The following is a 71,494-nucleotide window of genomic DNA, read 5'->3' on the forward strand; positions in this document are numbered from 1 at the left end:
GTTTGTATTAAAATTTAAACAGTCAAAAGTTAGTGGAGCTTGTTATCTATTCATTTTCAGATAATGTAATATAAACTGTGGTGATATATGTTCATTTTGCATGGTTTAGTATCATAAGTTCTACTCTTTTTTTTTTCCGTTTTCCCTGAACAAACAGAGAGAGACTACAACATCAATACCCTCCACAGTGTGAATGATGCCTAGTACTATTCACATATGCCACATGCTTGATTGGGTTTAGGACTGCAGCGTGAGTGATACCAGAAAAACTAGTGCCCGTTCTATCTTCGATCAGCAGCAGTGTTGGGTGCAGTCTCACAGCAACAATACAATATTTGATTCTTTATTGTTTGGAGCACCAGCGCAACTACGTTCTCCGCTCCCATTTTTTTTGGCATTGGTACCTCCTCCCACAGCGTGTGGAGTGACTCTCTCCTCTTTTAGGACTACTCAAGCGTAACATTGTGGAGGGCCTAAGCAGCATATTACTAGTCGTCAGCTGCCAAGAAATGAGAACACACAGTGACTTGTCACTTCTGCTTTTCTTTTATTTCCAAGCAATCCAGCAGGCAAAGACTAGCACTAGTGATCATCAGCTGCCGGCCCATTTCTGCCTGCACGGACTGAAAAAGGATTTGCTTTTTCGGTGACCTGTGTGTCTCTGTGTAACACCTGAAGATGCGAGGAGACTAGTCGTTGCTGACATATTCTCCCAATGCACAACCTTTCTGCTTTTGAAAAGAATCTTGTTAGACTACCAAAAGCACAATGGCCACTGATCATTCCCTAATCGCATCACAGTTAGCCGCATCAGTGTTTTCTAGCAGTAGCACACAAATTTTACAAAACCAGTCTAGTTTCACTGAAAAATCATAAAAAAGGGAATTTTTTTCAGTGTTCCAAACAGAACCTTGTCATGCATGATAGGATGATCCTGATACAGAAACTGCTGGCACCTTTATGTCAGTGTAGAGGAGTTAAGTGAGGCAATGATGCTAGGAGATCAGACAGAAATGGTGGTTAGCCAAAGGAGGGATGTGAGCCACAACCACAAGGAGGGCCGGCCGGCCGGCCGTAGCCGTCATGCCAAAAGGGGACCTGCGTCCTGCTGCTGGCTTCCCTGCCTCTCGTCTGAGAATGCTCTCAGGCCACAGCCAGAAGCTGAATTCAGGCTTCAGAGCAAGAAGAGGCCCCAGATGGAGAATAAAATATGTGGTCAGGATCCCAAAGGATCTGTTTTGAGGCCACAGCTTGTTCTGAATTTCTGATGATGAAAGATGGCAGCGAGCATGAGATCCCTTGCCAGCCTTTTTCTCCCCCTCCTGGAATATTCCCTTTTTCTTTTCTTTTTTTAAAAGATATCCATAATGGCTATGACTTATACTTGTGGCTTTTCTATCAGAAGGGTTGTTTCACTTTTGCCTAATTTGTTATAGAGAGTTATTTCCCCTTCAAGAATGGTTTGTTTCCCTTTTTTTATGTGCTGGTGAAAGCTTTTGAAACAAGGAATGGATGTGGTAGCTATGGTTAATAATCTTGAAAGAAACAGATAGGAAATTCCTCCAAAACTGTCTCTGTTAACTTTGGAGAATATATGACGTACCCGACAAAGAGAGAAAGAGAGGGCACAAAATTCCCAAGGAGAAAAAAGGAGGGTATGGATGTATCACTTTATTCGTGACTTTTCTACCCTTGCCTAAATCTGTAATAGGGTTACTCACCCAAATTTTTTGGAGGGAGGGGATAAGGTGGTAGGATATAAGTCTCGTAAAATGGTGCAAATAACGCATGGCAAAACCGCCTTAAATTAATCTAGGGAGAAGAGGTGTGGTTAAATGTTGAGTAAAGTCTTTTCTCTAAGAGCATCTCCAACGGTTTGACATTCTAGTTTGGCATTTGTGTTATTTGGCAAAAAGGTAAAAACTACTCCTCCAACGGTTTTGCAAACAGGTTTGCCATTTTAGTAAACTTGGCATTTGAGAGGCTCCCATTGGCATATTTGGGAGTTGGCTTTTGGATTGGCAAACCCTTGCGGCCGGTTTTCCTGCGTCAATTCCGTGCGCGGCCTGGTCTGTTTGGCGCTGTTTCCTTCGTCGGAGGGAGTCCTCGCGCCAAATAGAGTCCGCGCCGCCATTGGTTTGCCGCGACTCAAAGACGCAGATCGAGTCTGCTACGTCGTCCCTCCCTAAACGCGATTGAAATACGTCGATCGAGTCTGCTACTTCCACCAGGAACAGTATGCATCACAAGGAAGATGAAGGCGACGACGGACACGAACCTGCGACTGCGAGCGGCGGCGCCTCCGTTCGCTCGAAGGGAAACATGCGCGAAGAAACACGCGCGTGTGACAGAAAGACGCGCGCAAAGATTTGGCTGGGTCCACTAGGTAATTGCCAAGTCCAAAATGCCAAACCATTGGGGATGGCCATATTTTTTCCTTTGCATTTGCAATTGGGAGTTGACAAACAACAACAAATGCCAAACCAAAATTGGCAAACTATTGGAGGTGCTCTAAGGAGTTAAATCGAAGTGAATTGTCTATTGTTAAAATAGGATCCTTAGACACTGAAACACAGGTTTTAGCTGGCTATTATTTTATATGAAAGATAAACAAAATGGAGAGCTAGAAAAAAGGAGTTCTCCACAAATATTAAAGTATGATGCTTATAATTCTAACTGAGACTAAGAATGAATGTGCTAGGTATGATACACTTGAAAACAATTGCGACTATATGAAATTCATTCAAAAATTATTTGTTTTTTATTTAAAGAATCTTTATATATGATGTATCGAAAAAGAGGGCAAAATTCATACGCGCAAAGGAGGGTATGGATAGGTTCCTTGCAAAGTTTATAGTTTTACACAAAAACGGTAGCGGAGCCAAGGAGGGCTAGCAGGGGCCATATGATCCCAACATATCACACTAGAAAACGCCGCATCAAATGAGGAAAACATCTTTCATTTAGCGCGGTCTTTGTCTCCCCACTTCAAAGTTTCTCTGTGCGTTTCTCCGCTTCTACAACATCCAACTTGTCAACTTGAATCCCAACAGAATCGCCCAAATCACTATTTTTGCTCATATGTGCAAAGCCTTCCTAGGAATGGATCCCCGACCTATTTAGATATTCCTTCCATCTGAAAGGCTCATCCAATCTCTGGTGCCCCCAAAGTCTGTGTAGGGGCCGTCCTGAAGCTTCGCCAAACACTTAGCTAACCCGATAACACTCCTAAGGCATCCTAATTTACTTTATCTAGTTTGGCTCATAATATACTACGTAAGGCATGACAGAAAGTACTGTTGACTGATTTATTGTAAAAAAAACACTGCTAAATGACTGACAGATTCAGCTGGTAAGCTCAAGCGAACAAGACTAGCATTTGTCAACACTTCTCCTCGTGTTGCACTGCAAGAGTTGTCAGAGCAACAATACAGCCAACTACTACGACAACAACAATCTGTGCAACTAGATAGCCAAGAGGGGCACATGCCTCCGTAACATATCACACCAAGACATTTTACTAGTATAACTTTATAATTTTTATATTTATATTAAGAGGGATAATATAACAAAATTCTTGTCATATATATATATATATATTAATATCTTTTAGATAATAATTATATAAAACATAACTATATAATAAAATAATCTATATTAGCACATTTGAAAGGCACTAGATAATAAAATCATTCAATACCCAAAATACTAGACCAGTATATCTTGAAATTTACAAAATTATCGTAGAGCCTATTATCAACGAGCATATCGTATACCCCTGAAAGAATACTGCCTTAATCCTACAATACATATATAAGAAAATACGAGCAACTGTGTCAAGTCGATTAATTAACTCACACGGTCACTGCGAGGAACTTAACCAGTTGAGTTGCGCTTGATTTTTGCATATTAAATCTTTTTTAGTCTTGCCCTCCCTATATATAATTTATGACTCCACCACTGCGCATATAAATAATAAGCTGAGAAAATGCTTCGGAGTCACGTCTCTTATATTAAAAAATGTATACATGCATGCCATTTGACTCTGCACTTTGTTTCTGATTATTATGGCATCAAAAACATAATAAAAGGTGGGGGAAAAAAGACCGAGGCTCTGCTTGTGCCCATGATCTGATGAACACTACGGAAGGACGTCACATCCTGCATACTATTTATTTTGCAGCATAAATTGGTATTGTGCTCCTGTGGTGTCCACGCTACTATTTGATCGGATCTTTGCTAAGCTTTTATATAAAAAAAATCCTAAATTTGGCATAGATACTTTCCCCTCCAATAATGATTAGTTTCCTAATAATCTCTACAACAACACCTTTGGTCGTCGTGATAGGGTTACAATTCTCCCAAAAATTATGCACATAATGCCACTTGTCAGAACCATTTTAAATTAATCCATGGAGAAGAAGGGAGCGAGGTTAAATGTTGGATAATTTTTTTTGTCTAGGAGCTGAGTTAAATTGTTGGTAGTTAAAAATAGTTTTTGAACAATGGAACTTAAGTTTTACTGGCTATTGTTTTACATATGAAATATCAACAAATAATGGAGAGTGAGAAAGATGGGTTCCCCACACACAAACAATTTTTTTTTTTTTACTTTTGATTGAAGCAAGGTTGGATGTGCTAACTATAGTATGCACTTACATCTATGGAAAACATATCTTTTTAACTTTGAGAATATATGCGGCCGAAAAAAAGAGTGTAAAAACTTCGGCGAAAAAAAAAAGGAGGGTACGGACCTATATAGGTTTACACTGCGAGTTTTTCACATATATCACATACTATATATAATAAACAAACTCAAGAAAATGACCGAAACATATAATAATGCTTCAAAATCATCACGCCCCTTAATTTGGGCATGGATCTAACTCTAACATAAGCCTTGTTTAGTTCACCCCGAAAACCAAAAACTTTTCAAGATTCCTCGTCACATCAAATCTTGGAGCATATGCATGAAGCATTAGATATAGATAAAAATAAAAACTAATTGCACAGTTTGTCTGTAAATCACGAGATGAATCTTTTGAATCTAGTTAGTCTATGATTGGATAATATTTGTCAAATAAAAACGAAAATACTACAGTGCCGAAATCCAAAAAAATTTCGGAACTAAACAAGGCCAAGCTGAAAACTACGTACTCCTGTGCCAATTGTTGACCCTGCGCCACGCTGTCTCCTTTTATATATATATCTCTTAATAAAATAAATAGAAAAGGAAAAAAAAAAGTCTGATCGCCCTACTTGTGCCCATGATCTGATGATGAACAATAGAGAGAGGGGTCACATCCTGCAAACTATTTATTTCGCAGTATAGATAGACTGAAATTATGCTCCAATAGATCCTGTGAGGACCACGGCTGCTGCCTGCAATTTGATCGGATCTTTGCTGCCCTTCTCTGTTACAGCACAGCACAGTGGATGATGCGCTTTGAAATTATGAGTGAATAGCCGCTCGCTCATCACGCGTGTATTCCGGCCGGAATAATAATCCGGATGGGGATGGGCCTGCCGCCACAGAAGTGGAACTTGTCAAACATGCAGGCACGCAACTGACTAATTGGTTCTCTTCTTCAAGTGTGTGAGTTGGAGTGAGATGGACATGACACTAATCTCCTTTGCAGATTTGCATTGGTGCCACACATATATACAGTCAGATTGACAGGCTTGATGATGAGACTGAGACCCCGAATCAGGTGGCGCAACCTATACGATCCTTGCGAGAAGAGCTGCAAGGATCTAATCTAGAGTTTTAAGTTATTGTAAGCAAAAAAAAAATTGCGATCCGATGCAGCCGAGCGCTAATAAGCGACATGTTTAACAAAGCAACTAAGCTTTGCAAATAGCAGCGGATAACACAAAGTGGCAAAAACTTTTACAACATGACACACCATCCGCATAATTAAGTGCACAACCACCTATTTTCACAACCATGATGTTTGAGGACTCGATGAGCGCGCCTTGATGAAGACTTGACCAAAGCACCCATGAAGTCCCATATATAGCTAGGTAGAGTACGGGTGGTGGGGAAGGTAGTTTCACGCTAGAACCAAGGCCAAGATCGAGTGACCTCTGTAGAGCATGGACGATTACTTCAAAGCTCGATTCTCCATCACCTAAGCAAGCATTGAGGGGGCAAACTGAAGCAAGTGGTGCCCACACTAGGAGAGAAGCTTTGGTTGAAACTAGCTAGGCTACGACCATAGCGACCATGGGAGGTCCGATGGAAGCATAGCCATCACAACACTCAAAGTTGAAGGGGAAATAATTAAGGAGACCGAATGATGACATGCAACTTAATAACCGCCTCAACAAGGGGGAACGAACATCTATATAAGTCTATAATAAATAGATCTTCACGGAGTTTGAGTTCATCATTATATAGAATTCTCAACTCACTCACTATGTCTTGAGATGGAGAATTTTCAGCATTGTAATTGCCAGTCAACTCTTGGCAAAGAAAGCCCATCCATCGGAGAAGTGGGACAAGTGAACAAGGAGTTGATGCAGTACGTAGCCCCATACGGATATCATCATCGGCCATCATCGCCACCGCAAATCACACACACACACACACACGGAAAACATGTGCTCGGCGAGTAGCTAGACGTACGTACGCGCTCGTGTGCGAGTCCGACATGCACTGGCACTGGCACTGGCACTGGCACTGGCAGTGCCGGCAGTCACACAACAGCAACAGGGCCGGTGTATACAAGCTACGTACTACAAGTACAAGCTAGCGCCGGCCGATCGATAAGCATTCCCCGTCGCTCTCCGGTCGTCTACTACTTGTACCCGGCCGGGAGATCGAATCCAGCTCGTCCGTCCACCGCCACATGCAGTTGGTTCTCGATCGTTAAAAAGCCCCTGCACTGCTGCGCCCCTGCTGCAATTTTGCTTGCCCAGGCTCCTCCTGCAACCGCAACAAACCAACCAACCCCTCTTGTTCCTGGCAGTGGCTCCAGCAGGGAGAGGATCGGAGAGGCTCTGCAGCGAGATTCCAGCAGCTCCAGACAGACTTGCAGTTCCAGGAACCTTGTGCTTCTTCTTCTCCTTGCAGTGCAGCTAGCGGTCGACGGAGAGCCGCTAGCGTCGGATTCCGTGCTCGGTGGGGATCGGACTGGGTGGGATGCGCTGCTCTCACTCACTGACTGAGAGGCAGCCCGCCATGAACCAGTACATCTCTGATTGGAGCGGCGCCATGGGCGACACCTTCGCGCTGCCGTTGGGGTTGGGGTTGGTTCCGATTCCGACCGACCATTCCATTCCATTTCATTTCCCAACAGAGTCCATGGCTGACGCGGTGCGGCGTCGTGCTGCTGCTGCTGCTGCTGCTGTTGTTGTTGTTTGCAGCGGCGGCGGCGGCGGCGGCGAGGACGACGACGGGCTCATCGAGCTCATGTGGTGCAACGGCCACGTGGTCATGCAGAGCCAGGCGGCGCCGCGGAGTAATAAGCCGCCGAGGCCTGACAAGGCCGCGCCAGCGGCGGCGGCGGTGCAGGAGGACGACGACGCGGCGGCGCAGGCGTGGTTCCAGGAACAGTACCCGGTGGAGGAGGAGGACCCGCTCGAGAGGGACGACCTCTTCTCGGAGCTCTTCGGAGAGGCGCAGGCGGCCGTCGACGGCGCCAGGGGCGCGTGCAGCTGCAAGGAGGAGGCCGAGGAGGACGCGCGGCAGAGCATCAGCGGGATGATGCCGCCGCCGCCGCCGATGAGGCCGCGGGACGACAAGGCGTGCACGGGAGACGCCTCCCTGGACGCTGCCACGGCCACGGAGGGCGCCGAGTCGTCCATGCTCACCATCGGGTCCAGCTTCTGCGGGAGCAACCACGTGCAGACGACGACGGGGGGTGCCGGTACGGACGTCGTCGTCGTCGTCGCCAGGGCACGCGGCGCCGCGACGGACACCTCGTCGGCGACGCGGTCCAGGTCCTGCACCACCAGGAACGAGCATCCCTGTCCTGGCGCTGCCGCTGCAGCAGCTGCTGCCCACCGGAGCGGCAAGCGGAAGCAGAGCGTCGACGCCACGGACGCCGAGGTACGTACATACCCCCGCCACCCACACTGCCGGGCCGTCTTTTTCTCACCGCTGCATCGATCGATGACGACCGCGAATGCGCGCATGCAGGACGTGGAGTTCGAGTCCGCCGACGTCACGTGCGAGCCGGCGCATAAGACGGCGACGGCCAAGCGCCGCCGCGCCGCCGAGGTCCATAACCTCTCCGAGCGGGTAGGTCCAAGAAACCCTTCCATTGCTTCTCCCTGATTTCGTGGCCGGCAGCCATTGCTAGTACTAACTTTCATCTGAATCCGGTGCAGAGAAGAAGGGACAGAATCAACGAGAAGATGAAGGCCCTGCAAGAGCTCATACCTCACTGCAACAAAGTAATTAAATCACATATAGCTAGATTTGGAGCTCTGTTCTTATGCAATCTGATCTCATCTTACATGAATGATTCTTTCATCGGATTCTTCAGACGGACAAGGCGTCGATGCTGGACGAGGCGATCGAGTACCTCAAATCGCTGCAGCTCCAGCTGCAGGTGAGCTCGCTCGCTTCCTTCCTTGCTTCCTCGTTCGCGCCAAAACCATCACTCAAGATCGAACGAGACATCGATCGACGTGTGACGTTTGCATTGTCGCGTTGCAGATGATGTGGATGGGCGGCGGAATGGCGGCAGCAGCGGCGCCGGTGGTGTTCCCGGCGGGGGTGCACCAGTACATGCAGCGGATGGTGGCCGCCGGGCCCGCCCCTCCACCCCACATGGCTTCCATGCCCGCGATGCCATTCATGGCGCCGCCGCCGGCCGTGCAGGCCCCGCCGTTGCCCGACCTCTACGCGCGCTACCTCGCCGTCGACCACCACCTGCCGCCGCTGCCGCCCATGGTAGCATCACCATACACGGTTGAGCTTTTCTTTCCAACCTTGATGAATTTACCTATACGTACGCCGCCGCTGCTGTTCGCTGACAGATTTCAGCAGCATTGCCTGCAGTCGGCGATGGGCTTCTACCAGCGGCAGAACCCGGCGCTGCCGCCGCTACCGGCCGTGCCGGCGCCGGCGCCGTCGCCTTCCGACGGCATCCTGCACAAAAAATACGGTACGCGCTGCAGAATGTGAATGTGATGGCGAAAATGTGTCGCCGTCGGGTCTTTATGCTCGACAATTGTTTCTTGCTCACACTCAACCACATGCATTGCATCCATCCATGTCAAACTCAAAAGCTCTCGCCGGCCATATATCTCTTGGAGATCCTTTTTGGATAGCTCTGTCACAGCACAGAGCTACAAATTTCTTCATCTAATTACATGAACTTACTACTATAAATAATTCCCTTTGACCGCAGAAAAAAAAGAGTAATTCATTTTTTTTATTTCATCACTTACTTGAGTTTCTATGGTTTTTACTGGATTTTTCAGAGAATTGTGGAAAGCCTGAGATCCAGGGTATCACCGGCTGATATGATGGTGTTAGGTTGATCTCAGGCCCAGCCCAACGGCTGAGGCCTTCTCCCTCTGGATCGCGCCCTGATCGGGGGCGCCCAACCGATCTATGGTTGGTGGGCCCCCGACGCGCTGCGCCACATATAAATAGGAGTAGGGGGCTACAGGCACAGATGACGAAGTTCGTCGTGCGCCGCCAAACCCTACTCACAACCCTAGGTCGCCGATCGACAGTGCGCAGTGGCGTCGGGAAGCACCACCGCGCCGTCACCCTTCTACTCCTACTCCGCCGTCATTGGTCAGTGCCGGTGGAGGCCTGAAGGACGACGGGATCTACTCCGTCACCGCGTCAACGCCCTCAACATGGACAGCACAGGAGCTACTCTCACCGGCAACGTCGATGGTCGAACCCTAACCTCTCTCACTATTCAGTTGTATTAGATCTAGTGTATGTACATATATGTGTCACTGTCTATATTGTTTTATTGTATCCCGAATTCCTATCCGTTCTATTGCTAGTAGATCCTGCTAGAGTTTTAACAATGGTATCAGCCGATCTAGTAATAGATCGGGTTTTTTTTTTCGGGATTTACCCTGCAAGAACAGCAAGTAGAAGGAGGGGATTTTCATAATCCTAAACCTAACTCAGTCGAAACCAAGAACACCCTAACCCTAGCGCCCAGATCCAAACGCGAAACACCGAGAATAGGGTTATCCCAACCCTAAAAGCACAGATCACAAGCAAGATCAAAGGGACACCCTACCTGTCACGAGGGATGGAGGCGGCCCGGCGGTCCTTTTTTCCCCCTCACGGCACGCAGCAAGCACCACCCTCGAACCACTCGACGGTGGCGCGCCCTGCAACGGGCGGACGCGCGCGCCGGCGAGGGGACCGACGGGTGGCACTGTTCTCGGGTGCGCAAAGTGGCGCTCGCCCAGGTCGTCGTCGTGTGGAGCGAGAAGAGCAGAAGGAAAAGGCTCACCGGCGGCGGTTCTGCTGCCGTGCGGTGCACCTCGTCGTCGGCGGCCCTGCTGCTGTGCGGCGCTCTGAGAGAGAAAAGGCAGAGAGAAGAGAGAGAGGGCGACGGCGCAAATGGGGCTAGGGTTACACAGGGGGCGAGCCGGCCAGGGGTTTTGAGTCCCCGAGATCAAAGGCAAGCCGTTGGATGCGATCCAACGGCCAGGACCTTTTCGGGCCGAAATGAGCCCAGGCGGGAGCAGCAAATCCCGGCCCAGGCCCAGGTTGCGGCCTGGGCGCGGGGGGATGCCCAGCGCGCACCGGCCATGGGCCGTTTTGGCTTCATGGGCCGAGAATCACAGAGCCTAGCAAGAGAGAAAAAAAAAAAAAAAAAAGCCGTGCGCTGCTGGGCCAGCGCCAGCGTCCAAGCTGGGCCGCAAGCGGCCGCGGGCCGAATGGCTGGCCGCGGGCTGTTAACCACAGAAATTCCTTTTTCATATTCCATTTGATTTTCAGAAGCATTTAAATAATGTTTTGCTCAGTTTTAAATTCTATTTAATTTGCACCAACGTGTATATTATCTAGAAAAGCACAGTCAGCAAGTTATGCTTCTGAAAATAGCAAGAAAATTAAAGTTTTCCGCTGCGCAAGTTATATTTTAATTCTCCTATTAAATTGAACCAACGGGATATTTAATTTGAGAAACGAGTTTTTAAAGCCCAGTATTTTTGTGATATTGTTATTTTTTGACCAACGTTAATAATAGCAATATTGCAAATTTCGAGTTCTAATTTTATGCATATATTCTATTCTGCCCAACGGTGATTAGAATTTATGTAGAGAGTTAACTTTTTGTATATCTTGATTTTGACCAACGTTAAATTAAGATATGCAATTAATTTTCCTAGATTTAATGTTAATGTTCTCACTATTTTCTCATATTTAATTTCAGACCAAGCACTCAATGCGATGCACTTCATCAGTGCAATCCCAAAGCTGACGGGACAGAACTATGTTCTGTGGCGCGAGGAACTTGATGCTGCTCTAGCACTTGCTGAGATAGATTTGGCTCTTCAGGAGCCAAAGCCCACTGAGCCAGAGGAGCCCGAAAGGGCTCAGAATGAGACCGATGAAGCTTTTGCTAATCGGAAGCGAGACTTTGCTCCCATCAGAGCAAAGTATGATCTTGAGAAGTACAAGTGGGAAAAGTCAAACCGCAAGTGCAAGATTGTCATCAAGAAAACCATCACGGAGGGCCTAAGAGGAGCAATCCCAGAATGTGACACAGCAAAAGAATATCTTGAGAAAGTGAAGAATCAGTTCACTGGTTCCACCAAAGCTCATGCTTCCACCCTGATCCAGAAACTCACTAACATGAGGTTCACAGGGGGGAGTGTGAGAGAGCACATTCTGAGCATGAGCACCATGGCAGCCAAGTTAGAGAAGCTAAAGATGCCCCTCGCTGATGGTTTCCTCATTCACCTAGCTCTAAACTCACTTCCTAAAGAGTATGAGACATTTGTTGTTAACTACAACACACAGCCAGAGGAGTGGGATTTAGAGAAGGTGATTGCTATGTGTGTACAAGAGGAAGAAAGGCTCAAGAATGCAAATGGTGGTTCTGTGAACTTTGTGAAAGGAAAGAACAAGAAGCCATTCTACAACAAGAAAGCTCCAGATGCCTCCACCTCCCAGAACAAGGGAGGAAGCACTTCACAGCCTAAAGCACACCCAAAGCAAGACAACCAGCACAGGCAGGAGGACCCGGATCGCTGTAGATGGTGTAATGAGACAGGGCATTGGAAGCATGACTGCCCTAAGTTCATGAAACATTGCCTAGTGAAAGGTGAGGACATTATAACTTTTGTTGATGAATCCTTATATCTAAGTTATGCTAGATCCACATGGTGGATTGACTCAGGTGCAACTGTTCATGTTGCAAACTCTTTGCAGGGATTCAGTGGAGGGAGAACCCTTCAAAGAGGAGAAAGACAGATTAAGGTGGCCACTGGTGTTGAAGCTGAAGTTCAAGCTATAGGAAATTTATCTCTAGATTTAGCTAGTGGTTTCACCCTTGAGTTGCATGATGTTCTTTATGTTCCCTCTTTAGCTAGAAATTTAATTTCAGTTTCATGTTTGTCAGACTATGGTTTTGATTGCCATTTCAGCAAGAATGATTGTAAGCTACAGTTAAATAATAAATGTGTGGGTCTTGCCTTCCGACAAGACAAACTTTATTTATTATCTTTGTCTGAGAATGTGAATGCTGAATGTAATAATGCTGAGAATGCAATACCCGCAGATGCTAGCAAGAAAAGGAAGAGAATTGATTCCTCATCGAAATTATGGCACTGTCGTTTAGGCCATATTTCGAGGGGGAGAATAGAACGCTTAGTCAAAGAATCAATCCTCCCACCATTAGAACTCTCAGAGTTAGAGCAATGCGTTGATTGCATTAAAGGCAAGTTAGTAAAGAACATAAAGAAAGGCGCTAAGCGAAGCATGGGAGTACTAGAATTGATCCACACAGACATCTGTGGACCTTTTCCAGTGACATCTGTGGATGGTTTTGATTCCTTCATCACATTCACAGATGACTACTCTCGTTTTGGATACATCTATCCAATCAAAGAACGCTCAGAAGCTTTAGACAAATTTAAGATATTCAAGGCTGAGGTTGAAAACCAACTAGACAGAAAAATCAAAGTAGTAAGATCTGACCGTGGGGGGGAGTACTACGGTCGACATACCCCTTATGGACAAGTTCCTGGACCTTTTGCAAGGTTCTTACAGGAAAATGGCATAGTAGCCCAGTATTCAATGCCAGGGGACCCACAGCAGAATGGAGTAGCAGAAAGGCGTAACCGCACTCTAATGGATATGGTGCGCAGCATGATGAGCTATTCCACTCTGCCACTGAGTTTGTGGATGGAGGCCTTAAAAACCGCCATTCATATTCTCAACAGAGTTCCAAGCAAGTCAGTACTTAAAACCCCGTATGAGTTGTGGACCGGCAGGAAACCCTCAGTCAACCATCTGCGTGTCTGGGGGAGCCCCGCTGAAGCAAAAGTGTTTAACCCAAACATAGGAAAGCTAGACCCCAAAACAGTAAGTTGTCATTTCATTGGCTATCCAGAAAAGTCGAAAGGTTATCGTTTCTACTGCCCTGGTAGACATACCAAGTTTGTGGAAACGAGACACGCTAGTTTTCTAGAAGATCAGATGATCAGGGGGAGCAAGGCAGCGCGAGAAATTAACCTTGAAGAGAAGCGGGTGTTCGTGCCCATTCCCATGGTGCAAGAACCCTACTTTACGCTGCCTGTTGTTGTTGGATCTACACCAGTAGTGACAACACCTGCTGCTTTTTCGCCTATGGCCAATTTGGAACCTGTCCCTCAGGAGCCGAATGAACCCATAGTCAAAGAACAACAGCCCCAACAAGAGCAACCTCAAGAAGAAATGCCAGTAGCAGAAACTTCTGGCAGACCTCAAAGAGCAAGAAAGTCTCCTATTCCAGATGACTATATAGTCTATGAATGCGAAGAAGTTCAGATGGAGGATGAACCCACTTCATTTGAAGAAGCCATGAGGAGCACCGAAGCATCTAAGTGGCAAGAAGCCATGGAAGATGAATTAAAGTCTATGAGTACCAATAAAGTTTGGGACCTAGAGAACATTCCTGAAGGAGCCAAAACAGTAGGCTGCAAATGGGTCTACAAGGTGAAACGTGACTCCAAAGGGAACATAGAAAGGTACAAAGCAAGACTGGTAGCCAAGGGTTTTACTCAGCGAGAAGGGATAGATTATAATGAAACATTCTCTCCCGTCTCGAGCAAGGACTCTTTTAGAATCATAATGGCCCTAGTGGCACATTTTGATCTAGAATTGCATCAAATGGATGTGAAGACAGCTTTTCTCAATGGGGATCTAGAAGAAAGAGTATACATGGCACAACCGAAAGGTTTTGTTGTGACAGGCAAAGAAAGAATGGGCTGTCGCCTGAAGAAATCCATTTATGGATTAAAGCAAGCATCCAGGCAGTGGTATTTAAAGTTTGATAAGACAATCAGAAAGTTTGGGTTTAAAGAGAACGTTGAGGACAATTGCGTATATGCAAAGTTTAAGAATGGGAAATACATTTTCCTAGTACTGTATGTAGATGACATTCTACTAGCAAGTAGTGATGTCACTCTACTGCAGGAAACCAAGAGATTTTTGTCCTCAAATTTTGATATGAAAGATTTAGGTGAAGCTTCTTTTGTCTTGGGCATAAAGATTCACCGAGATAGAAGTCGAGGGGTATTGGGATTGTCCCAAGAGGCATATATAGAGAAAATATTGAAGAAATTCAATATGCATAAGTGTAGACCTTCACCTGCTCCTATTGTAAAAGGTGACAAGTATGGGGAACATCAATGTCCCAAGAGCAAGTTCGAGCGCGATCGCATGCAAGCCGTTCCATACGCTTCAGCTGTCGGAAGCTTACAGTATGCTCAAGTGTGCACACGCCCAGACCTGGCCTTTGTGACCGGGTTACTTGGTAGATATCAAAGTAATCCAGGTATGGAACACTGGAATCTAGTAAAGAAAGTCTTAAGGTACTTGCAAGGCACGAAAGGGCTCATGTTAACCTATAGAAGATCTGATGACCTACAAATAGTAGGGTATTCAGATTCTGATTACGCGGGAGATGATAGAAAGTCTACCTCAGGGTATGTATTCACTCTCGCGCAAGGAGCCATATCATGGAAGAGCTCAAAACAAACAATAGTCACTGCATCGTCCACAATGTATGCTGAGTTTATTGCTTGTTATGAGGCATCAGGACAGGTGAATTGGCTTAAGAAATTTATACCCAGTTTAAAGGTGGTCGACAGCATCGATAAACCACTAAAGTTGTATTGTGACAACGAGCCAGCAGTGTTGTATGCTCACAACAATAAATCAAGCAATGCAGCCAAGCACATTGACATAAAATATTATGTTGTCAAGGATAAAATCCGGGATCACGTCATAAGTCTTGAACATATAAGCACAGAAAAGATGCTAGCGGATCCGCTTACAAAAGGCTTACCGCCCAATGTGTTCAGAGAACATGTAGCCGGCATGGGTTTAAGGGAAAGCCTGTGATTCCTGGATAGTAAGGGGCCCAAGGCGAGAATTCATCTTCAAACAGAAAAGTGTTTGTGGCTGTCTAATCTAGCAGTGATAACTGTTAAGATGAAGCATGCTCAATACACTGATTTGTGATGGGGTGAGTTAACGAAGCGAGAAAGCACAGTTGAGATCAAGGGGGAGAATGTTAGGTTGATCTCAGGCCCAGCCCAACGGCTGAGGCCTTCTCCCTCTGGATCGCGCCCTGATCGGGGGCGCCCAACCGATCTATGGTTGGTGGGCCCCCGACGCGCTGCGCCACATATAAATAGGAGTAGGGGGCTACAGGCACAGATGACGAAGTTCGTCGTGCGCCGCCAAACCCTACTCACAACCCTAGGTCGCCGATCGACAGTGCGCAGTGGCGTCGGGAAGCACCACCGCGCCGTCACCCTTCTACTCCTACTCCGCCGTCATTGGTCAGTGCCGGTGGAGGCCTGAAGGACGACGGGATCTACTCCGTCACCGCGTCAACGCCCTCAACATGGACAGCACAGGAGCTACTCTCACCGGCAACGTCGATGGTCGAACCCTAACCTCTCTCACTATTCAGTTGTATTAGATCTAGTGTATGTACATATATGTGTCACTGTCTATATTGTTTTATTGTATCCCGAATTCCTATCCGTTCTATTGCTAGTAGATCCTGCTAGAGTTTTAACAGATGGGTCATCTACATGTATGTATATGTAGTTTAGCAGTAGTACTGATGGATCGGAGTTTGGTTATGACTTGACCGACTTGATTTAGATCGAGATCGATGCCTAATTAATTAGTCAGAGGGAAAATCGAGATTTGTTCAGTCCATTAAGTCAGTTTTTTTTTCTTCCTTCCTTTCTGTTTGTTGGATAGGCAGAGTGTAATTTGATCGGTGATTGAGATTTGTCAAGTGACACAATTCTTTCTCACTATATATGCATTTTGTTTGCCATTTGAAGACAACCCTGAAAAAATGTCGATTTGCACCGGTTCAGACCGAGGTCAACAAAATTGTGTTGTGTTCCACTACTTTCTGGCCATGTCATAATTAGATTACGTTCTGCCTTTTTGGATAGCAAATATCCAAATTTGCTACCCAAAATATCATCTAATTCTGACTTGATGTAAAGGCGACTAGAATCTTCCTCTCCGCGTTTCTAAGATTATTTGAGGGACCATTGGGGAAATGGTAAAATTAAGGTTCCTATCCGTTTGGAAACTGAAACTAGTTCACCCAAGAGAAAAATTGAAGCTCCTAGAAAAGGCTGGCCAGGATGCTCATGCTGACATAAAAGGGCTTATGATTAGTACTCTTATACATGGCTTATCTAAGAAAAGTGGCCTACAAGCTACAGCCTACATACAAAAGCCTAATACTCCTAAATGGGTTTGCTATCATATACTGTACCTAAGTTGAAAAAACTGTTTACCTTTTTCTTCTATGAGAAAGAAAAGCAAGCTGCTGGTGAGTGGTGATGGATGTCACTCATGTCTTTTCCAGTTTCCAAGAAGAGAGGAACATTGCCAATCATTTCTGTGAGCTGATCATCATCATCCATCAATGCTGCTATTATTACCTTTTTCATATTTGGGGAGCAAAAATAATAACTCCATCTCAGAAAAGATACAATTCTCAGAATAGTGTTCAATCAAGCCTTCTAAATTTATATAAAAATAAACATCATTAGATTGGTCATGGAATATATTTTTGTAGTATACCTATGTGAAGTCATAGACATTGATACTATTTTCTACAAATTTAATCAAAGTTAAAATAATTTGATTTGAATAAGACCTAGAATTACATCTTTTTTAGACACAGAGTTTTTCTGGTATATTACTCATACATACGGGACAATCAAGTAACATCTTCTAGTGCTAGCCTTGTGTAATTCGCTGAGCTCATGGACCACTCAGATGGATGGGGGGCACTCCTGTGATCCTGTCTGCTGGTGACTGACAAATTATGAACGGGTGATCACAGTTGAGCTAATGCATGCATCATGCATGTGCCTACTGTTGCTGGGCTGAATCATGGCCATGTTCCTTAGCTAGTAGCTTGCAAATCAAAGACAGTAACCTGCACCGTCAAACTCAGCACTCCTTTATTCCCTGATGAGACAAAAGAACTACTAGGTAGTAATTCATCTTTAATGATGCAAGAATTGGAAACACTTACCAGATCCTATCCGGCTATGCCTGTGGTGGTTTCATATGATTAGTTCTGAAGAATTCGGAGGGGCATATGATATTCCAAGTACTGTAGAACTGGGAGCTTCTTTCGCAAGACAGTGGCCTCTTCCTTCCTAGTTCCTACAAAGTGTGCTTGTGATATCTTCACTTTATCTTTTTTTTTCTAAAAAAGAAAATCAAAGTATGGTAGAGATCATTATCACCTACAGTTGCCGTGCCCCTCCAAATCTAAACTCTGAACTTTCCACGCAGCTTTCCAGATTTGGTCTTAATACGGCCCTGTTCATGCACCAAGATGATCAGGATTCAGGAGACTGTTGACGCATCACTGTTCATGTGTATTTGCCTTTGCCCTGATCATCTGGCATCATCCTCTCTCTTTTTTTTGTGCTCTGGACATCATTCACTATTCCTCCTTTTTCATCCTGAGCCATACCTTTTCAGTCATAGTGTTTTTATCTCACAACAATTGAGCATCACCATCAATCTTAGAAATGATCCAGCGATCAAGATCAGCTTGCTGCAAAATAGTTGCAGGACCTGATGACTTGGTCAGAACAGAACACTGTCCCAGCCCAATTGGACACAGGGTGATGCCGTTTTTGCAGTCTACTAAACTTCTTCACCCAACAATTCTTTTTCTTTTCTGTGTGAAAACTCGATAGAAGAAGCGTGGTCCTGCTAGCAATCCAATCGAGAAGCCTTTTAGTTCCCAAAAAAATTTACAAAATTTTTCAGATTCTCCGTTGCATCGAATCTTTAGACGTATGTATGGAGTATCAAATATAGACGAAAATAAAAACTAATTACACAATTTGGTCGGAATTGTCGAGACGAATCTTTTGAGCCTAGTTAGTCCATGGTTAGACAATATTTGTCAAATACAAATGAAAATGCTACCGTATCGATTTTTCAAAAAATTTTGGAACTAAACAAGGCGTAGGCTGATGAGGAAATGCGACCAACATTGTCACTGCTCACCTTCCCACAACCGTTGTTACCACTTACCACCACCGCGTGTGGTATTGCGAGGGACCCGGCCGGCCGGCCGGGACCGGAGGTTCTACCAATCCACCGCCGGTCAGCGTCTTGCAGAGATTGAGTGGTCCTGCCTGGTCAATCAGACAGAGAGACTCCATCAGGCATCAGGAAAAGCAGCAGAGGGACGCGCGGCTGCAGTGCGTGCATCTCCGATCCGTGCCCCCAAAGCAAAGCAAAGCAAAGCGCCGGCAGCCGGCAGCCTAGATCGGCATGCATCCGCCGATCGAAGAGCTCTTGGAGGGCGACTCGGCAGCTGACTTTGTTAGTAGGAGTAACTGCAATTGTGTTGAGCTGAGCTCATGGACCATTCACTATGGATGGGGGGCACTCCTGTGATCCTGTCTGCTGGTGACTGACGGATTATGACCGGTGACCACAGTTGAACTAATGCATGCATGTGTCTACTGTTGCTGGCTGGGCTCTGTTCCTTAGCAAGTTTGCAGAGTCTACTCCTCCTATCTTGCAGATCAAAAGACAGTAAAACCTGCACCGTCAAACTCACGACTCCTCAGTTCCGTGAGACAAATGAACTAGAGTAGGTAGTAGTTTACTCTTCTTAATTAAGGCCTTGTTTAGATACACTCAAAAACACAAAACTTTACAAGATTCCCTGTCACATCGAATACAGATAAAAAGAATAACTAATTGCACAGTTTATCTGTAAATCACGAGACGAATCTTTTAAGTCTAGTTACTCCATAATTAGACAATGTTTGTCAAATAAAAACGAAAATGCTACAGTGTTAAAATCCAAAAACTTTTTGCATCTAAACAAGGTCTAAGGCTACAAGAGTTGGAAACATTTTTCAGATCCTATATATGCCTGTGCTATCATGTGATTTGTTCTGAAGTATCCGTTATCATCATTATGAAATCAAAGGCTCTTCCTTCCTTTCTACAAAGTGTGCTTGTGATATCTTCACTTTATTTTCTCTAAAAAAAGAGATAAATAATAAATAATCTATGCTTGAGATCATTGTCACCTACAGTACAGTACGTTCCCGTGCCCTTCCAAATCTAAGCTCTCAACTTTGCACATTGCTTTCCAGATTTGGTCTTAATCCCTGTTCATGCACCTTGATCAGGAGACTGTTCACGCATCACTGTGCACGGGTCTCTGCCTTTGCCCTGATCATCTGGCTTCAGGCATCACCCTTTTTTTTTCTCCTTTTCATCACCCTTTTGTCCTCTGAAGATCATTGGACTAGGTACCCGTTACGTGAAAACTATTGACGTCCTGAGTCCTAAGCAGTGACCAGGCAGGTTGTGTGCGATAAGCAAGCAGGATCTGATGACTTGGTCAGAACACAATACTGTCCCAATTGGACACACACGGTGGATGTGGTTCCATCTTGTGGTGTGTGGCCTTGTTTAGTTCCAAAAAATTTTGCAAAACAGGCACTGTAGCACTTTCGTTTGTATTTGACAAATATTGTCCAATCATGGACTAACTAGGCTCAAAAGATTCGTCTCGTCAATTCCGACCAAACTATGCAATTAGTTTTTATTTTTGTCTATATTTAATACTCCATGCATGCGTCTAAAGATTCGATGTGATGGGGAATCTGAAAAATTTTGCAAAATTTTTTGGGAACTAAACAAGGCTGTAATGTAATACTGTACTAACCTTCTTCAATTCGCCGAACAGTTCTTTTTACGAGAGACTGATGAATTTGACGAACGGCAAAGTGGGAAAACAACTCGATAGAAGAAGAAGCAGTGTCCTGCTAACATTCGGAGAAGCGTAAGATTCCCACGACCGTTTGCGGCCGGGACAGGAGGTCTACCATTACCAATCCACCACCGGTCAGCATCGATCTTGCAATCAGACAGACAGACAGACAGACAGACACACTCCATCAAGCATCAGGAAAAGCAGCAGGGATATGCAGTTGCAGTGCAATAATGCATGCATCTCCCCCAAAGGCCAAAGCGCCAGCAGCTGACTTTGTTTGTGCGTGTGGTAGCCGCAATTGCGCGTTGTCTTGCTCTCTTCTCGCGTGGCAAGGAGTAGGAGGGTTCGTGACATATGTACGGGTCTGGCAGCTGGTAAGTAGAGCAACAGCGATCTATCTATGGTTTGCTCTTGAGGGAGTCGACTCTGGACCAGCAGCACCGTGTCCAATTTCAGCGGGATGTTAGCGTAGCTAGGATCTAGAGCTTTATTTTAGATGTAAAACCAAACTATAGAGTGATCTATATGTAGTTTTCATAATTTTAAAGAGCTCATCTACGGTAGTTTAATCTTAAACTATATTTTAGGGTGGTCATGGATCACCTGTCCACCTAGCTAGCTCGGACCAAGCAAGGGATGAAATGAAAGGTGCTTGGCTCTCCAGGTTCACTGTACTACTACTCCTTCCCAGATCAAACAGGCGCGTCCGTCTATTCTCTCTCTCTTTTTTTTTTTTGTCTATTCCTCAAGAATGAAATATCAAACTTTTTTTGGAAAATATAAAAGAAAATAGTACTCCATCCATCTCAAATTATAAGACATTCCAAGAATCTTGAAGAGTCAAAGCATCTTAAATTTGACTAAAATTATTTGATAAGATAATAACATTTAGTATACCAACTAAGTATCATTAGATTCTTCATTAATTATATTTGCATAGTATATCTATTTGATGTCATAAATATTTATAGTTCTCTATATAATTTTGGTCAAACTTGACATACTTTGACTTTTCAAGATTTTTAGAATGTCTTATAATTGGAATGAAGGGAGTATTAGTGAAGAGTGAGAGAAGAAAAAAAGGTGGAGAGAAAGAGGTTTTCATTTAACACATATCTGGGCTGACTGCACCACATAGGCCTTATAAGTTCCATGGGCCATGTGTGGAAACCTGTGGCCCGCTGACGTTAGGTCTCGATCGGGCCTCGTGCGTGGTCGTGGCCTCGTGGTACTTGCAGGACGAAATTCGCACGCGGCCTCTCCTGATTTTTTTTTCTTTTTGCAAAGTCTTTGGATTTGTTCTTTTATTAATTATTAAAAAAACTATAATTTTCCTCTTCTGATTTTTGAAACAGTATGAACTTGCTCTTAGGGTGGTTTCGAAAGTGGTTTTCGCCGACGTATAGTCACGATGGAGATAAAATCGGACTGTGTTAAGCTGCCAAAGGTCGATTGGGCTTTATAATGAATTAATTAGAGAAATAAATTTTCAAAAAAAAAATTCATATGCTTTACTAAAAAAAACGTGCAACTAAAAATCCTAAAATATGATGAGTTGAACACGCGTGTCACTTATAAACACCTTAATATTCCTGATCCTATTTAACATGAACACGTGTGTCACTTATAAATAACACATGCACAATCACGAGATGAATACATGCATACAGGCCCATCAACTATGAGTTCTTGGGAATAACAAAGTCACCACAACCATCTTGGTACATTTTCACATCATTCTCTTATGTGGTTGTGTTAATTTTGTGCGAATGATTCAAATTTCACCAAACGAAATTCATTTGCATGCATGTTTGCAAACAAGAAACATAAAGTAAAGGATGTTAGGATGTTTCTTTGCAATATGGTGGTTCCTAGCTGGTAGGGCCTTTCTGATTGAGCGTACGTAGACTAATTATAACACATATAACGAGATCATGTACTAGCAAGTAAACATCAAAAGGAGACTAAACTATAAACGAGATTCAGATAATTCCAAGCCATGTACCATAAACCGGAGCGCATGGTTCAAGAATAAAAAAAAACTGGTTTCATATATTTTGTAGCTGGAAAAAAATCATATATTTTTAGATTATATTTGTATTTCAGTTTCATGTTTTTTTTTAAAAAAAAATTAGTTTGGACACATCGAATGTTTGGACACATACAAATATTAAGTATAAATAAAAAATAACTAATTACACGGTTTGCATGGAAAACCATTAGACAAATCTTTTACGCATAATTAGTTCATAATTGCTACAGTAACACACATGTGCTAATGATAGATTAATTTTAGGTTTAATTAATTCATCTCGCCGCTTCCAAGCGAGTTATATAATTAGCTTTTTAATTAGTATCCGAAACCCTATTCGGCACATCCCATGAAATATCCAATATGACACCCATAAATTTTTCAACCGCGAACTAAACAAACTTATCTAGGACCTTTAGTAGTTGATTGATGATGATGCAATCGCCCATCTTATCCTAGACGTGCAGCAGCTAGCACCGATAGGAGGCATTCAGATTTCTCTCGGGCGAGAGATAAGACAGATCAGCTTGATGCATACACATACAGTAATAAAAGTGTAAACCCACGGACACTGATGAGTGATAGGAACAGTCGGATCTAATCATTGAGGAACCCCGATACTAGCAGCAATAATGGCCAAGACGACGACGGCTAGTAGTACAACGAAGTGGGCTCTTGTGCATGCAGCCGGCCCACAGGCCCACAGCCCACACAGCCAGTACAGTACAGTACAGTACAGGCCACCCACTCGTTGCCCAGGCCTGCCGTGGCAGTGCCCACCCAAAGATAGCTGGGCCCCTCCTAGCTGGTGGCCCTGATCCCTGATTGGCCAGATCCGCACCTGTCACCTACTCCAGCCTATTGCAACGGTGGTAGTAAAGCCACTCACTGTTGAGGGCCGTTGCCAGTACCATGCTAATATGCCCAGCCGTGAGATGAGACTCCCAGTGCATCCCTCAATTATTCAGCTTTTACTCTCCACTCATCTAAAATTATAAGTTATTTTTGATATTTTTACATTCATAACTTTTACTATAATATCATGTTCGATTAAGCTTTTCAATCACGAAAAAAATCAGCTTCAACATCAAACGCAGAAACAATCAGCCGGATAGGGCAATATGTATCTAGCCATAATATGTATTTAGGTACGTAGTGCAAACTATAAATTTAGAAAAAATTGTCAAAACGTCTCGGAGGGAGTAGATTGGAGTGAGAAAGTGCACGGGTGACAAATATCTTCCAGCACCTGAGAAATTTGCAAAGCAATTCGCACGCCATGGTGCGTGGCGCGGTGCAGTGTTGCACAGGCCTCGCTGAGATTGCAATAGTCGAGCAACTGACGACGACGAAGCCAAGTGCATGCATTGGCATCCTCCTCTCCAGTTGGCGTCCAAAAACGACGCCATTTGGTCAGTTGGTCGATCGAGCTAGCTGCTTAATTTGCCTTGCACACAGTGGCGGAGCCAGGGGGGGCTGGCAGCAGGGGCCATGGCCCCCCCCTAACATGTGTCATTATACTAGTATAAATTTATGATTTTTGTTTATATTAAGAGAGAAATATAATAACTTTTCTTATATATACTTATTAGTATTCTCTAGATAATAAAATTGTACTCCCTCCATTCTAAATTATAAGTCATTTTAAAAATTTTAGAGAGTTCAAGCATCTTAAATGTGACCAAATTTATATGATAAGATAATAATATTTATGATATCAAATAAGTACCACTAGGTTATTCATTCATTAATTTGATGACATAAATTTTTGTGATTCTTTCTACTTTGATTCTCAAAAGTTTTTAGAATGATTTATAATTTGTGATGGAGGGAATACAAACCATAACTAGATAATACTATGAAGCACCTTAGAATTGGGACGCATCTCTCAAGTTGATTTACGAAATCATCTCAAACATCTTTTTTTTAAGGATTTATCGTTTACCACCGGAAGAATAACATATATTATCCTAAAATACATATAGAAAATGTGAGCAACTATGTCAAGTCCTGAATTAAGCTAGGCGGTCACCGGTTATGTTTAGTTTTGACAATATATAACTCCCGGCTCCGCGCCACTGCTTGCACACATATATGGAGGCCGGCCGGGCGGGCGCTCGACGTACGACGATGAGAGAGCTTGTGGCTCTGTGACATACCACCGGGACGTAGTACACCTTCTTGTCAGGAGCTTCATGCGTATGTTTGGTGTTTGTGTGATTAAGCAAGCCTCTTGCTGAACAGCATGCATGGAGGTTGAAGAAGGGAGGCAATGTAAACATGCAGGCAGCAGGAGGGCGCGCGAGATGGACAGCTAGCTGAGGACACGCACGCATGGCATGGCTACTCTCTTGCACCCGATCCTTGGTAGGCACTGCATGGGTACTCTCTTTAGTTCCGATTTTTTTTGGAAAATCGACACCGTAGCACTTTTGTTTGTATTTGACAAATATTGTTCAATTATAGACTAACTAGGCTCAAAAGATTCCTCTCGTCAATTCCGACCAAACTGTGCAATTTGTTTTTATTTTCGTCTATATTTAATACTTCATACATGCGTTTAAAGATTCGATGTAACAGAAAATGTAAAAAATTGTGCAAATTTTTTCTACGAACTAAACAAGGCCTAAATGCAAAAGTCCTTTTTTTCACGATCGGGTCATTCACCCGTTTTTCATTAAGAGGGAAAAATACAAAAGTCCTGTCAGTGCACCATGGGCTTCCCCAGCAGGAAAAGGGCCCGTCAGTCAAGAAGACCCAGCAGCTAGTTCAGTAGTATTTTCTGATCTGATAAGTTTATAGTTGAAAGTAATATTTAAAAATTTATTGTAAAAAGAAAAAAAAATACTGCTTTAGTGGTTGCAGCTGGCCACGGGACCACCATCCATCCACCCATGCACCGCGCAGGGTTGAACGTACGTGCCGCCGCGCCGGCCGGCATGCCGAGTGTCGCCGTGGTCACCCTCTCCTCCCTCCTTGGTACGGACGGATCGGCCGTCGTTGGTCTTGTCAGTCTGACCCTAACGATGGCTGAGGACGATCCAAGGCCCGTGCAGATCGATTGCATCGCACCTCCTCCATGCCATTGGCGTGGCCGGTCCGGCGGCAGCTGTCCGTGGGTGCGTTGCCACAGCAATGTCTCGAGCAGCACGGACTAGTCCTGTTTAGATTGGAGATGAAAATTTTTTTAGATGTCACATCGGATATGTCGTAAGGATGTCGGGAGGAGTTTTTAGAAACTAATAAAAAAACAAATGATATAGCTCGTCAGGAAACTGCAAGACAAATCTATTAAGTATAATTAATCTATCATTAGCATATGTGAGTTACTGTAGCACTTAAGGCTAATCATGGAGTAACTAGGCTTAAAAAATTTGTTTCGCGATTTTCAACCAAACTGTGTAATTAGTTTATTTTTTATATACATTTAGTGTTCCATATATGTGTTCAAAGATTCGATGGGATGGATAAAAAATTTTTGGATGGGAAACTAAACAGGGCCTTAAGTACGTACGTATATCCTCCTGTTAAGCTGTCTCCAATAGCATATGCATTTGGGAACCCAAATCTAAAATAGGTTTCCAACACAATACCTATAGCCTCCAACAGAGTATCCATACAGAAAACCCATTGGGTATCAGGGGAGGCATAACCCAAATTTGGATATCCTCTCTCCTCGAGACCCATTTGCAGAGAGTGTTGTCTTTTAGGTCTTGTTGTTGGAGAAGAATAAAAATAGATATGGAACCTTTTACCTATAGCGCTACCTAAAATATAAATGGGTCTTGTATTTTGGGTGACGATTGTTGTAATGGGTCTTGTATTTTGGGTGACGATTGTTGTAGATAGTCTAGACTCACTGCTGGCAGATCGAGCGGCGGTGGTAGGTGATGCATGCAGCATGCGTATGCACACACACTGTACCTTGGCACATGCCATGCCGACCGCCGTGTCTGCCTCTTGAGAGTCTGAGCAAGGACCGTCTGTCCCCGCAACCCATGTGGCTGCCGTCGTTCTCGCCCGCCGGCCGCCGGCCGCCGGCCTTCTGCTCTGCTCTGGCGCACCACCACTCACACTTCACTGACCGCCCATCATCGACGACGCAGGACCTCGCCGGAGAGCAGCTTTAATCATGTCCACGTCCACCTGTCTGTCAGCCACATGCTTCCAGCGCAGCGACGCTTGCCAGGCCACGACGAATGGTCAATGCATTGTCTGCCCTGCCACCGGTGTTGGAGCTGGACCACCGTCACTGACCCCTGCCGACTTGCCGTCGTCCGTCGGTCGCCCACCTGTTCCGCCCGCCCATCCGTGTTTTTTTTTACAACAAACAAGTACTCGTAAATTGTACGTATAGTACTTTAGTACGCGAAAATGCAGGCTATTTTGACCATCATTGCGCAAATTTGTTCACACCAAGCAATCAGACAACCATCAGAGTAGTATCTGACACTCCTACGTGTACTACTTCTATCTACAACTTAGGCCTTGTTCACTTCGCGAAAATTTTTGGTTTTGGCTACTGTAGTATTTTCGTTTGTTTGTGATAATTATTATCCAATTATAGAGTAACTAGGCTCAAAAGATTCGTCTCGCAAATTACAGACAAACTGTGCAATTAGTTTTTATTTTTATCTACATTTAATACTTCATGCATGTGTATAAAGATTCATCTCGTGATTTACAGTCAAACTGTGTGATTAGTTTTTGTTTTCGTCTATATTCAATGCTTCATGCATGTGCCGCAAGATTCGATTTGACAGGGAATCTTGAAAACTTTTTGGATTTCGAGGTGAACTAAACAAGGGCCTTGTTTAGTTCCGAAAAGATTTCGGTATTGTAGCACTTTCGTTTGTTTGTGACAAATATTATCCATTTATGGACTAACTACAATCAAAAGATTCGTCTCGCAATTTACAGCTAAACTGTGTACTTAGTTTTTGCTTTCGTCTATATTTAATGCTTCATGCATGTGCCGTAAGATTCGATGTGATGGGGAATCTTGAAAACTTTTTGCTTTTTTTTTGGGTGAACTAAACAAGGCCAAGGCCTTAAGTACAGCACTTCTTCCCAAAAACACGGACCATCAACATCATCACATCACCACGGCCGGCTTTCCTCGCACGAACGACGAACACGCCACACAGAAAGGAGTCGTTCCCGAATCCCGACGCCGACGAGTTCATCTACAACTGATGAAACCTTGACCTGCTCCTACCATGCTTGCTGCTGCTAACCGTACCTTCTACTGACAGCAAGGTGCCAAGAAAAATCAGAATTGTTGGCAACATGTCACTGGCTCGTCGTCATTCATCTCACCTCAGCTCGTCTGTAGGAGTAGTAGTTTATTTACTTCCTCCGTCCACAAAAGAGTTAATTTCTAGAGCTGTCCTAAGTCAAAATTTTTAAACTTTGACCAAATTTCTAGAAAAAATGCTAGAATTTATAGTATCAAATTAGTATTATTAGATTCATCATAGAATATATTTTCATATAATGTGTATTTTATATTATAGATATTGTTACTTTTTTCTATAAAGTTAGTCAAACTTTAAAAAGTTTGACTGGCACGGATCCTAGGAATTGATTCTTTCAAGGGAGTACATGCCAAATCAACCGGTAGAGACGATTAACCGTCGCCTAGCCGTGGTAATTAATTAACTGCCTAACCACGAGCATTGCATTGCATTGTTCCAAGCAAAACCAAGACCTCAACTCGTTACATTACTCACTAGTGGCGGCAGCGACCGACGGGTTACTGCCCTCCGGCGGCGGCGGCGGCGGGGGGTGCGTCCTTCTTGGCGTCCTTGTTCTTCCTGGCCGCACCGGCGGCGGAGGAGGAGGAGGTGGAGCCGGCGTTTGACGGGGAGAAGAGGCGGTCGATGCCGAAGACGGAGACCGACTTGCGGGAGCCGCGGAGCGAGCAGACGGGCACGTTGAGGACCGGCGCCACGCGGACGTGCGCCGAGTACGACCGCTCCATGCCGCAGCCTGGACCCGCGTTGCGGTGGCGCCGACCGCCGGCAAGGCTGCTCGGGCTGCTGGAGCTCCGACCCAGGCCGTTGAACACCACCTTCCCCGCCGCGTTCAGGCGCGGGCTGTCCGCTGCCACCGCCGAGGGAGGGGGAGGCGGCGGAGGCGGAGGTGGTGGTGGGGATGACTGGGACTGGGAATGGGATTGCACCTGAAATGTCGTCGACGACGATGACGTCTGCTGCTGCGACGCGGATGGGGACAGACGGATCTTCGGAGGCAGCTGGCTCTGCTGCTGCGACGACGATGACGACGGTGGTGCCGGTGCCGGTGCCGGTGCCGGTGTCGGCGCGGGCGCAGACTTGGTGGTGTCGGGCTCCTCGGGGCCGGGCTCACGGAGCAGAGGCAGGCTGAGCGACGGCTCCGGCTCGGGCGACTTCGAACCCCGGCGGAGGAGCCGGCGCAGCGGCCTCGGCTCTGCCGCGGCTGTCCCCGACCCCGAGGACGCCTGCTGCTGCTTCCGAAGACGCAGGAGATCCCGCCACCTCCTCGCGGGGATCTTGGGTTCCGCGGCGCCCTTCGCTGCCGCCGTCGCTACCGCCCGCGGCGTCTCTGGCTGTTGCTGCGGCGGCGGCGGCGCCGGAGGCTGCTGCTCCTGCTTCGGCAGCAGCAGCAGCGTCGACTGCGCCGTCACCTCCTCCACCCCGGGCGCACCCGTCTCGTCCGCGGGCGCTGGGATGCGGAGCGGGACAAGCTTGCCTCCGGAGAAGAGCTCGTCGGCGGGGAGCATGGAGCACGCGGCGGCGCACCCGCCGAGTAGGAACTCGAAGTCGGCGCCAGCGCCGGCGCAGGGTCCGGACTTGCCTCCCGCCGCCGTAGCCTCCCTTCCGCCGCCTCCTCCTCCTCCCGCGTCGTCGATGCTGAACGACACCCGCGGGCCCAGCCACTGCACCGCGGACGCAGGCGGGGGAGGTGGCGGCGGCGGCGGAGGTGCCGGAGCCGGGGCCGGGGGTCGCGGCGCGGCGGCGGCGGACGCCATTACTCCCTCCTCCCTACTCCAGGTAGCCGAAGCAGCACGCGGCACGAGGGAGAGAGAGCTACTAGTAGCCGACAAGGATGGGAAGGAAGCGAAGCGAAGCGAAGCGACGTGGGTTGCGGATCTTCTTCCCTTCTTCTTGGCGGAAACGAAGACACCAGGCGAGCAGCAGGCGGCGGCGGCGGACTGGGGACGACGACGACCGAGCACGAGGTGTACTAGAGGGAGGGGGAGGAGACAGGAGGCGTACGGGCTAGGAGAGAGGCTGCCGGAGTAGACCTGTAGCCGCGCGCGTGTGATGACTGCTGACGGCGAGGGCGAGGGCTCTCGGTCTCGGGGGAAGCGTCTTCGCGTCTTGACCTTTTGGGGCGTGGATGGTTGCTTTTTTTTTTTTTTGTTTGGGGGCTTTTTTGTGTTGTGTTGTCAGTGCGCTGGTCTTGGGACTTGGATGGTGATTGTCGTCGAGATTGCGTGGAATACGGCGTGTGATTATTGCTTTTGCGGAGTCATCAAGGTTATGATCGATTCTTTGCTGTATTTTCTAGGATTGGTGTTGATCAATTTTTTTCAAAATTTAACTTATATTATACAAAAGAGTAACAATATCTATGCATAAAGTGAGAATATTGTGAAAAATATATCATCTGATAAATTTAATGATACTTGTTTTCTTTTATAGAAAATCGATAAAATTTAAAAAATTTAACTTAGAACATCTTAAAAAAAACTCAGAGATAGACGAAGTAAATGTAGGGCACTGCTAGTAGAAATTGTGCTACTCCCTCCGTCTCTGAAAGAATCAATTTCTATAGTTGTCCTAAGTCAAACTTTTAAACTTTGACCAAATTTCTAGAAAAAAATGCTAAGATTTATAGTATCAAATTAGTATTATTAGATTCATCATAAAATATATTTTCATATAATGTGTATTTTATATTATAGATGTTGTTACTCTTTTCTATAAAGTTAGTCAAACTTTAAAAAGTTTGACTGGCACGGATCCTAAGAATTGATTCTTTCAGAGACGGAGGGAGTACTTACATGTGTTGTCTTTTGGCTTGTATTTCATGGTGATGCGTTTATTGTGAGCCATTTATGGGATTTTGGTTGGTATGAGTACGATGGCCAATCCCGTGGGCGTCGTCCGCTCAGCGTTTTCAAGCAAAAAACGCATCAGAAAAAAAATATTATTCCGTGTCAACTGATTTTAAGCTCAAACGAATAAAGACAGCCACTTCAACAAAATGTGATTCGTTTTTATTTTTGTGTGCTTTCGAATCTCGCCCTACGCTGCTCGACCTGAGAGTATCTCCAAGGGTTTCGAAGTTTGTATTCGTTGTTGTTTACAAACTCCCAAAATAAAATGCAAAGTCTAAAAATAAGTCATGTCCAAGGATTTTGCATAATTAAGTTGGTAATTAGCCAAAGCAGACATTGCTACGAATTTTTTTTCCTTTGCGCGCGCTCGCGATCGTCTTCCCGTACGACTTTTCTTCGCGTGCGTAAAGTCGCCGCCGGTTCTCGCGTTTTCCTCACAGGTCGCACCACCAGTTCTTCCTGCTCCCCACCGCTAGTTGCAGGTGCCGCCGCGACGATACGTATCAGACTCGTATCCGACTCGTATCAGGTTCTACAGCGGACAGTGGTGATGGTGTTGCTCGCGATCGGCAGTGGACGGTGGGGGTTTCTGTCGCGATCGATGGACCAGATATGACGCGAAGAAAATCCGGGTCGCACGAGGGACCGGGAGACGCGCACGATCGGCTTTTTACCAAGTCGTGCGCGGCTTGGCATATATACCAAGTTTGCTCTCTCATTTGCCAAGTTGCCCAAAATGCAAACTCCAAATGCTAAACCATTGGATACCTCTTTTCGCGATTTTTGGCAAATTACAAGAATGCAACGTCCAAATACAAAACCCTTGGAGATTCTCTGATGTACTAATTGGAAGATGTACCGTTTGTTTGATTAATTAGCATTTTTATGATCAAAGATGCATGGTTAATGTGTTGCATTTTATAAGAAAAAAAACCTTGTATCTATATATCTAGATTAAATATGTCGTAAGAATTGGATAAGATTTTCATTATGCGCAACCGAATTTTTAGTTACACTAATTGCACCTAAAAAATTACCATTCATAAGGTTACAGTGATAAAATTTGGGATGCAGATTAAATGTGTCGTAAGGATTGGATAAGGTTTTCATTATGCGCAACCGAATTTTTAGTTACACTAATTGCACCTAAATAATTATCATTCATAAGGTTACAGTGATAAAAATTGGGATGTGGAAAATAACCTAGAAATAAGAGTATGGGTTTTTTTTTTCATTCAAAGAACACATCATTTCTTCGAAACCAACTAGACCAAAGAAAAGCACTTACCTAGGCTATAGTAAAGTTGTTTTTTTTTGTTATCTCTATTTGGCCATGAAGCTATGTTTTGATTTTTTACGTCGCGTACGTGTTGCATTCTTTTATGGAATTTATTAATTACTTATAACATTCGACGGCAATGCGTTTTGCCCACCATTTTAGAGGTTTTCTATGGTTGCATTTCAGCGTGCTTCAAAATGGGTTGGTGTAACGTTGTTACTGCTTTTTTTTTTTTTCAAAACACGTCATATTAGGTCAAATTAAACATGATTGAGAGGAGCAGATAATTCTTGAGTAGTACTGTAGTACATTATTTGGTAGAAGAGTAGGATCGGAGGTAGTACCAATCTTGAAAGCTCATTCATCGTCGTCACCAAAAGAAATGATTAGTTAGCGTTGTGTAATTATCATGTAAAATCTTGTTGTACCTTTTGTCATATCTCCACATCGATCTCAACATCATATCGCCAAGCTGTGTTGTTTTGTTTCGTTCCACCACTACAAAGCCACTTTCCATGATCTTCTAATCTCACCTTAGGGTGTGCGCGTCGTGGCTCATGCGTGCATACCGGCCTGTGCTGCACATGTGTTTGGCTCTTGTTGCTCGGCGGTTGGATGACACGTACCCGCCGTCCAACTCGTAATCGCCTGTCAATGCACAACATGCAGCATCTTGCTCTGTGCATGTGCGTAGCCTTGGGCTGTTTGATTGGTTAAATTTTTTGCAAAGGTCTATTGTTGTATTTTTGTTTATATTTAATAAATATTATTTAATTATGAATTAACTAAATTTAAAAATTAGTTTTGTAAATAAAGATAAAATATATAATTAGTTTTGTTGTATTTATATATTTAATGTTGTAAGATTCGATATGCCGAAAAATCTCAAAAAAAGTTTGGAAAACTTTTAGGAACTAAACAGCCCCTCGATAAACAAACAACCAGTTCACAAAATAAACATGAGTTGATCGCACCAAACCCAGACACAAACACCTGTCGTCTTATATAAATAAAATCGTAAACAAAAACGAAACATGATCCAAATCCATACATCGGACAAACACTGGCCCGGCTACTAGTGGCCGGATAACCAAGGCCTTGTTTAGTTCCCAAAACTGAAAAGTTTCCGAAACTGTAGCATTTTTGTTTGTTTGTTGTAAATATTGTCCAATCATAGACTAACTAGGGTCAAAAGATTCGTCTCGTGATTTACAGTCAAACTGTGTGATTAGTTTTATTTTTGTCTATATTTAATGCTTTATGCATGTGCCGCAAGATTCGATGTGATAGAAAATCTTAAAAACTTTTTGAATTTCGGGTAAACTAAACAAGCCCCAAAAGCGAAGCGAAGAAAAGGCTAGAAAAGGCCAGGCGCAAAAGTCCAAAAGCGACCAAAGGGGGTCGGTCGTTATGATCCATTTTTTTTTCTCCTCGATCAAAAGAAAATTCGTACTCTCTCCGTCCCAAAAAACATGTAAATCTCGATTCCCGAGGAGTCAAAGATTCTTAACTTTGACTAAATACAAATAAAAATATATCGATGTTTATGATGTGTAATGAGTATAGTTAGATTAGTTATTAAATATAGTTTCATAACGAACCTAATTAGAGATTCAAATGTAAACAATAAGATTTATAAACTAGGTCAAATTTAAAGATTCTTTGACTCCTCGGGAATCGAGATTTACGTGTTTTTTTACGGAGAGAGTACCTCATGATTTGACGGTGATGCGATCGTGTGACGTGACGGATTATATATATATATAGGCCTTGTTTAGTTCCGAAAAGTGAAAACTTTTCGGAACTGTAGCACTTTCGTTTGTTTGTGACAAATATTATCCAATCATGTACTAACTAGGATCAAAAGATTTGTCTCGTGATTTCCAGCTAAACTGTGTAATTAGTTTTTGTTTTCGTCTATATTTAATATTTCATGCATGTGCCACAAGATTCGATGTGACTGGGAATTTTGAAAACTTTTTGGTTTTCAGGTGAACTAAACAAGGCCATATATATATATGTTTGTTTTCTTGCTGAAATTTCAGAGTACAGCCGGTAGTGGTAACGGTACAGCAGCTGCTTTCGTGCCGTCCCGTCTCGCGGGCCCCACCGGTCAGGCACGGTGTACCCCAGGGCCGACGAGTCGGGGATCCAGTCTTCTGGGGTTGACCGGGCCCACGAGTCGAGTCGCGTCCCCGGTGCGGTGCGTGGCACGTGACGCACGTCGCGGCCGTTTCCTTGGTCGTGGGTGGCTGCGTCGTGGGCCCGGGCGCGGCAGGCAGGTGGGGAGCGGGAGGTGGCGCGGGCCCGCGTGCCCTGGCTCGCCGACGTGGATGGGGCTAGCGGTGGGCCTGTGGCGCTGGGCGCCGCGGCCCACACGTGCAGGGCCACACGCCTGAGCGCGGACCGCCTGTGTCTGGGCTTCTTTCTTTCCTTGTCCGTTGGTCTGCCTATGCGCCTTGTCCACGGAAGTACTAGTAGTAATTTTTCTTCCATTTTTTTTTAACTTTTGGCAGGGATTAGAGGTAGCCTACTAGAGCCGATGAATTTTCCTACTTGTTTAGTTCCAAAAAATTTTACAAAAATTTTTCTGATTCTCCGTTATATCGAATCTTACGGCACATACATGGAGCATTAAATATAGGTAAAAAAGATAACTAATTACACAGTTTATATGTAATTTGCGAGACGAATCTTTTGAGTCTAGTTAGACTATGATTGGACAATATTTGTCAAAAACAAACGAAATTGATACTATTTATATTTTGAATTTTTTTTAGAAGTAAACAAGACCCAAATTGATTTTTCATTTTTTCCTATGGCCTTGTTTAGTTCCCAAAAAATTTTGCAAAAAATTTCAGATTCTCCGTCACATCGAATCTTTAGACACATGCATGAAGTATTAAATATAGACAAAAATAAAAACTAATTGCACAGTTTGGTCGAAATTAACGAGACGAATCTTTTGAGTCTAGTTAGTCCATAATTGGATAATATTTGTCAAATACAAACGAAAAAGCTACAGTGTCGATTTTGCAAAATATTTTGGAACTAAACAAGGCCATGCGTGGCAGGATCTCAACATCGACGCAAATTTCTTTTATTTTTTTCATTATTATAAGAGGAAAAAAAGTACGAACCACTAAACCAGCAGGACCAAACACTAACCAAACAATGCGAAGGTTTATATATAACTATTATTACAATATTATTATAGAAATAATTTGCGATCATCAGAAGCCAACACCACCCACCGAGAATACCACGGGCAACCTAAATAAAAAAAATTATAAAAAGAGCAAACTCAAGTCATCTTTTAAACTTGTACTAGATAGAATCTATCTTTCCTACTCAATCCATTTCAAATTATAAAAATTTTAATTTTTTAACACCAAATTTGAATATCACTTTTTTTATTGTGGCTTGGTTTGTTAATAAAAATTATTAATTAAATTTGACTATATTTATATAATTTTTTTGAATAAGATGAATGATTAAATTTAGAGTGAAAAAAAAGTCAAACTTCATATAGTTTGGGACTGAAGGAGTACTACTAAATTATTAAAGGAATGAGTCCATTGGTACAGAAGGGTGGTAGGGGGGCCACCTGACCAACCCTTCTCAGCCCACAAAGTGTGTCTCCCAACCCTTCTGGGCCTAAATAGCACGGGTGGGCCTTGTGTTCGCGCTCCCGTTCAACTCTGCTGCAGAGAAATACGGAGATGGATGGCCCAACAAAAGTTTGTTCTCTCGAATGCAACTCAGCGTAAGTCTGAACTGTGTAATAGTCTCTTCTATTTTCATTCGAAACCAGAGTGCAAGCCCGAGCAAGTCACTCATCGCGCCACGTCGACCAATTAATTGCAGCCGCCGTTGGATCGCTCGCTGGTGTTGCTGGCCGGAGCACGCGGGAGGCCGGCCGGGAGCCATCGCCGTCGCCGTCGCCATCGCCATCGCCATCGCCAGCGGCAAAAGGCCGGCCACTCATGCGACCTGAACAATGCCTGGAGGAGCCATGCTGTGTGTCCTCTCCCCTCCACCATTGCCGGCTGCTAGGGCACCAGCTAGCAACGTGCAGCTGATGGTTTGCCACATCGCGTCGCCTGGGGGGGGGGGGGGGGGGGGGGGGGATACAGCAACAGGGCCTGGGACTACAAGCGTGAAGCCGGCCAGTGGATCAAATCAGGCTTGTGACAAGTTTCAGAATTTAACAACAGATGGTGACAACATATTAGTAGGTGGTAGAATAATACAAGGCGATGAAGCAGCAGGTAACTCCAACTGAGGTTAATGGATCTGCTGTTGCCCAGAAGAGAGAAATTTGCTAGAATAATACAGGCGATGAAGCAGGTAACTACAAAAAATCTTGTTCTGAAAACTGAAAATGACTCTGTTTTTTTTTTCTGAATATCACTTGACTGTTACACCAATCGATTCTACCGAGTATTAGTGTACTTGGCCATACCTAGTACAGATATCAATAGCATGTTTTTGAATGCCCTTAGATGAATTGATTATCTAATAAATCTACTGTAGCGAGCGAACAAAGTGAGGAGTCACCGCTTAGATATAAATGATTATATGTTGTGATTGTATCCACAAAAATGATTTTGGTACATATTATACCAATCAATTAATGAAGCTGTATGTTGTTTTGACTCCATTGCAAATACGTACCTTTCCATTTGTAGATGACGATAGATGACCTACTCAACCACTGTCCACCAGCTAAGAGATTGGTGTGGCAACGCGGCGCCCCAAGTTTTCTAGTGTTATTTCATCCTGCACTTCTCGACGTAGCAACAGCAACCAGGGTGAAATCTGAAACTGCCCAACACTACTCATGGTTAATTTTCACCAACAATACAGTTCAGTTCATTCCACCCTGCTCAGCACTCATGTAAAACTAGCTTCACAGGTGTAGAATACTAACCACAAGTAATGGCGCAATAGAAATAAACAATCCCGCTATTACCATTCATACCCTTGTAAGTGTACCGGGATTAGACTGGGCGAACCTCCACGATTACAGACTAAACAAACTTTAACAACACACACCATGCATGCAGCGGCTGAGTTCCTCCTCAAGTACAGACTAAACAACTTTAGTTTAAAGCCATACATCAAGGTGCAGCAAAAGGGCACTACACCATAGACTGGAGTTTGCAGAAATTAAAATTAAACAACCGAGGTGCAGCTGACCAAACTACAGATACATACATCATCGTTTCTGGTAGCAGCGATCGATGTCTTTCAGGAAGCAGAGGAAATGGTTCTTGAGCCATCACTATCAGGTAGCAGATGCTTCCCCTGTCACGCCTTGGTCCTGATCAGGTAAGAATTTAGAGGAAAGATTACGCTGTCAGAATCATGAAGGGGCCGGGGACTGTTAATTAACAAAGTAAAAATAGATCATGTAAAAAGTGTCTGCATATGATCTGACATAGAGGGAGTCATATATCATGCGGTCATGCTGATAAAAAAAACCATTTATGTATTAAACTACTAATACAGACGAGAATTCGGAATGCATACGAAGATACATATATACAGGATTGAAATTAACAACACAATCCATTCATCCTGTTCATTGATAACAGAGATACAAATCTGTCCCCTCTTGCAACCAACAAATGTTAGCTGCACGCCTATATATAACTTATAGATTTCTCTAAAAAAAATGACACAGACAAAGAATATGTTGTTGTGAGGGATACAAGCGTTTGTGAAACCTGATGTTTCCAGAAAAGGCATATGTTCAAATGCTAACATATTTCCATGCATTCAGTCTTACCATTGCTCATTTTTGAAGGGAATTACTAATTCTCATAGACAATATACTAACAAGTAACAACTGAGAAGTGTCATATGTCGCTAACGTTATTGTCAAAACTTTTATTGGCTTCCCAAGCAGCTTGCAACACTATTAAATGCAGTCATAGCTCTAGTGAATAATCATTAAGCTTCAGATGGTGTACATAGTGAATTGGTGACAATGGTGGAGGCATAGACAATCTGGATGTACAAATACTAATAAGCTTGCTATATATATAGGAACAAGAACAACTAAGATGGAAGTTTGTATAAAGTTGAGCAAACACGAGCTCTTTACTGAATGACACACGCAGCTCCTCAAACACCAATGTCTTGAGCTTCAGTGAGAAGTACCGAGTTTTTTGTTGCGTCTTGTGTTTGAAGTAGAGGCGTAGAGCTGTGGGCAAGCCTGTAGGAGCAAGAACCATCAGCTGCACCAGCGGTGCTGTAGTCAAAAGTCTGTCGTTTGGGCAAGGGTACTGTCCTGCTGTGGCGCCAATCTGCTGCTGCACCAACACCATTGCCTTCCCTAGTCCTACAATAGAGGTCTAGGTTGTGATTACCAAGAACTAATGCGCCAAGATCGCCTTCGCTTCCCTCCACGACCAAGTTAGTCCTGCTGAAGTTCGTCCTGAGCATAGATCATGAGTTTGGGTCGTAAACGGAATAGTAAATCAAGCATGACCCTAATCTCTAATTCATGACATATTACTACTATTAGTACTAGTCAATACTCTTTTGCTCAGGGGGAAGCTAGAGGAATGGACAGACCGGTGAAAGAGCTGATGACCGGTAGTCAATACTCGCTGCTCGCGCCAATTCCTTCATACTCCCTGTCCTCTTCTTCAGATGTCGTGTGGTGGTCAACAGCACCTCTGCTCACCGCACTGAAATTGCTGGGCTCCGTGCCATGGCAAACCAATCCACCACACACGCAGCTCGTCTACCTTCCCCTCTTCCTGCCCTTAGTCACCGGAGTTCCCGGAACGACGGATCGAGGAACGACAAACCGGAAACAGGAACGACAAACCGAGAATGGGAACGACGTTTTAGATGCAATCTTTACACCGTGGGAACGATTTCGTTCCCGCGTTCCCGTCCCAAACGCTCGTTCCCGGAACGAGGAACGCTGCATCGTTCCCGTTTCGTGGTGACACTACTAAAATGGTGGAGTTCTCCTAGTGTTTTTAGTTAATAATAAAACACTACCACTAATCAAACACTAGAGAATCCTCATTAGAAGACATTTACTAGAGAAAGTTTATACTAAATTTTAAATGCTAAAACACTAAGAGAACCCCATATTACTAGGAGAAATTGAAAAATCTGGTTGTGTGACTAAGTTCCTGCCCAGGGCATAGCTGTGGCGCTGAGAGAAGGTCCAGAGCAGAGCGACTGGCATATAAGGCCGTCGTATCCATCAGCTTCGCCACCTCCACCATGGATTCAACCTGGGGAGCTCATCAACCAATCTGGCACAAGAACAGTGTTCACAAACTCGTGCTGGTGCTCACGTTCCCAGATGCAACTCGATCTCGGCTTGACAACGCTCTCCAATCAACGGCGCTGGCAAATCCAATCTTCGCCGTATTTTTTATGTGTGAATTATGACAAGAAGCCATAGTATTATATTTGTGCTTGATCATGGTTGCTTGAAAGCGCCGGTCAAATATGGCTCCGTCCGGTTACCTTATAAGTCTGTATTTTTTTGCGCTAACCACCAGTATTTTTCTTTCATGAAAAATTAGTAAATAGTATTTTTAACCGTGACTTTTTAGACCGACACCTCATTGTATATACAAAATGTCTATTAAGTTGTCTCAAGGCCGTACCTAGGATTTGGAGACTCCCGAATAAAATATATGATGAGGCCCTAAAATTCAAGAAAATCAAAACATATTTTCACTTAATTATAAAGCTTCAATTTTTTTCTGAAGTAGAATTAAACTAAGTTTTATTTTGAATCCACTCCAACACATGTGAATTGAAGTGGATATACATGCATCGAAACAAGACTTAAGTACGATAACACGTTTTTTTACTCCCGGCCAACAGCAGCTGATGAGCTAAAAAAACAAGGAAGAAAGGTCTCTGAAGCATACTACAGTATTTCATATACTTGGTGGTGCAAACGGCGGTGGAAAGCTTGCAAATAGGAAAGCAGGATCATTGTAGAAATCCTTCACGCATAGCTGCTCAACCACCAACGTCTGGAGCTCCACGGTGAAACAGTGTGCGTTTGTTTTTCGACCCATCGCCGGGTCACAGTACAACCAAGTCTTGTACTCGTCTGACGGAACCCCTTGTAAGACCGCGTAGCCCTGATCAGCAGCACCACCAAACACCCACTCATAAGAGTCGACCAAGGTAACTTCATCATCGTGTCGCCATTGCCAGCAACCATTGTTTGATGCACTGCTGAAGGCCTTGCCGCTGTAGAAGTGTAACATGTTCTCACAAAGAACCAACAAGCCAATCCTGTCTTCTTCTTCTTCTTCAGCTGCTGCCTCCACAACAATCTTCGGTTTCCACTTGTTTTAGGCGGGATGTTAACGACGAAGAATTTCATCTCTTTCATGTCAAGCACGAGCATGTCTGCTCCCCCATAAGAATCCACCCAGTAGAAGCAGCCGTGGGCATAGTGGTGCTCCATGTAGTAGAAGAGGTTAGATAGAGGTTCATAGTCTGCATCGCTAAGAGACGCCACGCCACGCCATTTTCCGGTGACCGAGGAGTAGTCGAAGGTCTCGACCACATAGTGGTATTCCATGTCTTTGGACAGCACATTACACATCACCCGGAACGACAAATCGTCGTCGTCGTCGGCGGCGGCGGCCGGTACGAGGAAAGGCTTGAACTGGCATTCACCGAGCTGAGCCACAATGTCGTCTTTGGGGATGGGAGGTATCTGAACATGCTTGTGGTACAAGGGATCGTAGACCACTAGGTACGGGAAGGACGAGAAGCAGGTGGTGGTGGTGGTGGCGCCGCCGGCGAGGACGCGGCCGTCGCGGGCGTCGTGGAAGTGCCAGCAATTCTTGGTCGTGTCTGCAGGGAGGAAGGAGGAGGAGGAGGAGAAGGCAGGGGCGCGTGCGACGGCGCGAGCTGCCTGTGCGGAGCGGCGCGGCGGCGCGGCTGGGTTGAAACGGAACCCCACGCTTGCACTGGTGCCGGTGCGACGGCTGAGCAATCCGAGGACGGGTGGGCGGTGCAGGGACCTGAAGCGGCGGAGGAAACGGCCGTCGGTGACGACACGGCGGAAGGCAGTGCAGGCAGCGGAGGCGCGGACGAGGTCGGCCGCATCGTCGAGGCGGAGCAAGATCTTCTCCACGAGATCAACGGGGAGATCCGCCGCCGTTGCCATGGCGTGGACGACGACGACCTGCAACTCTGGAATCTGGATCGGCGGCCCAGACGAGAATAATAATAAATTAATTCAACTAGGTAGGGCTGCAGCGTTGCGTGTAATTTGTAATAACCGCACGTCGAGGCATTTTGGAAACGGAAACAAACAAAAGAGAAGAGATAGAATCCGGATCGAGTAAGAAGAGACATTATGGAAACGGAAACAAAAAACTAAAAAGGTCAGTTTGATCGATGGCTATATCTATCTATGATTTCTTTTCTGATTAGGAATCAGGTTTTCTTTTTCGGTAGAAAAAATTTTTTGGCACCTGCCAAATAAGATATTTTAGAAATTTCGGACTAAACTTATATAAATTTAAATTGTTTTTTTAAATTTGCATCATTTCACTAGAAAACCTTTCTAATCTATCACTCATCACAAATTTATATAATATCAACGAAATAGCATAATATATCATTGATAGTACAATGAGCTGATGGTGGTCGAGCTGTATATGCTAGTGCCATGAAATATGTGAGTGAGAAAATTTGAAGAAATGTAGAGCTTTGATAAGATAGGAGATCCATTTTAGCGTGGTTTGAAGTTATTTTAAAGGATAATATAAATTTAACCGAAAAATTTAACAGATATAAATTTCTTTTAGACCTCAGCGAAAAATACGAAATTTTAGAAATTTCGACAAAATTTTGCCGAAAAAGAAAACCCTATTTAGGATCATGGTAGGAAGCTCAGCATGGTGTACATTAGCTGTAGCGCCTGACGGTGGCCAAGAGCGTCCAACAGTGGCCAGCCGACAGGGATATTTTTTTTGTTTGTTTTTACAATTTATTACAGATGTGGTTATCTTAAACTAACCATCTTTATAAATATCACGTAAAAGAATCTCTAGTCTAATGGTTATAAAAGCCTAAATAGTATCTTAGGTCCTAGGTTTTCGACTCCTCGTAGGAGTGAATATTCTAAGATTTAATCGACGTGTTATGACTTAAGACTTCATCAATTCCGAAGATTTGTCGGTCCATCTTCAAATATGCTTATAGGGACTGCAAAGTGTTTTTAAAAAAACCATTGATGCAAGCGGAGGCAACGACTGCCTCTGTAATCTTCCATTTATAGTGACCATGCATTGCCTCAAAACTGTCTGCCTCTGAAAACGATCGAAGCAGTAACGAAACATTCAACAAAATTATATTCGTTTTTGTGAATCACAGTTCAAATGTAGCCACACATCCTACCTCTATGAACACCAGTAAAAGAACAGTTCTCGAGATCAACAAACTCACAACATGAGCCCCGTTGTCAATGGACATGTTATCGAATAAATCTTATAATAAATTCAGCAATTAAAATATACTTTCTCACAAGTCATATGCAAATAATTACAGTAATTTAGAAACAACATGTTTGAATCATTTGATTTAAATTCTTCTCATCAAGGGAGAGGGAAAATCACAATCGACAATTACAAATTTGATGAAAACAAATGGACTGCTAATAGCTATTTTCTTATTAGTAGGTTGGACCAAAACTCTAGCTACAGGTGGTCGTGCAAGGACTGCCTCTGAAAACGCTTACATGCAGTGGTAATACAGAGTAGTTTGTTTTTGCGAATCACAGTTTAGATGTAGACACACATATCCTACCTCTATGAACACTAATAAAGGACCGAGCTAACAGATCTCGAGATTAATAAACTCACAAGAAATATGCCTTGTTGTCAATGGATTAGTCGTTGATAATTAAATCCTAGAACATGAGCCAAGAATAAATTCACAACATGAGCCTAGATGTCGAGATTAACAAAATCACAACATGAGAGCCTCCCACTGAAACACCAATGCCTTTATAAATCCTAAATTCAGCAATTAAAAGATACTTTCTCACAAGTCATATGCAAATATAATTATAAAATGATTTAGTAATAACATATTTGGATCATTTGATTTCATTTCCTCTCAAGTGGGAAAATCCCCATCAACAATTACACATTTGATGAAAAACAAATGGGCCGCTAATCACTCTTTTCTTATTAATTAGTAGGCTGGACCTTCAACAAATTTTATATGACTTGTGACAATAATTCAACAAGCAGCTGTATCTAAACTTTCTTCGTCCGTACCCCACATGTCATCCTAGGTATTCGGTTAACCGAAACCGATTCATCGGTTAGTTAGCAAACTAGGAACCAAGGAATTTCGGTCTCGGTTAGTTTGGTTCGGTTTCGGTTAGAACCGAGCTATCCATTACACAGCAGCGAAACAAAAGAAAAAATTGAGAAAAAGGGGGAAAACACGGCATCAGTTGCCCTTCTTTAGATCTGGCACTCCTCATCCCTCGCCGGCAGCAGAGGCAGCGACAGAGGACTCCAGTCCAGGCAGTTCAATGACTCGCCCTCCAGGCTCCATTCCAGGCAACGAGCAAGCACGCGGTTCTTGCGAATGCCCCTCGGGTCCAGGCGGCGACGCATGGTGGCTCCCCTCTAGACGAGCACGGCAGATGCGGCGTGGTAGTGGGGACTAGAATTGGTGGGCACCTAGCGGTGGGAAAGGAGCTGAGGAGGCTGTCTGTAGAAGAGGAAGGGGGAACATATGCGCATGCGCCACACGCACAAGTCCTGGGGGCTGGGGAGAGGAAAAGAACGGGGACGGCTGTGAGGAGGAACAATATATACCTATACCAACAACTAGTGGGCTGGGCTATAAGGGCCTTTGTAAACTTCGGTTATTTTGGTTAACCGAGCTAAGGAACCGAATTAACCTAGTAAATTTCGGTCCTGGAGAAGTGGGAACCGAATTAGGAACCGAAGTTCTCGGTTTCGATTCTTTCGGTTTTGGTTCCGGTTATTTCGGTTTGGTTCTCGATTCTCGGTTATTTTTTCCTAGAGTGACCCACAAGTGCAGGCATTCCGTAGCAACACGTGAAAATTTCACATGCCCCTACAGACACCAGGGTTGTCTAGACCATTTGTTCCTTTGGACTGCTTTTGAGATGCATATACGGTATGCAGTTCTTTCTCCTAGCACATAAGGGTAATTTGGTCACCATACCCTGATCCACTCTTCTTTCTCCCCCCCCTCTCTCTCCCCACCAAGGCACCAACACTTCCCTCTCTCTCCATGCCGCCGCTGCTCCTCTCTGTATACCGCTGCTGCTATTCTCTCTCGCCGCCGCCGCTCCTCTCTCTCTCTCCCTCCCTCCCTCCCTCTCTCTCTCCTGTCGCCGCTCCGCTTGTCTCTGATCTTCTATTCGACGTTAAGCTCTCTCTCTAGTTTTCTCTCTCATTCCATTGCTCTGGAAATGACCTCCATGAACTTTCTCTAGTCCTCTCTCATTCACTCTAAATATTCAACTATGAGCTATGAGCACAAATCTGGACAATTCACGGTGGTATTTTGTCCTAACCTTAGTTGATTTTTGACCTAGATTTCTCTCTTATTCCCTCTCCATTCTATCTCAGATCTCTGTATTGTCCTCTCCTCTTTTTTCCTGTATCGTCCTCTCTCAATCTCCCCCTACAGAAACTAGCTAGCAATGATAGCTGCGGCTGCAGGTTCCATCAATTTGCGTTGAGATCAACGAGAAGCTTATTCTGTTTTTTCTTTTCTTTTAATTCCAGAAATTTAGGTTTTTCCAAAATCTTAATTTGACTCTCACTCCCCGATCCTATCCTTGTTGCTTTTCTACGCTTCTTAGTATATATGTATATATGTACTTTATTTATTAGATCTTGTTCTTCTAGTCACTCTTATCCTGTTCGAGATGGATTCGTTTTTTGCTACCTTTATCTAGCTCATTTTATTACATTTATTTATTTTCTTAAATCAGTAGCCTGCTTTTAGTTCACACGTATGGTGCTTTTGATTTAATTTCTAGATATATTCTATACTTTTTTTAGTCTACCAGAACTTTGTCCCTTATCATCGATCTGCTGTTAGATTAGTTTTCTTATCATATTATCCTGTATATCTTTATTTTATTTTTTCTACACAGATTAACCTGCTCCAAGTAAGCATTTGGTCTAGCTTGCCATTTTTCAGTGTTATAAAAGCTTTTGGAATCTGTGGAACTGATTAGTTGAACCCTAGCTGTTGGAATGTGTTCGGAGTAGATCTAAGCACTAGCACCCATTGGCGCAACAGGTGAGGGCTCCACCTAGAGAACCATTACTGGCCCGACGCTTGCTGGCCGCAGGGTGCTCGAATAGCAACGGTGCCGGGGAAGCCATGGGCGGCGAAGCTACTGCCGGCACCGGAGTCGTTGCAGGAACTGGTGGGGGCGGAGCCATGGGCGGCGAAGCTGTTGCCAGCACTGGTGGAGGCGAGCCATGGCCAAGCGAGAAGTGAATAGTGGATTCGTCCACATTGCTGGTCGATTGGAAGTGGAAAGAGTGGCGGTGTTGAAACTGATCCTCTGCATTTTGAAAAGGCAGAGCAGGATACTAGGAAAAGAACTTGGGAAGGAAGTGATGGGCCATAATACCCTCCTCACATGGGACAAAAGGGAAGAGACCAAACCTGCTATAAATGAGACCACTCCAATCGATCCAACGGCTGGGATAAGCCCAGTGTTCACAAGCCCATGTGTGGCTACTTTTCGAAACCTCTTATCTTCTGTAAGAGGTAGCTAGAGTATTATAGTAAAACCCTCGTCGAACATATCATGTCAGTAGTTCAACTAAGCTTGTGTAGGAACTAGAAAACAAATTAATTAAAACAGTTGTCGATCTAGAGATAGACATTGCAACAATTATGAAGTTATATAAAAATGAGAGCTTTTACATATATGACCAAATTAAATTCAAAATCACTGGCATTTTTAATTAAGACAGCAAAAGAGAAAGATGTTTATTACCCTCTCATACAGTTGGCGGCGAAAGCGGTGGCGGGAAGCTTGCATAGAGAAATTTGGGGACATTAATAAATTCCAACACACACAGCCTCTCAACTAGCAATGTCTTGAGGTCCACGGTGAAATAATGTGCTTCTTCCCAGCGCTGAACATGGTCCCGTGGAAGCCATCGTAGGAAAGCGTAGCCATTGGTTGTTCCACTGAGGTTCCATAGACCAGCAAACATTCGGACTGTTTTGTCGTGCCGCCACTCTTGATCAACGACCACACCACCATTATTATTGCCTTGCCAAGCTCTACTATACAGCTCTAACTTATCTTCAAGAAGTAACAATAGACCAAGCCTGCCTTCCCCAGCTGCCTCCACAACGATTTTAGATCGTCCATTGCTTTTCTCCGGGATGTCACTGACGACGAAGAATTTCATCTCACGCGTGTCAAGCACGAGCATAAAATTTTCTGAAAAACACGTCCAGTAGAAGCCATTTGCAGGCTGTCGAAACCAGAGCGAGCACAGATTCTTCATCACATAGTTTGGGTTGCTGAATGACGCCACGGCTCGCCATTGTCTGCTGGCTGAAGAGAAGGCGAAGGTCACCAACATGGTTCCCGACAGAGCATTGCATATCACCTGGAACGACGACAATTCATCGACGACCTGATCCTCGTCGGCCGCTGATGGCGCTGGTGCGAGGAACGGCTCGAACTCGAGTCGTCGTAGGTCATCAGGATCACCACCATCATGGTCAGTGGAGGTCGTCGCCGCCGCGTCAAGGAGATCGTCGGGGATCGGCGGAATCTCGACATGCCGCCGGTGGAGGGGGTCGCAGACAATGAGGAGAGGAGGACGCCGGTGCAAGGTGTGCCAAAGACGTTTGTAGCGGGAGAGGAGGACGCGGCCGTCACGAGCGTCGCGGACGACGCCCCAGCAGCAGCGGTTGGGGCCAGGGATGAAACGGAAGGTGAAGTCCGCGGCGTCTGCGCAGGCGCCGGCGGCCAGCGCGGAGCGGCGCGGCGACTGGATGGGGCGGAATCGGATCTTACCACCGCCACGATTCTCGAGTAGCCCTAGGACTGGCGGGCGGTGGCGGGACCTGAAGCGGCGCAGGAAGCGGCCGTTGGAGATGACGCGGCGGAAGGAAGCGCAGGCAGCCGAGGCGCGGGCGAGGTCGGCGGCGTCCTCTAGGTGGAGGAAGATCTGCTCCAGCAGATCAGTCGGGAGGTCGGACGCCATCGATGGATCGCGTGTGGTCTGCGCGCGGCGGCGCACGGCTGGTGATATAGATCGAGGCAGATTACTTAACTGCCGCAGCTCTTACCCGATATGCAGTTATGCACTCGCCTAGACAAAGAGGGTTATTGGTGAAATTTTGCAGAAATTATGTAATCTCGTATTTAAGGTTTTTATAATTTTGGTATCGCAAAAATTTCGGCCACCAATTTTTTAGAGACTAGTACATGAAGTATGTTTTTCTTTTAAAAAAATTAGATCTAAACACTTCTATTGAATAGAAGAATATATGCAATATAAACAATAGAAAATATAAGTATAAAGTTATATAGCACATGTATTAATATATAATGAAATTTCCGATTTTTCTTTCGGCCACAACCGAAATTACCGAAAATCGCAAAATTTTGGTGAAATTTCGCCAAAATTTTGAATCTTGATCGTATTTTCCCCTTGGATCGGAATTTTTTTTCATAACGACCATTTTTTTTGGTTAAATTCATCTTTCCCTCTAAGAGCGCTCCCTGGGCGGCTCAGTGGGGAGGCGACCATCATAGCGCCCTAGGGCCTACCCGTCGCGGCCCTTCCCTCCGGCCAGCCGGCGGCGGCCCAAAAAAAGGTTTTCGTCGTGGCTTCCTCCTCTCCCCACCTTTCTCTCCCCCTCCCTGTCCTCTACGCCTGACTGTAAGCTGGATCTGGCTTTACCCTGCATGGATATGCGATGGAGCTGGGTGGTCGGCCGAGCGTGGTTGCCTCGGCTTCTGAGCTGTGGTCACGGCGCCCGGAACCGGACAGGCGCGCTTCTGCCACCTTCACGCCTTCCCGCGTCACACAGCACCGATGCCTCCTCTAGTTCTCCTCCTTGAGTTGCACTGTGGCATTATCTAGGGTCTACGGGCACCTGGCCATCATCTAGCGGGGCGGCATCAACTTGCGGCACAGTTTGGGGGATCTGGCTTCGCGCTCGTCCCCTCTTAGCCACGGCTGTGTGGCGGCTGGAGCGGCTGCCCTGTGCTGGATGTGGGGCATGGCACAATGCTGCTTCAGCACTCCGTTGCCGGGGACATCGACGCCGACAGCTATGCGGTGCTGTCCACAGCTGGGTTTCCCCCGTGGCTTGCCGCCCCTCCCATTCCCGTGCTTCGCCGGTGAGCCAGGGCCTGGCTGGCTGACTTGGGCCTGGTGTGGCGGTGCTATAGGGCCTCGTGGTGTTGCAGCTGCAATTCATGGATTTCGGGCGAAAGCTCAGTCCGATCATTGTGCCTGTGCGTGCCTTTTTTCTTCTGCAATGGGTTGCACTGCTAGACTTGACCTTGTCGGCGTCGTTGCTAGCGGATGCTTTGCAGCTAGCACTTTCTTCTTTGACATTGTTGCTAGCCCCTCTTGGACATATGCTTTGCTACTAAAAGTGTCTTGGCCATCCCCTCGCTATGGATGTTGCCATAGGGGGTGTCTTCTTCCTGGATGGAATCATGGTCGTGCGGGTCCCTGATGGATGCTTTGCCGCCATTGTCTCTTTGGCCCCTCAGGAGATATTTTGCTGCTGAGAGTGTGCTGGCCCATTTCTTGGTGGATGTTGCTGCCGTGGTCGCTTGATTCGTTGGCGGATACTTTGCCATGTTACTGCTGGTTGCTCGTTCTCTAGGTGCATGCTTTGCCACCAGGGCTTGGTCTTTTGCATAGGAATCCATTGTGTTTTTTATCACAAGCACAATAGTAGGTCTAGTGTGTTGAGGGTGGTCGCTCTCTCTTTGTATCTTTTGTTTTTCCTATGTTTATTTTAGGTTACTCACTACTATCTTAGTGGTTTGTAATATGTGCTATGAGGGTTCTCTCATAGCTGACTTGTGGTTAACACTTAATGAAATACAGGCTATATCATCCGATCGCGAAAAAAATCATTCCATCTAAGATCCGGTCGGGGGCCCAGGCTACGTCCTCCTCTAGCGGCCTCTCCTCCTCGCTCAGATCTGGTCGGGGGCATGACCTGGTCCTACATCACGCGCGATTGCAAAATTTATGTGTTTATATTGTATCTTAAGCTATTTAAATCCATACTAAGTTTAATTTATGCAGGCATCAAATTTAAAAACTTTTGAAAATAAAAATGGCTTCAAAGGATAGTTAGCATAAAATGCTAATAAATTAGGTTCTCCACTATCATAACATCTCCCATAAATCTTGTTTTTAGTCTAAAGGTGCATAGTATGATTTAGTCATTTATTTTGGCCCATCACATGGATGGTTATTTGACCGATTAGATGATTTGTTTAACTCAAATCAATGAATGCAGTTCAGTATCCTCCCACATACATAACAACGACAACCTCTTAATTCTAGTCATCACTACAATAGAACCTATAAAAAATCAACATACATAAATCTAATACTACCGGTTCATAAAAAATCAAATCACTAATCCTAGTTTTGTTTTAAAAAAACTAAAACTAAAATAGACAGGTTTTCAAACCCCATACCCATGGTCATCCCCCACACACCGCACCATAAATACTCTCTACAAATGGGATCATCACCTTTTGATCTTCCTAGCTATACTGTGCTCATGTGCATGAGCTAGTTTAAGGTATGTACAATGCTTTGGTTCCGCCCCCATGAGAAGTTGGGAACTGATGGTGCTACCTAGATTGTTTCTGTGTCACTGCCAATAGTGCTACCCTTGGCCTACAATGCACCATTCTAAACCCCCGCCCTAAAAGGATCATGTACTTGGTGACTGACCTCATTATACTTGACACTAAAGGCAATTCTTGGTGCCACCACTGCCTTGGATGACACACCTACCTAGTTGATGATCGTTGGGGGGATACCTTGCGCACCACCCCATCATAGCCCCATCTAGGATCCAGATCCTCAACTCCTCTACCACACCAAAAAATGTAGACTGCTTCCACCTGTCATGACCCACGAACTACCCTTGGCAGGACCCTCGCCACCTCGATCATCGGTAACACCCCTGTGAAGGTAACTTTGACCCTGTGCTTTTGCATATGCTCGAAAGGCAAGTCCAGGAGGGAGAAGGCCATAGCGAACCTAGTTCCATCACTTTGAGATGAAGGGCGGAAGGCAGCAGTCCTAGGAACGGAATCCGTAAGAGCGTTAGGAAGTAGTCGAGGGGAGAAAGTGGAATGTCCGTGGTGTGCCTATTACATCTCTCCAAAATGATGCCTAGCCTGGCCAGGGCAATATGTAATTTCTCCGAGCCCTTGGATATGCTCTATAAATACCGGGTGGATGACACTGTAATAAAGGATGGATTAATGGCCATATGCAAGGAGATTTTTAAGCTTTGTCATAAATGAAACACTTTTTAGGGCATCCACCGATCGTCCCCTACCCTCCATCCGAACATTCTCAAATAATGAAAAGATGCTTATTATTTATACAACTTAAGATTTTCAATTTTTCCCACTCAACCAAGGTGCTACAACTAAACATTAGCATAACCATATCCCTGCATCGCCGTAGGCTTGGATAAAAATACGTGGCCTCGCTCGTTGCAACACACAGACATATCTCTAGTAGAATAAAAAAGTGGATAAAAAGAAATGCTTTGCTCTTAAATATTAGGGATATAGATATAGATATAGATATAGATATAGATATAGATATAGATATAGATATAGATATAGATATAGATATAGATATAGATATAGATAGATTTTGGCTGCTAAAGACGCACGGTTTTTTTTTGTTACGCCATGACATAGCGAGCAAATTTTCTATCAAAAAAGAATTATATTGTTTCTTTAGAAGAAGAGAAGAACAAAATGCTAGTGTTTTTTATATATATATCACCAAACAAAATGCTCTCATTGGATAGAGGGAAGAAACTTGAGACGGGCCGGCACTTTGCTAAAAGTAATGACCATCGAAAACTCTGGCCCAGCCCGTTTAACTCCAGCAGACAGTAGTAACGGTCGTCGACCAGAGAGCCTACCTAGGTTTCGCTTCTCAGCGACGAGCGAGCGATCCTCACTCTCACCACACCAACCGCGCCGACCGCCGACAGCAGCATCGAGCGTGATGCCGACGACGATCCTCGACCTCCCACTGGAGGTCACGGAGGACATCTTCCTCCGCCTCGACGACGCGGCTGACGTCGCCCGCGTCGCCGCTGCCTGCAGATCCCACCGCAGCGTCGTCAGAAACCGCCGATTCCTCCGTCGGTATCGCTTCCTGTACCCTCCGCCGGTTCTCGGCTTCCTCCAAGACTCCATGGGGAACACAGGCTTCCTCCACGCCGACGAGCCGCACAAGTCTGCCCCTGCCGCTGCCTCCCTGCTAGCGGAGGAGGCAGACTTCGGCTTCTCCTTCCTCCCCACGGATCCCAACGGCAACTACGGCAGCCGAAGCTGGCGCGTCCGCGACGCCCGCGACGGCCGTGTCCTGCTCTCCCGTCGCAGCGCCGACGACAGCGCCACCTTCCTGGACCTCGTGATCTGCGACCCCGTGTACCGCCGGTACGACGAGATCCCACCTATCCCTGAAGATCTGTGGACCAAGCGCTACAGCGCAAAAATGAAATCCGAGCCCTTCCTCCTGCCAGCTCGGGAGGAGGAAGACGAGTCCCAGTTCCGAGTGATCTACAACTGGATGTGCAAGTACAAGATCATCACCTTCCTGTTCAACTCAGACAGTAGAATTTGGAGTGTGGGTACATCTCTCAGCTTATTATTACCCGAGAGGCTGATTTATGATCCGATGGAGTTTGTGCGCCACTATGTCGGGACCTGCTTCTACTGGGTGCATCAACGTGTGCCACACTATATGATTGTGCTTGACCCGGTTGAGATGGAGTTCTCCATCACCCGTCTCCCTTATGTGACAGGTGATATGCTAATAGGGCTGGCCGTTGTTGATGCAGCAGAGGTGAACAGGCTTGGCATCATAGGTCTTGGCTATGAAAGCAATTTACATCTCTATTCTAAGCAGATAGGTGGTAGCACAGAAGAGTGGCGACATGACAAGGATCACACCTTGCCTGAGGACTACAAACACTGCCACATTATTGGCGCATCCGAGGGCTGCTTGGTACTTGAAAACTACAGCGTGGAAATAGCACAATATTTCATAATGGACCCAAAAACATTTCTGATTGAGAGGTTCTGTAAGGGCAAGCAGCAGTATGCAGCTGAGCATGCTCTCCCGTATGCAAGATTTCCACCATCATTGTCAGCGCCGAGTATATGAAATAATGGTAAGAACCTTCCTCAGCTTGTCTCGTTCATTAGGAATTAGACTGTTCTGTTAGTTTGGTCTTTCATTGGGATTTGTATATATTTGCTGCATCAAAATTATCTCATGTCCACCATGAACAGTTTACTACATACATAAGAAGTCATGTGTTAAGGGCGTGCGCGCGCAGGGGAGGGGGGGGGGGCGGAGACCTAGGCGGCAACGGCTAGGGCAACTAGGGCAGCAGCGCAGGGGGCGGCATGGGCAGCGTCATGGGAGAGGAAGGGGGCGGTGCCAGAGAGAGAGAGGGGGGGGGGGGAAGAGCTTTCGCTCGTCTATTGCTTAATTCATTTGGTTATATATCCCTAGGTATTTATAGTCCTTATAGGGATTGACTTCTAAGCTAACTACGAGATCTTTATCAAACACAGATTCTCCTTTCCATCTAGCAAATTTGACTCCCTAACTTAACCAACTCTTTTCAAAAACTAATACTTGATATGGTAGTTGTAGATAACGAAGGCAGGATCGGTGGCGTCCCTCCCCTCCCCTCCCTTGGGCATGCACCCAGCTAGGGCAGGCCACGCGGCCTAGCTAGCGCAGCAGCTGCGGCGGCGGCGCCCCCTCCTTGGGCCCTAGTTGGCTCGTTTTCTCCGCCAATGAGTACAACCCACATTGGACCTGTGACAGTACTCCCACTTCTCCGCTCAACGCGTCCTTGTGCCGAAATAGGACCTAGCTATTGACGTCGTCAGGGGTAAGCGCTCCACCTGACAAGATGGCCAGAGGGTACGGTGCTGATGTAGTTGAAGATGAAGTAGAGGTAGTTGCTCACGTTCGTCCCTGTTCGAGCATCGTTGCATGACGCAACAAGGAGAGGCCATGGGACAACTGTCCCAAAGTTGAAGTGGACCCTCTCTTGAGGTGGAGCAACAAAGTCGTGGATGTGGTGGTCATCATCAGGGGCAAGGCAGGCAAGGAGCCAGTGCTAGATTGTCAAGGTCGCACGTGTAGGTGTGATGTCGTTAGGTCGAGCATGGTGCCAAAAATGAAGGTTCCTAGATCTAATAAGCCTGGTGACAGCCGGTGGTCGTAGGAGTCTGGCAAAAGGGTGACATGAATGTTGTCAACATGAATGAGAGCACGACTGAGGTTGTCGAGGAAGACCACCGTTGCTGCTGAGATAGAATGCCACCGTAGCCACGATGGCCCAAGAGGATGCTCGTGGGCATCCCGTTGTGTTTCCCCCTAGTCGACGGAGGGTGAGCGCCTAGGGCCAACAGCTCCATGCTGGCTAAACCACCTCGGCGTAGAACCTGCAAAAGGTTAGGGATCGGAGTAATGCTAATGTCACTGGTAAGTAGAGGAGACCATTGAAGAAGAGGAGGCCTTGGTCGAGCGACTAAGCTAGGGCGATGGTGTCCTGTTATTGTATAACTAGTTGATGTCAATATTCGAAGATGACATTAGAGGTAAAGATGAAGCAATAGTGGCCGGATCCGAAGTAGCCCGAAGTGATGTAGTCATAAGCTATGGCATCTTGTCGAAGGCTATAGACATGGTGTGCATCTGCCAAGGCAGCTCTAGGAAGTACGCTTGTGTCGTAGTTGATCGGAGAGATGAACAGGGAGCCATTGCATACATGGCCAATGTGGACGTCATCGATGTTGAGTGGTGCCGCGTGTTCATGGATGATGAGCATGTTGTCATGGATGCCGAGTATGGCGCCTACCATGCACATGATGTGCCAGTCATGCTCAACATACTACAGGGCGATGATCATCAGGAAGAGGTTGTAGGCGATGTCGTTGGTGTCATAGTTGTTGATGAGCATGATGTGTAGGTTGTTCTCGTGGTTGCTGATTTCCACGTTGGGGGAGATATGTCGCCATCCGAAGAAGAGTCCGCAACAGCTCTTGTCATAATTCATGGGGAAGGACAACTTGGTGTAGTGACGTTCTGGGGTTGACAAGGGTTTTGTTGCTGCTAATTGTGGCAATTGTTGTGGAGGCCGACACCTTGTGGGTCGACTGTGGTTTCGCATCTAAGGGCACCTTGGGATCTGCTATTAGATGAGGAAACAGAAAATGGAGCTGTGCCATAGATGTTACCTCTTGTCCGTGTTGGATGATCGTGCTGATGTCATTAAACTCCTTGGGATAAGAATCCTTGCAGTTGTGTTGAGTGTCAGGTAGCAACGGGCTGCTACTATTGTTGGTGGAGGGAGCCCCAAAGTTGATGACCGGAGCATACCTATTTGTGGACAATCTGGTTTGGGCACAACAGCAAGGGCGGTTGTAGTGCTTCTGGTGCCATAGATAAGCTATTCAACACCTCCCTGACGATCTCTAGGGTGTCGATGTTGTCGAAGGTGATTGTAGCCATGGTTGATGTTAGCACTGTGGATGATCTTGGGGCGAGCATCGCTAATGTAGATATGGGTGTTGTGCAAATTTCCTCTGAAGGCAATTTTAGATCTGCTATTGATTGAGGAGGCTATGAGGACGACATTGTTGGTGGTGCACCTCCTTTGTGCATGATCTCCGAGGTTGTAAGTTCCAATTGAGGTGGATCTGCTCGTGGAGGAGAATTTTTGTGGCGAGCAAAGAACTCCTCAAACTTCTTCCAATTATTGATGACCTTGTGGATGTCATCTACGGTGTCCTTCTTAGGGCGTGTAGGCTCAATGCAGGTCAGCGTGGTGGCAAGATTAGCGAGGTTCGCACTGATCTCGTCGAAGCGGTTGTTCATGATGGTGGAGAAGGTCGTGATTTGCTTCTTGATGTTGGCAGTCAAGGTGGTGGCCCAGGACATGGATTCCCGAAGGATCATTTTGGTCTCCGGATACCAAATGTTAAGGGCGTGCGCTAGGGGGTACCCGGCGATGTGGGCCACGGCGGCTAGGGCAGCTAGAGCGACAACGCAGGGGGCGACGTGGGTGAGGAAGAGGGCGACGTGTGTGTGTGTGTGAGAGAGAGAGAGAGAGAGAGAGATAGGAAAAGAGCTTTTGCTGGTCTATTACTTGATTTGTTTGGTTACATATCTCTAGGTATTTATAGTCCTCATGGGACTTCACTCACAAGCAAACTAGGAAATACTTATCAAACATGGATTTTCTTTTCCATCTAACAAAATCGACTCCCTAACTTAACCAACTCTTTCCAAAAACCAACTAAGACTTGATATGGTAGTTGTAGATAATGACAGCAGGGTCGGCGGCAGCCGCGATGCCTCTCCCCTACTTTGGGCGCGCGCCTAGCTAGGCTAGGCTGCGTGGTGGCAGCGTCCCCTTCTCAAGCCCTAGTTGGTCTATTTTCTCCGCTGATGAGTACGACCCACGTTGGATGTGTGACATGATATTCTCTAATATGGTGTCTATCCATATAGTATAGTATATGTTTTTTGTTTGCGGGGAGGGGGGGGGGTTTAGTTTATTATGAATTGACATTAGTGTTTACATATATTTTCTAAAATACTATTGACGGCTATAAAATGTAGTTTGATAAATAAGACATCTGCCCTTTACAATACAACTTTTATTTGGAATGATCGGCAAAAGCTTTGCTGAAAGTAGAGTAAAGATAAAAAGGTATTTACAAAAAAATTATGAATCTTGCATGGCTCACCCTAGCCAAACACCTGTAGCTTACAAGATTTACACTGAACGAACTCTGGAAACAACAAACTAAGCAACAGGTCTTAAAACTGGAAAAACTGTGCTTCCAAAATACCCCGATTGATCATTTCCGAACGCAAAATCATGCTGTTGTATGTCTTCCTTGATTAGGTAAGTAACTTCTAGCGGATGTAATCCTTGTGCTGAAAGGTTCTGCAGTTTCTTTCCTTCCATATGTTACAATACTTGGAAATGATCAATTCCTTTCAATAATAGATTAAGATCCTGTCAAATTCCTTTTTTTGGCCTTGTCAATTCTTGTCCTCTATTTTCTCCAAACTCTGTATACTGAACCCTGTAAGATAGGACCCGCCCATATGAAGCTAAGTTCCACCACCCACTGATGATTGCCCAGGCTCTCTTGCTAAAGTTGCAATCTTTGCATAGGTGTCTTGAGTTTTCCTGCTCACTGTTACATTACATGCAACTTAGGTCATTCGACCATCCTTTCTTTTTGTATATTATTTGTTATTAGAATTTTGTCATGTATCAAGGTCTGGGCGACGAACCTGGCCTTCCAAATGGCTTATCTCCAACTTATTACTATCTCCTCTGAATTGAATCCTGTAAGCTTGTGTAGTCACCATTCATTGTCCATCATATATATTCTTTGATCTGGTGATCTGAAGTAACAAGCATCAAATGTCTAGCCCACCTGGGGTGAAATGTTTTTTTTTTTCTTATGGCCTTGTGATGATATAGATTTGGTGTGATGCTTCTTGATGCCTTTCCATTCAGCCAAGAGGATAATCAGAATTTTGCCATGTCACCTTTTCCTACTTTGACCGCTGTGGAAGCATGGAATAGAGATTTGTGTCTGTTTTATCGCATGGGATGACAATCCCTTCCACATCCATTCAAGGCGAAGAACCCTCACAATCCGTTCGACCAAGATCACCTTTGTCTTTTGGCCAGCAAGTGATTGGCCATTTTACTAGACAATGCCATGCACTCACCTTTTTTTCGCAGCTTGTCAAACTTTTTTTTATCAGCCATTAATGTGCCTGAAAGACAGGTGATATATTGGTTGAGATGACAGAACTATTTGGACTAGCATTTCCTTGACCTGCCTTAGTGAAACATTTTTCTTTCCAACCAGGTAGTCATGCCCCTATTCTGTCTATGAGGCTAGAATTCGATTTTCTTTACCTTAATTTCTTGTATGTAGTGTGGCAGCCCTAGATACTTTCCAGTACAGTTTGTGGCATTTTTAGTGTACTCTATAGACTGCATAGCTAGCATTTGTTTGAGACCTAGAGCAAACAAATTTTCTCGTCTTTGTAGGAACCATTTCTTTCATCAGTAAATCAAAGTATCTATGTTAACAAAATGCAAGAGTTCTCCTGTCCAAGTAAAAAAAATCATAACCAGGGTCACATGGTTATTTTTTGTAGGATCATTTGGAGTTGTGGACACACTTCAATACGATCCATGCACTTTGATATAATTCACCTTGATGATTCTTATGATGTAGTATTTGGTTTTTCAGGGGTTTTCAGAACTCCACATTGGGCATTATTAAGGTAACAGGGGCAACGTCAGCTGGTGGCACTGCTTGTTTGATGGCTGAGGAACATATATCATGGATTCAACATCTCCTCGATCTAATATCAGTTTGAGGGCAGAAGAATATTGAACAATATATATATCCGCTGCTACTGGCGGACGATATGTATCTATAGTTATGTTACTCCTTTTAAGTAATTTGGAACTGGTCAATCTGCTGTCGTGGGGCATCTGGTCTAGCGCCACCCCATACACCAATATCCACTCTTAAACTGTAAACTTGGAGAGGTTTGTCCAATGGGGGGCTACTATGGTAGGAAACTGGATGTTTTTTTTATGAAATTGGAAACCTGATGTTGTTTGTCCCATATCTAATAATCTTCTATCATGAATTTTTTGTGTGTGGGGATGCTTGCTTGCTTGGTGATACAGCCTTCTCCAGGTGCTGTTGTGCAATGATGTCGAACATGGAAATTCATCGGTGTATGCAGAGCAAACATGTCTGGCACCTGGTTTTTGCTTAGTACTATTCAGATTGTCACACACACTACCGGATTCGGTGGGTTCGCCGTGTGTCTAACACACACGGCAAAGCCTAAGTAGCACACGGCGAAGGGTTTGCCATGTGTTGCTCACGGCGAAGCGCACACGACAAACTATGCCACGGCGAACCATAGCTTTACACACGGTAAAAAGGTAAGCACACGACGAAGCTTTGCCGTGAGTCAAGCTTGGCACGCGGCGAAAAAAAGGTAACGGACGGCGGGAGACGGGCATGACGGAAAGGTTTGCCGTGTGTTTCACACGGTGAACCTTTGCCGTGAGCTAAGGAGGGCACACGGCAAAAACTTATTTTAGTTTTTCCTGAAAATAGGGTTTGCCGTGTGCTACCATGAAAGTCGAATCTACTTGAACTCATACTCCTTCACTCATAACTCTCTCAAACTTCTTCGAAGATTGTTTGGTTTCTACACATCATATAAGACAACTTGTTCGAAATCTCCCCAAACTTTTTTTATGACCTCTATGTATGATAACATGACATATGTACAAGTTTCAGGATTTACGGGATCAAATAACATTTATTAGAATTTTTGAAAAGTATCGACGCATGTTCGGCGTCGTGCCTCCTAACCATGGCATTCGAAAGTCATTTCCGTTTCGAATGTGGGTTCTTAGACAGGGTTGGGTAACATGAAAATCATTTTTCCCACATATTTTTCCAACAATTTCACTGAGTCGTAGTTCAAATTTGACCGCATCCGGAAAAATGAAATTAAATGCTGTTAACTGCAAAAATATAGCAAACATGTTTCAAATTTTATAAAATTTGAGTATGGAGTTACAAATGGTGAGTGTGTAGACAAGAAAAAATTTGGAGGGCAAAATCTGAAAAAAGACAAATTGTTCGCCGTGTGCTGCACACTTGGCACACGGCAAAGTTTGTGTTTGCCGTGTGTCAGCCACAAGCACACGGCAAACCAGGCTTTGTCGTGTGCCTAACGGCCGCACACGACAAACGTTGACGGCTGGGGGTTGGTGTTAGTGTGGAGTTAGCTTTTGCCGTGGGTTGCTCACTTTTAAAGTTTTGAGGTTGCCGTGTGCCTCGTGTTTGCCGTGAGCAACACACGGCAAAGGCCAGGTATACCGTATGCCTAGCGTTTGCTTGGGCTGGACACACGGCAAACCCGACCTTCGCCGTGTGTTGCTCACGGCAAACAGACGGGCACACGGCAAAGGCCGGCTCTCCGGTAGTGACATTAGCCAGCATCAATTGTTGTGTATATATGTTGGCTGCAATTCTCTAATTATATGTATTATTGTAATTGGCAATAGACGCCTTGTGTCATTTTATCTATAACTCTTATAATCCTAAACCCCACTAAGTATTTCTCTAAGCATGCAAGCTATCCACCTAAGCAATACACTACCATATTGAGTTAAAATCCACTAAGTAAAACCTCAATAACTATTTATCTCAACATGCAATGTGCTACCACATATATACAATTAAAATCCAATAGCACATATGACAACTGTAGTGTCTACGCCAGCAAGATAAATAAGTATAGTCCACATCATCATACTATACAATCCATTAATCCGCGATTCCCGCAGCAACGCGCGGGGTATGCTCCTAGTTTCATTAAAGTTCAAGAACGCATGATTGTGATCTGAGTCCAAAATTTTCACTTCGGGCACTAATAATGCTCAGGCCCAAACTAGAGTTGGAACACTTCATGCATGCAAGTTTGGGACGAAGCTCAGATTGGACCAGCGTGGGAACACACAGAATTTAAAGCACGTGGTTGACTTGTTTACTTATTTAATTTTCACATGAAAGTTGATAAGCAATTGCATAATTTATGTGCTTATATTGTATCTTAAGCTATTTAAATCCATGCCAGATTTAATTTATGCAGGCACTGAATTAAAAAAATCTTTTGAAAATATATACGGCTTCAAAGAATAGTCAGCATAAAATGTCAATAAATTAGGTTCATTACTATCATAACATCTTGCATATTTCTTATTTTTAGTCTAGAAGTACTGCACGCCCACATGGATGTTTTCTTTTCCAGTTAGATGATGTGTGATGATGTTCAAATCAAATCAATGAATGCATTTCTATAGTCCTACCACATATAGAACTACAACAACCTTCTGTGTCCTCCGGCTAGCTCTAGTCATCAATACAACAGAACCCATAAAAAGATAAAATATTAACATACATAAGTCTATTATTACCGGTTCATAAAAAATAATTAGATCACTAAGACAAGTTTGTTAAAAAATAAAACTAAAATAGACAATTTCTCAATCCCCATTGCCATGGTCATCCCGCACAGACCATATAAATATATATACCCCACCCAACACACAAGGCATCATCTCCTAGCTAGACTGCGCTCATCTGCATGAGGTAGTCTAAGGCATGTACAATGCTTTCGTTTCGCCCCCATAACAAGTCGTGAAGTGATGGCATTACCTAGGTCTTTTCCGCACCATCACTACCAATATAGGACTACCCTAGGCCTGCAATGGACCATTCTAAACCCCCACGTCTTGCACCTGGTGCCCGACCACATTGTACTCTACTCTAAGGCAATTCTTATGCCACCACTTACCTTGGATGACACCTAGCTAGATGGTGATCCATAGGCCCGAACGTGATGAATAGGCACACGACAAGTCATCACAAGTTGGACCTAGTAGCTTGTAACCCCAGGCCCCTACACGGCCGCAATCGGCATAACATGTCCTTAGGGTAGGGTTCGTGTGGTATGGTCCCCTACACGAACCATCGAATAGGGTCTGTGCGGTGTAGGTGCACTCCATGTGACACTTCTCTAACATTTGTTTGATGGCTAAAGAGAATATTGCACAAGATATCTACTTTTACTAGTGGTGATGACATGTACTTATAGTTTGTTCGCCTTGTTTGTAGTTTGCTCCATTATGTTGTAATCTGGAAGTGCTCAAAATCTAGAAGTGGGCTTTATAGAACCCCTATCTACTCTTAAACTGTACCCAAAGGAGATTTGTCCAATGGTGCCTGCAATGGGAGGAAAGTAAATGTGGTACTTAACTTTTCCTAGCTCCAATAAATCTTCTACTTCCTCCATCCCGAAATATACGTTATTGAAGCATTCACAATTTGTCCCAAATTAAGGGTTATATATGACATTTACTTTATTATCCCATAATATGTTGCAAAATTCATAGGATAACTTATTTAAGGCAGAGGGAGTATCATTGTTTCCTGAAAATGCTTGTCATGAATTTTTAGTACAGAAGTTTGATAGGTGCACCACTCCAGATGAGTTTTGTCCCGTGGCTGGGAGCACTCACTGCGGCTGCGCGTTCTCCGTCAGAAATGCAGAAGCATTCCCGACGTTGCCGCTGGACCGTGCTGAAGTCTCTCCCGTCGGTGCCTGCCGTCAGGGGCAGATTTTCGGGCCTTCCCCGCACACAATCCAGAGCTTCGTGCCCTCGTGAATGCTTTTGGCGCGCCGAAATGAAGCCTCCCGCGCTGCTGGCCGAGATGCGCGCCCAACTCCAGCAAATTATTTCGTGGCTGACCCATCTCTATCCTCAAAAAATCTTCCATCCCTATCCAATTTCTCACCCTGCCTCCACCTCCCCCTCTCTCTCCCCTACCTCCAGAGCTCGCTTCCGTCGCCCAGGCACCCGCGAGCTTAAGGCCGGCCGCCGCGCGCCCCCAGCCACAGCAACTGACCGCTGCGGCACGCCGCCCACCGTGACTCCGCCTGCTAGCTGCCGGCCGCGACTCTGGCTGCAACATGGCCAGGGCATGACGCGACGCTGCTGCAAGACACCGCCGCCGCCCACCGCGGCTCCCCCAGCCACCACCTCTGCCAACCACTAGAACGCCGCAGGCTACGGGTGCCTGCACGTAGCCACCACCAGCCCCTCCCGTCGCCCCGAGGCACGAGCCCACCACGGTGTCGTCCGAATCGACTTCGACGATGCCGGCCATCCCTCAACAACAGCCAACAGCGCTGCCGCACACCGACCTGACGGGCAGCAGCAGCCCCCTCCACATCCGTAAGGTGCTCCATCTTTTCTTTTTTGATTACAATTTAGATTTTTTTTCCCCATCTTCAGATCCATCAATTATGCATATCTTGTATTTTCTTCTTCCTCTTGTTGATTAATGCGCTCATCTAATTTTAGGCCTTGTTTAGTTTCAAAAAAATTTCAAGATTCCCCGTCACATCGAATCTTGTGGCACATGTATGAAGTATTAAATATAGACAAAAACAAATATTGATTACACAGTTTACCTGTAATTCGCGAGCTGAATCTTTTGAGTCTAGTTAGTCCATAATTGGACAATATTTGTCACAAACAAACGAAAGTGCTACAGTAGCCAAAACCAAAAATTTCCCTCAACTGAACAAGCCAAAAATTTTGCCTGCTATGGCATTTGAATGTGGTGGGGGCTTCTTTGTTATTGCAGCACCTGACGAGCCAGAGCAGCAGTAGCTTGTGAACCAATTACTCTAGCAGAACAATTTGGCTCTCACTTACGGACAGCAAGGTCAGAACACACGATATATATTCTTGATCTGTGCTAGACTAGCTATGGTGAATTAAATGCTTTCTCTGCACCAACATTGCAATATTAAAGTTTGGTTGTAGTAAGGACCTGAAGATTTTGCTTCCAGTTCTTTCAAAGCTTGCATCTAGATGTGCTTTTGATTGATGTCCACTGACTATTTTTGCTCCTCTAAATATACAGATTAAGTCACCTGTCAATGAATTTTGCAGCTCTATTTTGCACAATTTTATACATAACACAAGTCTCTAATGACTAATTTTTGCTATAGATGCTCTATTTTGCATTCTGATTCACTGGTTATATATGGTGTGCTAGCTATATAGGAAATCTGATATTATGTCTTTTAGTGTTCTACTATTAGCTGTATATGAATTTTTATTTTGTTTTACTGAAGCAATTTGTGATGTCTAAATTTCTTATAGGTTTCTCACTGTGATCTGGTTGGCTGTTGCAGCTTCACTTGGTTCTCTGGTTTGTGAAGTGACCTTGAAGTCTTGGACAACTACTGTGACTCAGCTAGCTGCTGCTCAGTTCTCATCTTCTTATACAAGCTATCAGATAAGATATGGCAGATCGTGAGTGGATGTATAGTGGTTGGAAGCGTGGTAGGCTATCAAATGAATGGGTTGATAAAACAAAAGAGTTTTTGGATCATGCCTTCTCAGTCCCTGAATTAGTTGAGTCTGACACAATTAGGTGCCCTTGTTCCATGTGCCAGAATTATTTCAGGCATAAAAGGCCTGGGAGTCCCTTTGTAAGTATTGGTGCTCTGCTGAATACTTGAAGAAAAGGAAGCTTGGGCAATTATCTCGAAAAAAAATCCTGATGGCGCTCAAAACAGGGGTGGTTCTAGGCCACTAGTTGAGACTCAACAAAATATCTGGTAATCTCCTTTCTCAACATCCATTTTTCCACCACATTGAAATTGTCGTATGCATTAACATTGATCGCTTTTATTTTTTGAAGGAAGCTAAGCATGGACCTGGGAAGGGCATTATAATAATTGTCGTATGCATGAAAGCTGGCCTTAAGAATTGTGATGCCAATGGGAATGCTGGCCCAATTCCAGAACAGACAAAGAAACTTCTTGTATGTAGAAGAACTTTCTATCTAGATTCATACTTTTCCATTTGCAGTTTCCGACTAATTATTTTTGTTATTTCTAGGATGACTACAATGAAGCATTGCAGGAAAAGTATCCAGAGGACTGGCAAGAGCAACCTTTTGATGGTCAAATTGCATATAATATTGGTGGTGGCTTGCCGCATGGTCGTCTTGCAATAGGAAATAGTGTTGTCAACAAGGCTACAATAATTAATGCTGCCAATGCAAGTGGAACAAGGCCAGCAACCTCAAGGGCTTTTCAAAATCTGCAGGCACGATATGAGGAGTCAGTTGCCAACGTTGGTCACTTAACAAAATAATGCCTTGGTTCAACAAAATGCTGCATTGACTCGAGATGTGAAGCGTAATGCTCGTGTACTTGAGGTACAATTCTGTTATGGTGTATTATCTATCTACAGTTCAAGGTTCATAGACATTGATTATGTAATTTCACATACAGCTCATTATTAGACATTTCGACGTTGTAGACCTTTCCTGACGGTCGCAGCCGTCAGGGAACTGTTCATGACGGTTTTCCTAACCTGACTATCCGTGACGTTTTTTCCTGACGGGTTATCCCTGACGGTTACCGTCAGGGATGACTTTTCGTGACGGTTTTCTCCACTTTCCCTGACGGAACCTGCCGTCAGGAGAAAAGTTGTCTGACGTGGTGGTGAAACAACCTCTCGGTGAGGTGCAATGTTGAACATGGAACTTCACTGGTGTGCAGGAGCATATATCGACTTCGACATCGGTAGGTAAGCGGTGGCCATGTATATATATATGGCCAGTACCATTCTACATTTGGTGACACCACGTCAATCACCAAACCAATGGACATGGGCTTTAGTTGTCGGGTCCCAGTCCTGGCTATCGTGGAGCTGTCACCCAATGAGGCGCAATGACTGAACCAGCCCAGCATAGCTGGGGCAAGCGGGTTCTGGCTAAGCTCTCGATCGACCAAGGTAGTTGATCATGGCTGCCAACAAGAGCGCTGGTGGCAAAGTTCGGCACCCGGCAGGTCATTGAGTTGCTAGCAAAGTTTTAAATAGCGGGCTATAAGCCCCTTAGCGGCTGCCTCTCCCAAAGGCTAAGAAAGGCTATAGCGGGCTAAGCTATTTTGCGGCTCAGCAAAAAAAAAATATTTATGTATAAGGTAATTTTACATATAAAGACATTACAAATACCAATATATAATAAATATAGAAGACGAAGACATTACAAATACCAATTACTAGCTGCCGGCCGCTGTTTCAGTCTGAAGAAAACATCGCGTCGAGACTGTCCAATGCAGTGTATTGACTGGTTTTGGGCTGGCGTGGATTTGGGCTAGACGGAGCTGAAAGCCCATGCTGAGTTTGCCATCATAGCGGCGCTAAGATGCCTCCGTTTTAGCGCTCTTTAGCGTGCTTTGAGCCGCTATTAGCGGCATACACCATTTAGCGTCAAAAGTGACGTAGCTTAGCGGTTTACTTTCCCAAACGCTAAATCCCGCTATTTGAAACTATGGTTGCTAGAGCTAGCGATCGAGGTGAGCGCTGAATTCCTCAAGGTATTCTCTCCATAATATTGGTAAGCGGTGACCATGATGTTGAATTAGAGTATAGAAGATCAACAATTCTGTGTTAGCAACTTAGCATATGCTAGACGGTAATGACAAGTTCATGTTTATGTAGTACATACATGGTCAGGTGTGCTCATCTTTACTTCAGTATGTCACTAACTCCTAACTCAGGGTGACTTGATTGGTAAGTGGAGAAGTCGAGTCTTTTCTCCTTTTTACTTCTCCAATCATCGTGATTCTATTGTAGTAAAGTGGTTTGAGTTGCCTCATTTCTTATTATTTTCACAACTAAGAAAATAATCTCCTTTTAGGGCTTGCTTTTAGACTTGCTTTTAGGGCTTGACGACAACAAACATTTTAGACTTGCTTTTAGGGTTTGTACATATAATATTTCAAGTTTAGGACATATGTGCTCAAGAAACATTTCTTCATATCTTTGTACAGATGTTATTTTAGTATATTTTCAAAGACGTGTATATATGTGCACATTGGTGACCCTTTATTGAGATATTCATTCATCTCTATGGTTTATATGGTCTCTATTCATACATACGTGGGCATGGGACTTCACCAACTTCTGGGAAAAAGGATGGCAGCGGGGCGATTTCGGGTTGGATATCCGCGGGTTTTGGTTCTCGTGGGTTCGGGTTTGGGGATGATTTTTCACCCACGGTTTTCGGGTTCAGGGCCCCAAAACCTATCGGGTTCGATTTCGGGTTTGGTTTTCCACCCATGGATATCCAAGGGATATCCGAAATAAGTCATTAGAATTAATTTTCATATTTTATAATATGATAATAATAACTTGTTTACTTAGATTATTAAATTTATTTTAATCTAACTCATGAAAATATTTATTTTTTATTGCCTTTTGTTTATACATGTAAATATGTGTATATATATCATGTATATATTTATAGAAAGTTCTTATTGCTATTATTATGTTGACATAGAAAGCGGGTTTCGAGTATCCATTCGGGTTTCAGATATCCAAGGGTTTGGTTTTGGGGATGGGTATCACCGAATCGGTGTTCTGTGCAGTTTCGGGTTTTGATTTTGGGTTTCGGGTTCGGGTGCACATAGACTTAACCCGATCTTAATCCGCTCTGTTGCCATCCTTAATTCTGGGCCTCCGGCGGTGGGAACAACAACTTACTAGGCAGGGGCATCAGCACATGGGCAAAATGTGTGTCGAACCTAGTTAAGAAAACATCATGCCTTGGTGGCATTCTCGTTTGCGTACTTTTTCCTATGGTTGTTATGCTTCTGTGTTCTTTGGTTAGCTCTAACACCGTGCACTCTAACACTTTTGATCATTTGCAAAGCTATGTTAATTCCTTCTAGTAGTGGATTGTTTGTCTTGATGGCAATATGTGCACCAAAAGTGTTCAAAATGACAGAATAATGACAACAACTGTAAGGTTTGTAAAATCTCATATAACAAGCTATTTAAAAATACAGAGGCACCAATGCCTGGAGAACTAGGACATGTCCCTTGGGGGATATTTTCATTATTGAAATTTGCATCTTGAGAGGAAACAACTTTAAGGTTAGCTATGTCCTTGTTTAGATGCGATTTTTTTTTGAATTTTGCTACTGTAGTATTTTCGTTTGTTTGAGACAAATATTGTCCAATTATGGACTAACTAGAATCAAAAGATTCATCTCGTGATTTACAGGCAAACTGTGTAATTAGTTTTTGTTTTCGTTTATATTTAATGCTTCATGCATTTGCCACAAGATTCGATGTAACGGAGAATCTTGAAAACTTTTTAGTTTTTGGGTTGAACTAAACAAGGCCATAGGATTAACAGTTCACTTGCTTAACAGGGGTTTCCACTGGACAATTGTTTAGTTGCCCAAAATATGAAATAGATTAGTTAGAAATTGTAACCAGGATTAACAGTTCACTTGCTTAACAGGGGTTTCCACTGGACAGTGCACAAAACATGGTGACTCTGCCATTTTTGTGAGAGGCTGAGCATTATTAATCAGGAAAGGTTACAGCATTTGCCACTAATCTTTTAGCAAAATTAGGTACATGTTGCAGCAACATTGCTGAGACGACAAGAATTTATAAGCAATCATTGCTAGAAGACCATTAACTCTATTATGTTCTCTCTTTAGACTGTCTCCAACAGTCCCGATCCAAAAAGAAGAGGCATTTCATATTTTAGGTCGCCCACAGTTAAAGAGTCACGGATCCAAAACAGCACTTCTCCAACGAGCGACGCAAACGAGCAGCCGAGCGTCGTCCACCTCGCCGGGTCGGGCCCCATCGCGCCGGCCGCGAGCGCGCCGCCCACAGACCCACCTTGCACGAGCTAGAGCTGGCAACTCCTCCGGCTTCGACCTCACCATCCACACTCTCGCGCTGCTCTTCTCCGACTGCTCCACCTGTTCCTCCTCGCGCTGGACTCGCGGTTGTCCCAGCGCTGCCACTGCCGCAAAGGAGGACGTGGGGCCCTTGCTCGCGGAAGGGAGGAGGAGCGCGCGGCACGTGGCGCCAGTGGAGGCGGTTGAGGCGCGATGGCGTTGCGGGCATGGAGGAGCACGACGCCGGTGTCGAGGTTGCGGCGACCATAGCAGCGGAGGGGTCGTCCTCGCCGACGCCGGCAAGCGCGGTCCTCCGGTGTGGATCTTGGGCTCTGGTTGTATGCTTCCTGTGGTGGGCCTGACGTCTCTGTGTGGAGACGCAGAAGGACCGAGCGAAGACGCATTTTTGGGTTGTACCTTAGCCTGGACGCAAAATGGGTTGCAGGTTTGCCTCCTCCGTTGGAGCACGTTTTGCCTGATAAAAACACTGTGTGCAGCGCATTTTGGGTTTGGGTCACGTTATGCATCCGCCGTTGGAGTCAGTCTTATGAAAGCAAACTCAGTCCTCTGAAGCTCATCCACGAGTGCTCGTGTTTCCTTATACGGTTATAGCATGATTAGAAAATATAGATGCCACAAATATAATGCAGCTCTCAACAATTATATATAATCACTTTTTTCAGTTGTTGAATCTGTTAGGTGCTTGGCCCAGGGGGAATGGCCGGCGGCGCTAGGGCAAGGGTGGCGGCATGGGTGGCGGCAGCAGCACAGGAAGGGACGGCGCGTGAGAGAGATAAGGAAAAAGTATTCGCTTGTCTATTACTTGATTCATTTGATTACATATCCCTACGTATTTATAGTCCCGATGGGAGTTGACTCCCAAGCAAACTAGGAGACCCTTATCGAACACGGATTCTCTTTTGCATCTAACAAATTCGACTTCTTAACTTAACCAACTCTTTCCAAAAACCAACTAAGACTCGATTTGGTAGTTGTAGATAACGACGACGGCAGGATCGGCGGCGGTCGTGGCACCCCTCCCTCCCTTGGACGCGCACCCAGCTAGGGCAGGCCGCGTGGCCCGGCTGACGCGGCGGCTACGGCAGCGGTGCCCCCTCCTCCCGGCCCTAGTTGGCTCATTTTCTCTGCCGATGAGTACGGCCCGCGTCGGGCATATGACAAATCACCTTTTCAATTTTCAAAAAAGGAAAGTGATTATGATTTCATATACTTGGTGGTGAAAACGGTGGCGGGAAACTTGCGTAGAGAAAATTGGGGAAACTATCAAATTCCAACAAACACAACTTCTCAACTAGCAAGGTCTTGAGCTCCAAGGTGAAATAATGTGCTTCTTGTAGCTTCTTACGAGTAATAGACCAAGCCTTAGCTTCCATCCCCTGCCTCCACAGGCATCTTAGCCTTCCCAATGCTATATATCGCGTGGGAGGTCAGCCATGGAGAATTTCATCTCACGCGTGTCAAACACAAGATGGCGTTTGCAGCTGCAAACGCCCAACAGAAGCAGCTTTTGCACCTACTGCGCTTGCTGAAACCACAGCGACGCTAAATACGTGCTATCTGCTAATGCTAAAAGACGCGCTGCCGCGTCGCCATTGCCCGCTGGATGAAGAGAAGACGACGAAGGCCACCACCACCTTGGTTTTGGACAGAGCAGTGCACATCACCTGAAACCGCAACGACGGCGAAGCTGAATCATCATCAGCTCTCTCGTGTCCGGCGGATCTGGACGCGCCGCCGGATCCGTTAGAATACCCTTGGATCCGCCCAAGCGCCCGCACCGTCACTGCGGAGGGCAAGGACCCGCGTTGCGGCTAGGGCGAAGACCTGTGCCACCGCCGTCCGCGTCGGGGAGGTAGTTGGGAGACCAGCACGCCGCGCGATCTCTACCATGGGGGCCGCGCGAGCTCTTCTTGAAATTTATGCAGAGTTAATATGACACTATGCGGTCTTTCTTTAGATTTTGTATTAACAGTGCGTTTTTCCACACCAAAATGTTAACACACCCAAAGGTATACAAAATCTAGTACATATAATGCATTTTCTATGCTTTTGGTGTCCTATTTGCTATAAGATATTTACGAAACTACTAATGCCCGGACGTCTGGCGCGCGAGACGCGTCCGGACGCCGGGCCCTTTGCATCGCATCATTCCAAAACCCGCCCACCCTTGTTAAAAAACAAACCCGTCCAACCTAGCCCCACATAGTATTGAACACAATAAAAAACGCAGCTCTATTCTTAACTCCATCCGTCCTCTCGCGGGAATAGAACCGAACACCGCCCTCCGCTTTCACAAAATGTCTACCCACCATAGAAAGTCCACGTCCTTCGGCTAATAAATCTCGGTTGAAGAGAGGCTTAACCAATCACGAGTCCACGGTGAAAGAGAGGCCTGACCAATCACATGTCCGGTACGTATGCCCGCATACGACCGCGTATCCGTGTCGAGTCCTGTATATATATATATATATATATATATAAAAATTTAGTGTAGCGTACGTGGCTTGGAAACCTCGTGGCCGTGGGTCGTCTCTGTCTGCCCACGTACCGCGTACGTACGGTACGGCTAGACGCGGTTTAATTTGGCGATCATCACCATATATAATTTATACTCCCGTCCGTTTTTGCGACCGGCCCGTAGAACTCCCCCTCTTCTTCCTCGCGCCCAGCCTGCCGCCGACCTCGGAGAGGAGTACGTCAAGCAGCCGCCTCTAGAGAAGACGGTCCTGCAGATATTTCCCGGCCAAATCTAGTTTGTTTTCTCTCTTTATTCGACCATGCTCGGGTTCCCGGCCGGCGCCGGCGGACCGCCGCCGCCGCCGCGCCAGAAGGACGGAATTGAGATGGTGGGAGATCCGGCGACCTTTCATCACGTGGCTTTGGACATCCCTGTCGTGGATCGCAAATCGGATGGACACACGGCGGCCGCCGTTGGGGAGATACATCCAGCATACGGGGAACACCAGCAGTTTGAGAACTGCTTGACTGAGGACTGCTTGACTTGGTGTGCTAAAACCATGTTCAAGGTGCGTGGCTACATGGCTGATATATTTGGATATATTTTCCCAAGCATACGATCAATGATACTAATTCGTTTTTTTAATTAATTTGTTGCAGATTCTGTTCATTATTGTGGTTGTTTCTTCTTCGTTTTTCTTCATACAAAACTTCGCCACAACAAAGATGACATGGACTCAAGCCCTGCAGATGATAGTATTTCTACCAGTGCTAGGTGTCATCTACGTTATGGCTTTAGTGACCTGTTGGCCAGACGCGACATGCTGTACTGTACCCGAGGAAAGCTCTGCCAATTAGTATTTACTGTTTTTTTTTTTGCAAAAACAATATCTACTGGGTCTACTGGCCAATTTATGTTATTATCTTCAATAAAAATAAGACAACTTGTACAACGCCTGCATAACAGATGCAGAAAATTACATCGAATTGACCTTTTTTTTCATGTGATCATCAGTTCAACTTTATAACGATACTCCCCCCTCCGTTCTAATTATAAGTCATTCCACGAATAAGGTATACATTGAAAATACGACTAATGAAAACTAATGATACTTAGTTGGTATTATAAATGTTATTATCTTATTATATAAATTTGAAAAAAATTGACTCTCCAAAATTCATGGAATGACTTGTAATTTGGAACCAAGTGAGTACGTGATATTTACATTTGGGGAGAATCATGATAATAGTCATAATTCAAGTTAAAGGAAATGTAGTAGTCTCACTGTTCAAACCGAGAATAAACATTTACTGTAAGACAATTTAGGTTCAACAATCAACATCATCACGAGTGCTAACCAAGTTAAACCAGAGAAACAGAACGTGATGATTTATGCCCTGCCTTCTACCTATCTGGCTATGACGATTTTC

General features: G+C 45.0%; 6 protein-coding genes across 10 annotated transcripts in view; 3 read left to right on the forward strand and 3 right to left on the reverse strand.

Annotated features, from left to right (window-relative positions):
• Nucleotides 1-94, forward strand: part of LOC8070135 — a 1,490-nt gene extending 1,396 nt beyond the window's left edge. Inside the window, exon 1 of the mRNA XM_002442458.2 lies at nt 1-94. This exon is cut by the window's left edge and continues 1,396 nt beyond it. The gene's annotated coding sequence lies outside the window, so the exon portion shown is untranslated.
• On the forward strand, nt 6,443-16,460 carry LOC8070136 (transcription factor PIF4). Of its 5 annotated transcripts, none has more exons than XM_021446560.1 (8): nt 6,443-8,053; nt 8,144-8,245; nt 8,335-8,400; nt 8,493-8,558; nt 8,666-8,920; nt 8,999-9,116; nt 9,436-9,483; nt 16,239-16,460. In XM_021446560.1, exons 1-7 carry the CDS (start codon nt 7,145-7,147, stop codon nt 9,474-9,476), a joined length of 1,557 nt encoding a protein of 518 aa, XP_021302235.1. In that variant the 5' UTR covers nt 6,443-7,144; the 3' UTR covers nt 9,477-9,483; nt 16,239-16,460. The 5 variants fall into 5 exon arrangements, with proteins under 5 accessions (XP_021302235.1, XP_021302234.1, XP_021302233.1 ...); XM_021446559.1 differs by lacking the exon at nt 16,239-16,460 and adding an exon at nt 15,724-16,223 and having other exon boundaries at nt 9,436-9,490; XM_021446562.1 differs by lacking the exon at nt 16,239-16,460 and having other exon boundaries at nt 6,445-7,251; nt 7,369-8,053; nt 9,436-10,040.
• On the forward strand, nt 9,730-12,658 carry LOC110429868. The gene is made up of 3 exons (XM_021446563.1): nt 9,730-9,862; nt 11,370-12,263; nt 12,371-12,658. Exons 1-3 carry the CDS (start codon nt 9,823-9,825, stop codon nt 12,415-12,417), a joined length of 981 nt encoding a protein of 326 aa, XP_021302238.1. The 5' UTR covers nt 9,730-9,822; the 3' UTR covers nt 12,418-12,658.
• LOC8070137 (formin-like protein 5) lies at nt 28,018-30,033 on the reverse strand. The gene has a single exon (XM_002443478.2). It carries the CDS (start codon nt 29,501-29,503, stop codon nt 28,247-28,249), a length of 1,257 nt encoding a protein of 418 aa, XP_002443523.1. The 5' UTR covers nt 29,504-30,033; the 3' UTR covers nt 28,018-28,246.
• LOC8076675 lies at nt 39,677-41,055 on the reverse strand. Its single transcript, XM_021466137.1, has one exon. It carries the CDS (start codon nt 41,053-41,055, stop codon nt 39,874-39,876), a length of 1,182 nt encoding a protein of 393 aa, XP_021321812.1. The 3' UTR covers nt 39,677-39,873.
• LOC8076676 lies at nt 45,808-47,140 on the reverse strand. Its single transcript, XM_002443480.2, has one exon. The coding sequence runs from the start codon at nt 47,138-47,140 to the stop codon at nt 45,914-45,916; it is 1,227 nt and encodes a 408-aa protein (XP_002443525.1). The 3' UTR covers nt 45,808-45,913.

The sequence above is a fragment of the Sorghum bicolor genome, chromosome 8 (assembly GCF_000003195.3).
Source record: "Sorghum bicolor cultivar BTx623 chromosome 8, Sorghum_bicolor_NCBIv3, whole genome shotgun sequence".
Lineage (NCBI taxonomy): Eukaryota > Viridiplantae > Streptophyta > Magnoliopsida > Poales > Poaceae > Sorghum > Sorghum bicolor.

Excerpts from the sequence above, each read along its gene's own strand:
- LOC8070136 (XM_021446560.1), top strand. The coding sequence starts at position 7,145 with ATGCGCTGCTCTCACTCACTGACTGAGAGGCAGCCCGCCATGAACCAG. Across the intron at positions 8,246-8,334 it reads TCCATAACCTCTCCGAGCGG|AGAAGAAGGGACAGAATCAA; the intron begins GTAGGTCCAAGA and ends AATCCGGTGCAG. Across the intron at positions 8,921-8,998 it reads TGGTAGCATCACCATACACG|CATTGCCTGCAGTCGGCGAT; the intron begins GTTGAGCTTTTC and ends AGATTTCAGCAG.
- LOC110429868 (XM_021446563.1), top strand. The coding sequence starts at position 9,823 with ATGGACAGCACAGGAGCTACTCTCACCGGCAACGTCGATG. Across the intron at positions 9,863-11,369 it reads TCTCACCGGCAACGTCGATG|ACCAAGCACTCAATGCGATG; the intron begins GTCGAACCCTAA and ends ATTTAATTTCAG. Across the intron at positions 12,264-12,370 it reads GAAACATTGCCTAGTGAAAG|GGATTCAGTGGAGGGAGAAC; the intron begins GTGAGGACATTA and ends AACTCTTTGCAG.
- LOC8070137 (XM_002443478.2), bottom strand. The coding sequence starts at position 29,503 with ATGGCGTCCGCCGCCGCCGCGCCGCGACCCCCGGCCCCGGCTCCGGCA.
- LOC8076675 (XM_021466137.1), bottom strand. The coding sequence starts at position 41,055 with ATGGCAACGGCGGCGGATCTCCCCGTTGATCTCGTGGAGAAGATCTTG.
- LOC8076676 (XM_002443480.2), bottom strand. The coding sequence starts at position 47,140 with ATGGCGTCCGACCTCCCGACTGATCTGCTGGAGCAGATCTTCCTCCAC.